The sequence below is a fragment of the Ceratosolen solmsi genome, unplaced genomic scaffold (genome assembly GCF_000503995.2).
Source record: "Ceratosolen solmsi marchali unplaced genomic scaffold, CerSol_1.0 scaffold56, whole genome shotgun sequence".
NCBI classification, from domain to species: domain Eukaryota; kingdom Metazoa; phylum Arthropoda; class Insecta; order Hymenoptera; family Agaonidae; genus Ceratosolen; species Ceratosolen solmsi.
The window spans coordinates 7,099,016-7,164,299 of NW_011948425.1; the positions used below are offsets into that span (position 1 = coordinate 7,099,016).

A 65,284-nucleotide genomic window follows, 5' to 3' on the forward strand; every position below is an offset into this window, starting at 1 on the left:
TTTTGCTGTGAGAATTGGCAGGTGTCGAATGCGAGCTGGCGAACGTAAGAGCGACTGCAAGAGCGAGCGAATGAGAAGGTTACACCCTACGAGCACTGCTTAACGCGGAATTATACTCGTCGCGTCTGTTCGTTTGTCCGATTCATTTCAAGTGGTCCATCTCGAGGGTTCTGCACCTTCGTCTCCTTCACCCTCTTAACCCCATTCGGCATTCGGCAGCTCCGACGAACATCGCGGGACACTTATCCCCTTCTCGCTCTCTCTCTCTCTCTCTGTCTGTTTCAATGCGGTGACCGTTTTTCTTTGGTAGGCCGGGACTATTCATTTGCGGCTTACGGTGCTTGTATTTATTTTTCTATCAGCTGCAATCGTTATTACGGAGGGTGCAATTTCTTTCTTTTTTTTTTCCAACGAAGCACACAGCCAGTGCGGGCGCTAGTGTGGGTATTGCAGCATGATGTATTTATGCACGGTTGGTGTAAATGAATAATATACGGGGGGCCTTTATTATCAGGAGGCACGCGCTTCCAAAAATAATCAAAATTACAATCATTTTCAATGAGCGTGTTCGACGTTTCGATGCTTGTAATATCTTCGATAATTAATTTTGCATACAACCATCCTTTCACGAAAATGTTCATAGCGCTGCAAGATATATTTTAATTTGCCGATGAACAGTACGAAGATCCAATGAAAGCCATGTCATGGCTTTCAAATACAGAAAAGCATATTAAAATTGCTCGTCGCATTAGCCCGGATATTGCGTTGTTATATTAAACAAGGGAACGAGCTGAGCAAAAGAAGCGCGGCAATCCTGGAGTGCAAGTAGCGAAGCTCGATGACGCAAGAAAGGATGAGCGAGAGGCAGTCAATTTTCTTGGTGCGATAATTCAAAAAGTGAACGCTAAAATAGCATAGTTAATACGTGGGATTAAAATTATTTAATAAAACCGTACCGGCCAACATCGGACAAACGCTTCTTGGTAAACAAAAAGTCAGTGACTACTACTAGCTACCGAGCACATGAACTTCCCGTTAGAGAAATATGAATAGTCAGATCAAAGACTCGGCACGATCTTTCAAATTTTTGTTCCTATGGTAATTAAAAACCAATCAAGCCCATTACGTGTCTCGCATGGCCAAGCGTAAAACTACACTGCACATTCGATTTCACAAATATTCCATATAGCAAAAAAAAAAAAAAATATCGAACATTCAATTTCTTTTCTACCTTGCACAAAGCCCAGCCATATGTTTGACCAGGTGTATTGGACTAGTTCCGTGATTGTATTTGCAAAAATATGGAAAAAATATTTTTAAAAATACATCACTCGATTTAAACATAAAAATGTACGTTCGTGCCGCCAAATGTTGTACATATTCTAAAAACTTACAGTCAATAAACCGATATTACTCTGTAACATTTTATATCTGCCTGCCATGATATTTCACGCTAAAGTCACCCCATACCACCCCACCCCCCTTTTTTTCGTAGCAAGCTACAAAAGATTTATTTCCCCCATTTTTTTTAAGGTTCCCGTTATTTTTTTCGATCAGTTTAAAATCGGTTCCAACGACTACTTGGAATAATTGAAAGTAAATAAAAAAGAACTCGATTAGTAATTTAGCAAACCAAAAACAAAAAGGCAAAATACAAAGAAAAATACAAAAAAAAAAAAATGAAAAAAAAATTATTTTAAGCGACGATGGCTCCCAATGAATCGCGGGCCATTAGTGTAATTGCAATTTATTTAGCAATTACTTTAATTAGCGAGTAGACGAGCTTAATGAGGTTGGCCAAGGTATACGCTAGAAAGGGTTGAGAGAATAGTGAAATGCAAGGAGAGAAGAAGGAGAGAATTAACGGAATTAAGTAATGAATTAGCCTCAGGGGATAAGGCGGAAAAACAAGTGGAGTGTAGTAGGGGTAAGGGGATAGCGAGCGACCAGGCCGAGCGATTAAACTAAGTGGAGTAAGAACATAAGTAAGTAAGTAAGTAACAAAGTGAGAACTACAAGTAAAAGAAGGAGAGATTTTTTACCCAACTTTCAAAAAAAAAAAAAAAAAAAAAAAAAAAAAGAGGGGGAGAGAGAGAATAAGAAACCTCCATTCTTTCACTGCAATAACGCGACTCTGTAATAGATAATAAATGCGTAAGAGTAATTCTAAGACTGCATTAGCCTTCTTAATTATTTAATAGCGTACAATACATTGCCGGCACAAAATCAAGCCCCACACACATATAAAAAAGCAAATAAATTGACGGGGACCTAATGTCAGCGATTACTGTTTTGTAATTATTTCGACACAAAATGGTAGAAATGCGGTTAAAAATTTAAAGAAATAGCAACTTCATGTATAACGTAGTCGCTCAATTAAGGATTTTAGAAATCGGAATGGGGAGGGGGGGATAAAAACTTTGTAGAAAACTCTGTTTACTCGTAATGATAACAAAATAATTATTTGTAATTCAATTAGAAATACCATCGGATATTTTGCATTTTTCATACTCATCATTATGTACTTCCTTATTATATTATATAAATAGGATTCATGGTACACTTCAGCATTCGCATAGCTTTATCCTTCCGTAGAATAATTATTTGTTGGAATATTGCCTACAGCATGATGTTGATTTAACGAATGATTTTTATTTGTGTACTTCTTTTACAAACGTTCTTAAACATTCCTTTAATTCAATATAATAATTTTAAATAATAGTAGTATTATCTCATAGGTGACAAGAACAAAAATTCAATCCATCATACAACCATATGTAAACTTTCATTATTATAATGCGAGTAGTTTAGAGATGATTTTTTGTTTATTTGTCTTTATAATTATAAAAGCTTTTAAGTGCTTTTAAAATTTAGCGTAACAATAAATCCTTAAATCGTTTTAACTTACCTAATCACAGCAACGAATGTATTCTTCATTGTCGCATTTATATAATACGGGCTCCCGGTGCCTTTTTAAAAATGATGTGTGACTTTCAAATTTTGAAAATTATAACATCTACGTTTATCTACGTTCAACTACAGAAGCTAAGACAGCTGTGTTTCTTTGAAAATATTGAGATAAATTGAAAAATAAATATTATTACAAAGGAAAAATCATCAAAAATGTTTAGATATTCCAAAAATTGCAATGGCAGTCGCTTACAATTTTTAATGCATTTCCTTTCTTCAAATATTCTCAAGACATACATCTACGAGCGCAAATTTAATCAGCGCCCTATTAAAAACAACTTCAAAACTATCCTCGATCCACCACCAACGAATAACAATAATTATATTAAGAAATATTTTATAAGCACTAACCGAAGGCACTGCGCGAGTTTTCGTGATCACCTATCCCAGAATCCGAATCCCGTAAGCTCGTTTAAGAAGTAATGGGCAACGTTATCCAAGCATACTACGATAAGCAAACGACAAGTTCCCAACGACTAACGTACTTAACTTCGGCGCTGCCACTACAAATTCCATAACCTTACGCGCGCAATATAAAAATCATCACCGTCACTAACGCGTCCGTGGCCGTAGTTAATTTTGCCGAACCGGTTTCCCCGGCGCTCGCTCGCTCCAACGTCATCGTTTTCCACCGCTTTTCACTCATCACCAAGCGTTTAACGGAAATGCTTGTAAATTCGATTTGTTGAACGAGCAACTGGGATTGATTCAATTTGCTTATCGCTTTTTACGACTCGGCCCGTAACTTTCGCGATCGGACGCTCCTTGTCTGAGGCGACGAGCGACAGGGAGAGGGGAGAGGGGCAGGTAGCCGGACAAATCGAACAGCTTGCGTTTACCGAGCGCTCGATCGTCCACTCGATCGTCCACTCGATCGTCCACTCCATCGTCCACTCGATAGTCCAACAGCATTAGTCGAGCCTCACGTGCATTAAAATTCCACGCAAGTCTAATTTATGTAATATCCGCATTTTATTATTTCCATTGCTGTACGCAGTGCGCTTATTGCGCCGTAAGAGAAGAAGGGACGTTGGGAAGGAAAGAGAGGGGGGTCGCAGGAAAAGAGAGCTGTATCCCCAGGCTCGTTCATTTTTCACGAGCCATCAAAAGGAGAGAAGGTGTACGAGTGTCTTTTCCGGAAAAATATCGCGCATCAAATTTACATCTTAAATAAGCTCGTGCTTGTGTGCGCCGTCTATCTCGCGCCACTTTTCCGAGCGCTCGAATTCTTCTTCCGTACCCCGTCGTCCCAGAGGATTCGGGTGCAAATTCGCCCTGCACGACGCGGACTCGTATAACGAAATAACATAATTCGTGCTCCGGCGGACAATTGGCAGTAATTAAAATGGCGTGGGCAGGTCCGTGGGTACCGAAGAAATTAGGTTGGGCGGAAGACGAGCGTTTACACGGGTCCAGCGAGCATCGAGCCAAGAGTCTCCCCGCTCTTTCGCATTTTCCCTTTCTTTCTTATTCGTTGTACGTTGCAGTCCTCGTAGCTAGGACCACGACCACCACCACCTCCCCTCTTTACATCCCAACGTCTTACACACGCACACATCTTCCCCCCCCCCCCGATCTGACATTAAAACAAATTTGCATGCGGAACAACTCGGCGTCGATGGCAGCGCATTCAAGTGTCCCGACGCGTAAATTTCGCACGGATAAATTGTTTCCGACGAAAGCCATCGACGTCTCCTCTCCTCGGCAGGGCGTATGACGTTTGCTGGGCGTTAATTGTTTGCGTCGTTCCTTTTTCACGAGCTCTTCGCACCTTTTTCCTCTTTTAATAAATCCGACTAGTAATCTGCCGTACAATATACTCTGACGCCTGTGGCGCTTTCGATGGGGACGACAAGAAAATCGTTGTCGAGTTTAATTAACTCTAATTGTCTGTTTCGGGTGGGTTTTACCTTCGCCATTAACCAAGTCCGACACTTTTAAAAACAAGGGAGTACGTAACTGGCGAGTTTAAGGCCGTGGTTCATTCCATGCCGATTAAAGAATGGTAGAAATGGAAAATACGGAAAATGAAATGACGACAAGGTCGATTGTTTTCTACGAAGAGGATGATATTGCATGGGACCAACAGCTAATAGATTCACATGCATGTGGGTGATTGTATTTCTTCTCGTTAGGCTAAAAATGCTATTGACGAATTAACTGTGTCCGAGTGTATGAGTATCGAAAAGATAGATTCTCCCCGGGAGAATGAACGAATAAAATACCGGTAAGATAGGGAATCGAAAAGATAAGAGGGGCATGGAATGGGTCAAAGTGTGCGAGTGTGTGAGACGGGGGGCGGAGGGGTTAGATGTAATTAGTGATGAAATTAACTTCATAACGTGTATCTGCATGATGGGAATGGATCGAATGCGCTGTAGAATCAAGCTCGCGATTACAGCTCCCGGGAATGTGTGTTGGTATTTGATTGAGACGTCAGTCAGCCATGTGTGTTGACTGATAGCTCCATTAACACGTTGACGTACTATCAGTGCCTACCAGCATATTTAACCCAGTGTTCGCGAATATATATATATATATATATATATATATATATATATATATATATATATATATATATATATATATATATAGAGAGAGAGGGAGAGCGACAATTGTATGTGTGCTTCTGTCCCGTCGCGCAAGATAGTCGAGAGCTTGCTGAAGCCGTAATAAAACTTATAACATAGTATTAATTTACGTGTAAGAATTTTTGATAGTTTCATCTAAATTTTATATATTAAAGCAGAAATTGAGTTCTCGCTTCATCTCTCGTCATGGTAATAAGCGTTTATCAACACGGGAGGTCGAATATCATTTCGCGTTTGATTTGATGCGCGTTTGAAGGTTAGTGAAAGTATCCTCGGCATACAGAATGGCTTGACAGCAAGACGCTTAAACAAGTTGTATTTTAAGAAACAGAATTACAAAAAATTGGATCAGATATAATTACTTTTGATAGCAGAGACATTTTGCTCGCTAAAGCAAAAAAAGTAAAAAAGAGATATAAATCGATGAAGAAAGTAAAAACCTTAACAATCAACGATGTAACAATTAAGCCAATGCTCAAGCAGTTTTATAACTGGTGTGTCTTACAAAATTGCAATCTGTTTTATAAAGTTTATTTAAGGAAATCTCGAGGATGATGTGCTGCAGTCATCATAGGATTATTGAATCGATTGTAACGGCATTTAATATCACATTTCTAAAAGGTTTCGAATGCAAAATACTTTACCTTCTTTAGCTTTCTCGGCTGCAATTGTAATAAGAAAACCAAGCCATTTAATAGATTACATCCAATTATATGTGAAACAAAGTCAATGAAAAATTAAAAGTAAGATAATGTTTTGAAGGTAATATTTCGTAAAAGAATGTCATTCAAGAATTATGATTCGCGTTATTCGAAGAAGAAGGAGAAGAAAAAGAAGAAGAGAAAGCTGATGGATGTATACCCGTAAGTTTGAGATAATTTTATAAAATGCTGTAACGAGAATATTATTCGAAGAACGTAGAAATGGCACATCTACTTCTCTTTTTAAAAATGGGAGGCATCGAAATAAATATCTACTAACATCATCGCTTATTCTAAATTTGGATCCAGCGGCAAAGAATAAAATAATTCCCTAAATCCGTCGTTATCTTTAGGTACCGTAAATTTACAAGAAAACGTAAATAATTACAATATCGTTGGTCAATATAAATATTTATGTTTAATGAAACAAACGCCAAATAAATAAATAAATAAAATGGCAATTACCAAAAAAATTAAGAAAATAAAATAACAACTAGTAAATAAGAAAATAATGTAGACAAAAAAAATATCAGAAATATAATGCAATTTAAGCTATGTAAAGTTCCAATTACAAGCAGTAAAATATTTACGCAAATTATAATTAACGTGTCGTAAACTAATTTGATTTTTTGTTTTGTTTTTTTTTTTAATTTCCTTTTTACAACTCTAAATAATTGTTTACATTTGTAATGAATGATGACCTTCTACCATCATAGAGGAGAAATAGTAGAGGCAGAAGATAATACTATAAATAGTAATTGCTCCGGACTTTATTTCTTCGGATGAATAAGTCTCGTCAGAGTGAGTTGCGGATCACGTAAACATGTGCGTAATCCTCATTTAGTTATTCATGATTTTTCGTTAAAAAAAAAAAAACAAAAAAAAACACAATGTTTTAAAAATATTGAGAATATATAAGACGTGGAAGATGAAATTTTAAGGAATGGCAGGATAGAGAATTGAAAATAATTCTGCATCAACTACATAATGCATATTCTTAATTTAATGGAGAACTACTTTGCTTTACGAGTTGCATTTGCAAGTGAAATATTATAATCGTAGTACAAAATACGTTGAAGCTGAAAACATTTTTTTATTTGCGAGATCTGCGTGTGTGCGCATGCGTGCGAGTGTGGCTATCCATTATGTAAAAAAAAAAGAAGAAAAAGAAGCGAAAAATCATTTACCACGTCATTAAATTGCTTTTCTCCCTCGGCTTTCTACATTCTCGAAAATCGAATACTATACGAAAGGATTATCAATACTTTACGCGCACGAGAACATTTAACAAAGAACTAACCAACAGGCATTATGCGCACTGCACGCATATTCTATTGTATTTTAAACTATATCATTCAAGAACTCAATCGACAATGCCATTAACTGTTAATGATACTTAGATATTCATTTAAGTAACTAATTCCCCCGGTGGTGCATGACAGCGCGACACGGAAATATCCATAAGGGAATTTATCGATGCGCACGTGATTGCCGCAACAAAATGATGCACGACTACTAATTAGGCAGATTAATATTTAATTGCGACAGAAACGAAAATGATTTGGCGTTTGTAGCCATGATACCCCGCCGTCGCACTCGCTACAGATTATTATTGATGCTATTATTTGTGGATCGAGGCGGGGGCGAAGGGATTGGATGGAGCCAAGGGCGTGTAGAGATGCTATTCGCGTGGCTCCGCGTTAGGAAGAATCGCAATTGCTGCGAGTCGCGCGCGAAACCATCGACAAACCGGCCACATTTTATCGATTGGCCGAACAATATGATTCTCGAGGCTGCTCGTGGTCCTAACTAACAGACCGTAGCAATTAACGGCCAATTAGGCGCGTCTCTCGCGCCATTCAAATAACATCAAACGGCCCAAACATTACATTTGTGTAATTGTCCGTTTATTTTCGCCAGCGACCTTCGCAAATCGACATATTACCAAGATACGCGAGAGGCGGACAAGACAGCGTTTCCTTGTCAATCGCCGTTCCTGGTTATATTAATTAGCGGCCGAGGCGGACCTCCGGGGAATCGTTAACGTTAATTGCGACTGTCTAGCTCATGATCGTCGCTCGCGTCACGTCGATATCTGTCAGATTCTGAAAGGGTTAAACGAGTCGGCGCCACACTCATAATTTTGCGCACGCTAATTGGACACGTCGAGTCGGCTGATAATATCGACGCTGGCGAGCGGCAAAATTAACGCCTATAATAATACTTCCAGCCTACATAATTATTTCTTCAATAATTCCCGAGTTTTTCTTTTCATACTATATATAAGCCCTTTCAGCTTGTTTTATTGTTTTTTCATTGTTTTTTCATTGTTTTTCATTTGTTTTCTCGTGGCCCCCCTCCCTTCTCATAGCCGCCATTGATAACTATTAATATCCTCGTTTTGGGATTATATTTAGCCCTACGTCAAACATCTTGGGCTTCGTAAATAAGCTCGGCTGGAGGATCACCTTTATTGCTCTCTAGGCGATGTGCATCGACTCGACGACGAATGTCTCGATAGCAAAGTGTACTTATGGTAGTTTCGCACCTTGAAATTCGGCTATTCCTCGACCAACGAGACTCGCGCAAATGTTTTACAAAGTATAACTTAACACGAAACTGCCATACCTCATTATAAATTATTAACGCTCGCGTGATTAAACTTATTCGTAATGAAGCGAACGTTGCTAAAATCTTTAAATAATGCTTAAAGTAATGGCGCTAACATTCGTTAGCACAATTGCATCGACAAACAGCGCGTCAATTGAATACGTATAATAATTTTTCGTACCGCACTAATTTAATGCGATTGGCATTTAGATTAATTTTGAGCTTGCGCGCATCCCCATACAATACCCAACCAGAATGTGAATTATTATTTGGTAGTTCGCGCATAATTTATGCTCTTTCGCGAGGAGAATGAGAGAATGGTGGAGGGGATGGAGGATGAGAGGATAAGGTTAATCGCGCTATGCCCAAGTACCGCCATCGACTTCCCTAATAGATCGGACCTGAAACATTGGGCGCGCGTCCGTCAACAAAGTACCGGGGCCCTATCGAGTTTAAGGCCGGCTCGTCGGCCATGGGCGGGAAGGGCGCGAACCGCGTCTGCACAAAATTAGCATAAAGCGCCGAGCCCACCGGAGCAATACGCACTCAAATAATTATCCGCTCTCTGTTTGCATTGTTCTCGTAGGGCCGGCAATTTGCGGGGCATTAGCATAATGAGCGCTGCGCGTCGTAGCGTAGGAAAAATCGACGACGCTCGCCTCGATCGCTATCGGGAGGCGCAACCCCTCGCGCAACATCCGTGACCCGCTTGGGAGCGCGACTCCAGTGGCCCCATCTACCGGCACACTCGTCGCCGCGTGAAATTGCGCGTCCCGAGTACTTTATCGGGGGCCGGACGAGTGCTAATCGGACTGGGTTGTTTACGTGCGTGGCACTGCTACGGCATTAATAGAATTCGCAGGTGCGTCAGGCTATTATTATCCATTACCATTTGGTCGACGATTAAAGCAATTATATTTATAATGATGTAGTTGTTAAGCCTTGCAATAATCGATTATGCACCCAGTCTGGCTGCGATCCGCCAGTGTACATTGAATTATGTTGTATACAGCAAAGCTGTTATTGTTATAATTACATAATGCAGTTGCAATTTCCTATTTTAATAGATTAAATGGAATGATTGTTTGGAAAAATTAGCCCCGATATATCGGTGGCTTAATTCACTTGTACACGGCGCTACACCTGCGCTTGACGTTTTTTCTCGCTCGCTCACTTTTTACATTGACCCCTATGTGTGGCGCGGACCTTGAAAAAAGTAATCCAATGAAAAATGAAAAGGATTTATTGTAGCATCTAATATTATGTTGCCGTTTGGCGCTCGTTCAACATTATCTGAGAATTAATTTAATATAATTTTATATTAAATTGTATTGATAAAATAATTTATAAATAATTTGAAGAAATTTAAAATGATTGCGAATTTATTAGATAATTTGTGAATGTATTACGTGCTGATTTTATGAAACGAATTTTCAATTTAATTACTTGGGACTTTATCTTGTTGTTAATAATAGCAACGACGACGACGACGACGACGACGATGATGACGACAACGAAAACAACTTAGACAGCAACGAGAACAATATCTACAACTACAACTACAAAAATAATAATATTAATAATAATAATAATAATAATAATAATAATAATAATAATAATAATAATAATAATAAAGAACTATGAAGCTGATTATGATGGTGTTTATTTTAGTGAATTTATAAGTTTATTTTAAATCCTGAAAATATATAACTACGCGTTACATTTACTGCAAAAGAAATCAATGAAAATAAAATAATGACGAATAGGAGGAGTGGGCACAAAAAAATGTTTGCGTTATTTTTAATACCCGTATATGAATTATTTTAAATGATGTTCAAGACTAATGAAATGAAACATTTAAAAATCAAATTATAAATCGAAATTATTTTCAATTTTGAAAATCAAAAACGATGAAACGTATAGAATTTTTATGAATCCTTATAGAATTTCCGATGAAAATAATTTAAATATATTAATTTTATTTATTTTTATTATATTATTGTATTATAAATTATTATTTTGGTAAACCGAACATCCCGTAATATTTTAACAAATAAAAATTAAAAATTAGTATATTGATAATTTCTAATGACGTAAAGTCCAAACACTAATGGGCATTAGTAGAAATTTGACGCAATCGTTAGTAATTTTTACGTAAAATTTTCAAATTGAGCTGCCATTGAGAAAAAGTGGAATAAATTAGATAATCTGTATATCAGCATAAATGAGTTTATATACAAATGTAAATAAAAATGAGTGGTATTACAATTGATTTGCTAATATGTTATTTGAATGTATGATTAGTACTCGAAGTAACACGTGTTCTTATCGATTCTTGCACATCAACTATTTCAATAACTATTAAATGTATTACTTACTGGCTGGCTTATGGGACGAAAATCTTGAGAGTTCGTCTTTGTATGCTAATTAGAAAATCCAACACGTACATAAATATTAATATTATTAGAATAATTGTAAAAATCGTAAAAAAATACATCTCACACGAATGAATAATAATAAGACAATAAGGAAAGAAATATTAGAGTAAAAATAAACAGTATAATGTAAATACTAATTTTATTTATTTCACAATTCTTTAAAGATAAACGATGATTTTAATATTTACTCCTTTTTTAATTCATATTTTGTAATTACTCCATTCAACTGTTATCATCGTCACTAATAACGCATCAGTCCGATTTTTCTTTTTCTCATTATCGAAATATTAAATATGATTTTTTAATTTACTTTATTATAAAAATCTAACGAACTGAAAGTACTATATTTTATTATATTTTAATATTGAAAACATGAGCACGCATAATGAAGGCTGTTACACGCCACTTCCAGCCTACTAAATTAAATAAATATCACTTTTTATTATCATTGCTTTAATTTAAATATTGATTTATATCTTTATTCGTTGTCGTTTATCAATGTTCTTATTATATTTTACTGTAAATGAAACAAAAGGTAATTTCGGTATAACTTCTGTTAATAAAATGTGCGGATTAAAAGACGAAATTATTGAAATGCATTACATGTTCATTACGCACAATATAATGTTTGACTAATTATAAATGATGATTTATAATATTATGAATACAACTGAAAAAACATTGTTCTTTTTTTCTTTATTTCTTGTTTATTTTTTCATTCGACCATTCGACCATTCGACCAAAAGGAAATAATACTTGCAAATTATAAGCATATAATTGAGAAATCGCCAATTATCAACGTCATCGGAGCACTTCCTTCGCTGTATCGTTACCATACATGTTAAAACGAGAACATTTTTTTAAATTTCTACTCCAAAACATTACGCAAACGGACGAAGCTAAGCAGATTATTGAGAAATTTAACTTTATACATCGAACGAAAAAGCCACATTTACTACACATGGCTACACTATTTGTATTTATAAGCCAGTTCGTTGTACACTAAACAGTATTGCTTTCGATAATATTATTCAATTAATATTTATAACATTTTTTTTCTGCCCACCTTAAGAATTATTTATTTACTCGAATTAATGGACATTAATTAATTCGAGGAATTTACATATTAATTCAAAGGAACGTATGTTTGAGCGATAGGCTGTTAAATACATATAATGTATTATATATATATAATGTATTATATATATATATATATATATATATATATATATAGCTTAAATAAATATTAAATACCGCTCTCATTTATCTTGAAAGAAATCTTGATTGTTGCTTTTGAATAAAATATATAAATATATATATATATATATATATATATAACTTCGATGTTGAAGGCTTCCTCAAACATTTAACTCGAGCTTTGGATATGCAAATTAGGTCACACAACGGTGTACGTAACTAAGCCGGCCAACAATACCTCTACGACGTATTTATCGCTATTTCCTTCCTCTTAAACTCGTAGTCTGCTCGAATGTTATTCTCCTTCTGAAATTATCAAATTATTTAGAGCCCTTAGAGCTCTAAATAAATAATAAAAGCCGATCTAGCCCGATGTCTCGGAAGCGCTCCTAATAATATTCAAATTATTCAAACGCTATGCAAAAGCGAGCGTGCGTGCGTGCGTGCGTGCGTGCGTGTGTAAAAAAATGTTATTCCAATCGCGCTACAAATGCCTTGCGTTTATGAATAATTGACGAAGATGATCGTTTCGCGAGCAAATTCTTGACTATATGAATCATCGACTAATGGTACCGAGCGCCGTTGCGTAAGCGACCGTTAAGTGTCGTCGGTAAGGTAATAAGTGACGCTTGAAAAATATAGTATAGTGATAGTTCTAAATAAATGTGCCATCCGTAAGAGCAACAGCTCCATCTACGGCGAGATTATCAAAAAAGTGCCCGAGCTTTTAATACCGGGCGCGTGTCGCGTGCGCAGCATCTCGTTTAATTAAATCCGCAGCAGAACCCATTGAAGAATAAAGGAAAGCTTCATCGCCGAAATTCTCCGTGTTATTTACGGTATCATTTGTCCCGGCGCGTCTAGGAGTCTTACTTCCGCCTCGTATATCGCGCTGTCGTCTCGTAGGGAGGTAACAATGGAACAAGAGAGGATTGCCGAGTCCTTAATTCTCGGTCTTTTCGCAAATTCCGCGGGTATGGGTGAGTAGGCGATGGGGAATGAGGAAATAATGGTAGTGGGCATATGGGGAGAGGGTGAGTGGGATGGTGATTGGCGAGGGGGAGGGGGAGGGGGGAGGGGGCGAGATAGGCCTGCGATACGAGTTAATGTAAATTTTGCAGCCACGAAAATTCGACGGGCCGGAGGTGCGCGCGACCGACGCCATCGTGAGTCCTCTTCCTCCTTCCGACGATGTTTGTCTATCGCTTTACACAGAGCCCCACACGCTTCCGAGATTTTGTTTGGCCCATACATATTAATGCACGGGCGTAGCTCACCTTTTGCCTCATACCGCTCTCATTTATCTTGAAAGAAATCTTGATTGTTGCTTTTGAATAAAATATATAAATATATATATATATATATATATATATAACTTCGATGTTGAAGGCTTCCTCAAACATTTAACTCGAGCTTTGGATATGCAAATTAGGTCACACAACGGTGTACGTAACTAAGCCGGCCAACAATACCTCTACGACGTATTTATCGCTATTTCCTTCCTCTTAAACTCGTAGTCTGCTCGAATGTTATTCTCCTTCTGAAATTATCAAATTATTTAGAGCCCTTAGAGCTCTAAATAAATAATAAAAGCCGATCTAGCCCGATGTCTCGGAAGCGCTCCTAATAATATTCAAATTATTCAAACGCTATGCAAAAGCGAGCGTGCGTGCGTGCGTGCGTGCGTGCGTGTGTAAAAAAATGTTATTCCAATCGCGCTACAAATGCCTTGCGTTTATGAATAATTGACGAAGATGATCGTTTCGCGAGCAAATTCTTGACTATATGAATCATCGACTAATGGTACCGAGCGCCGTTGCGTAAGCGACCGTTAAGTGTCGTCGGTAAGGTAATAAGTGACGCTTGAAAAATATAGTATAGTGATAGTTCTAAATAAATGTGCCATCCGTAAGAGCAACAGCTCCATCTACGGCGAGATTATCAAAAAAGTGCCCGAGCTTTTAATACCGGGCGCGTGTCGCGTGCGCAGCATCTCGTTTAATTAAATCCGCAGCAGAACCCATTGAAGAATAAAGGAAAGCTTCATCGCCGAAATTCTCCGTGTTATTTACGGTATCATTTGTCCCGGCGCGTCTAGGAGTCTTACTTCCGCCTCGTATATCGCGCTGTCGTCTCGTAGGGAGGTAACAATGGAACAAGAGAGGATTGCCGAGTCCTTAATTCTCGGTCTTTTCGCAAATTCCGCGGGTATGGGTGAGTAGGCGATGGGGAATGAGGAAATAATGGTAGTGGGCATATGGGGAGAGGGTGAGTGGGATGGTGATTGGCGAGGGGGAGGGGGAGGGGGGAGGGGGCGAGATAGGCCTGCGATACGAGTTAATGTAAATTTTGCAGCCACGAAAATTCGACGGGCCGGAGGTGCGCGCGACCGACGCCATCGTGAGTCCTCTTCCTCCTTCCGACGATGTTTGTCTATCGCTTTACACAGAGCCCCACACGCTTCCGAGATTTTGTTTGGCCCATACATATTAATGCACGGGCGTAGCTCACCTTTTGCCTCGTCATCGCGTCACGCGTGCGCTCGCTTCTTATGGATTATTGGGCCGCCGAGGAGGTGGGCGCTCTCTCTCTCTCTCTCTCTCTCTCTCTCTCTCTCTCTTTCTCTCTCTCAAAGAATATTATTCTTTGCTGGAGTTCGTAATTGTGCCTTCTCCCGAGATGATGCGCCCCCTTTTCTTTCTATTCCAAAGGCTCGCGTTTCTCCTTTTAGTCCCGGCATATGTATTCATGAAGTCCAAGTGTGTAATTTGATGCTATATATTTTCGCATTTTAAACTGCTTTCGACAATTTTATAATTTAAATTCATAAGGTAATTCGAAATACACGTTACGCTTATAGATGTTAGCTACAAGGACAAATGCTTTTTAAAAAATTCAAAACCTTTTCATCGGACCGGCCATTTATCTTTTTATACTACGGCCAGTCAAAGGGAAGATTATTAATCACTTTTTCGTTGAATTATTAATGCTTAGAGCTGCGTGAAATGCTCAATGTACATATACTAAAATTAGACGACATTATTGTTGACTAAATGTGAATTCAGTCACTCCCAACAATTAAATATAAGTATCATTGGTAGTTATTCATCCTATGATGAAAATCAAGATAAAAAATAAAAGAAATTAATTTAAAGACGAAGAAGAAGTAGAAGAAGAAGAAGAAATAAACTAATGTATCTTATTTACAAAAGATATTAAAGTATAAAAATTAAGTGATACCTAAGCACATCTTACCATAAAGAAAAGACAACCTAATGAAAAAAAAAAAAGAAGTAAAACCATCGAGAAAATATCATCGATATAATACGTTTGATATTAATATATTAAAATTTTATTTCAATGCACGATGTCATTAACAGTGATGCACTCGGAAATTCAATTAAGGATGCACGATACAACTATGTACATGTAATTATAAATGCGTAATTAAGGCCAATAATAAAAATAGAACATTAACTGTCTTTAATTAATACTACGTTTGAGAAATATATTTTCAGAATACGCGTGATCATAAATAGTCGTCATTCCATGATAAATACTGTTTATTCAACTATTCAAAAAAAAAACAAAGCAAAACAAAAAAAACACACACACACACACATTCTTAAATACAAATAAACATTCTCCAAAGCAAGACTAAGGAGAAGCTACGTGTCCGCTAATGTCTACGTTGCTATATCTATTGTAGAGCCTTTATCAAAAACATATCCACTACTAAAATAATGAATGTACTTTCAAATTTACCATTTAAAGCACGCAATAAAAGTGTGTTCTCGATCTAAAAGCTGAGCATTAATTGAGAAGTAACTGAAAATTCTTATCTAATTAAAACGTTCATGTGCACTCAAATAATGCTAATAAGGCCAAAAGAATTTCAGCGACAAAATTAAAAATAAAAACAATATGTTGAGAGTATTACAATGCTGTATTACATTACACTTCAATAAATTCAATGGAATAGCAAATACTTCCTATAACGAAGAAATATGATATTGATATCATTAAAATTAACAATTTAATTGTATTTTTATTCGTCGCTGCTTATTATAAATATATAATATCGAATAACACGTAATATGTTGTATTTACTTGCATTATCGTATATATTCGCAAGAATGGCAGATTATTGCATGAGAAAAATCAGGACAATAATTGTATTTAAGAATTCACAATTAATGTTAAGTAAATACAAAAAAAAAAACAGGAACAATTTGCTTATTAATTCAGAATAGTAATATTTATTTTAAAATTCAAAATTGTTAACTTACCAGTATCTCAAAGCCGCATAAGCCGTTTATAATACTCATTCAACATACTTAAGCACACAAAATAAATACGCCTACAAAGTATGATAGTAATTTCTTAAAGAACCATATTAAATTCACGGATAATAATGTCTTAAATTCTTTTTTTAACTTAGCCCAATCGACAAATCAGTATTAACGATATTAACTCTAATAATTAATCATTTTAATCCTTAAACGCGACTGAGAAATCTTTGCCCGTCAAATATAAACAACTCGCGGGTAAAAAAATATCTCGAATTCCTGGTATTTCGTAAGTCTACCACCTCCTTTACCCTGCCATTTTTGTACTGTGACAAGACAATATGGTGGCAGAAAATATTTTTAATACATTATTGTTAAAAATTCCTTTTCCACGTTTTACGATCAAGTAACTTACGATGAAGCGAATTATTTGATTAAAATGTTAATTAAAAATAATCCGCGAATCTTCTTTAACGAACGAGGGGACTGCGATTTAATTAAAAAAAGAAACACAGTCACTTAAAAAATGTGTTTCGACAACGAAAACACGAAATTGTTCTTGATGTCATTATTGGCATAATACGTTTTCCCAATGGTACAATGCAATACAACGTGAACGCAACGGAAACATAATTCTTAAGAAATGTCCTAACGGACACTGATTCGCCCGATCCCACAGACCCTATTATCTTGCCTAATTACTTTCTCATTCGCTAATCGTATAATTACAATGTACTTACTAAACGGTCAATGAGCAGCTCGTCGGACTTTTTCCACGGAACTTTTTTCGTCTCGAGACGACATCTTACGAGGGCCAAATACACAACTGATGTGTTTCACTTCCGTGAAACCTCGTGATATCCATGACCGCGCGCCATCTATCAGCGACATCGCAAAAATCCCGTTTACTTGGTAAATTTCGCTCGGACGCAGAAGCCGAGAAACGGGCTGCTGACGTTTGACTCCTTGGCTTGAATTTTCAAATGTCCTATGGACCTCGTCACGCCGTCGCGCATCTCGCCAATGTTTTATGTTAGTCGTCCGGGGTGGAAGAAAGACGAGAGAACAAAAAAAAAAAGGTGAAAAAATATGACACGGAAGGGCGGGGAACGTTAAGAAAATATAACGGGGCGAAGTTGATTAGGTAAAAGCTCGAGCCGCATCTCAAAATCGTCTCGGCGAGACTCGCTTCCGTAATCCAAGTGATCGAAAAGCCAGCTTTTGACAATCGATATGACGTTGATAATACTCCTCGACATACTAAACTTGAATAATCGTAATAGTAATAGCAATGATGACGCTAATGATAACGATAAGTGCTGGATATACCAAAATGTCTTTAAATCGCTACGTATATCCGATACTTTATCGCGTATGCAAGTAAAGCAGCAGTTTAAGTTGTAATTGTAAGCGACTATCTAAATATTGTATAAAAGCCGGTGTGCGTCGTATTTAATCAAGTAGATTACATCGGAATAAGGGCAAAAAAGGATGAAGGTGGCATCGCAGGGAATAAACGAGCATTCGTACACAGCGGAAGAGCACAGTGTAATCAAAGAGAACGTACAAACGAGCATCCAGGCGGAATAGACGGTCAGGAGTCGCGCCTTCGTCATGGTAAATCTTTCGTTAGAAAGAGATGAACGGAACAGGTGGAAAGCCCTTGCCGAGCTCGTCAATATCTGGAGGGACGCGAAAGCGGATTGTTTGCACGGCGCGAGCGTTGCAAACAGTCGCGGAAATCGAAGTCTATCGATGCGAAGAATTGATAAATTAGTTATTCCGTCAGTTCCTGTTTTCGTACTCCTCGTCTCGGTGCTCACAGTCGTCACATAGCCGTAGCCGTCGTCGTCGTCGTCGTTGTCGTTGTCTTGTCGTCGTCTTCGACATCGTCATCGTCGTCGTTGTCGTTGTCGTTGTCGTTGTTGTAGTCTTGCCGTCGTCGTTGTTGCCGTTGTCGTTGTCTTGTCGTCGTTGTCGTTGTCGTTGTTTTGTCGTCGTTGTTTTGTCGTCGTTGTCGTCGTCGTCGTCGTCGTCGTCGTCGTCGTCGTCGTCGTCGTCGTCGTCGTCGTCATCGTCGTCGTCGTTTTCGTTGTCTTTGTCGTCATAGTTGTCATCGTCGTTGTCGTTATTGTCGTCGTCGTCGTCGTCGTCGTCGTCGTCGTCGTCGTCGTCGTCGTCGTCGTCGTCGTCGTCGTCGTCGTCGTCGTCGTCGTCGTCGTCGTCGTCGTTTTAGTCGTCGTCGTCGTCGGCATCGTCGTCGTTGCCGGCGTGTTTGATTTGCGGGAACGCAAACGCCGCTCTCCAACAGCACTCATTTGTCATCGCCGTCACTATCACCTCTTCCGTAGCCTCCCACCCCGCACCGCACCCGTCGCCGATCGACCTTTGACAAACGCGCACATGCTCGAATATCCACGAATATCCGATGCTCTTTCGGGCACGCGAGAATAGTCCCATCCACCCCCTTGAGCACCGCCAATCTGAAAATACGCTCGGGCGCTCGCTCGACGGCTGTTTCCTCTGCCAAATTTCCCCCAAACTGACGAGCCAACGATTTCACGCTTTTGTCTTATTCCTTAAGAGCACGAGCACATTCTTCGTAGTTGAGGAAATTTATGCTTAAGTATCATCGAATGGCCGTCGATATTCATGACTGAAATCAATTATGATGTCATGAGATAAGGAGGCGATTGACTCGTCCGTCTCATTAAATTGCGAATGACTGCGAAGAAGGCCGAGCGGCTGTTCGAATCCAACTGATGCTTGGTGCTCGTATTAAGGGCAACACTGATTCAAATTAACGACAAAGCGTTAAGCTAAACCGAGCTCCCTTAACCTCCTCAGCGCCGTCCCGTTAATGCACCCAAAGAATCTCTGTAGTAGCGGCATCGAATAAGTAAATGTCGGTAAATCCCAAGAACAACAACCCGAGCTTTTACGATACATTCCCTCGTAAATTAGCAACGGAGCTCTTAGTCGCGCATTTTTCGCGGGCAAGTTAACCGGGTAGCTTGCGCTTATCTCCCCTTCGGCACGATTACAGTCGCGAGTATAATTCTAAGACAGTAGAGGCTTAGCGGTAAACTTGGCGTATTTGTCTATGAAGTTGCAGTGAAGGCACGGCAGCTGCTACTTCTCTGGTTAAAGTCGTGGTGGTCGTGGCGTCAGGAAGAGACGGAGAGGGACGGAGGCATATTTTTCGGGTATAAGATAAGCCGGACCGGTAAAAATGAAGGGTACAATAGGGGCCATTAGTCGGTCGCGGCGATTTTATTTCGCAAGACGCGAGTGCTAATGGACGTATAATACACGTGGCGATTGTAACATTGAAGGCCCTCTAACTATCTCAAACTAACTCCATTCAAAGCGCTAGTTCTCTCTCTCTCTCTCTCTCTCTCTCTCTCTCACTCTCTCTCTCCGATCGTGTTGTCTCTCACACGTACGCACACGTATAGCTGGTGGACGTGGTGGCGGATACGTGAACTTGGACGTGGAGCTGTGGGCCCGGGCTGATGACGTTCGACTCGTTAGCCGCAATTAGCGCGAGGTTTTTCGCGCCAACGAGCCTGGCTATGCGAAATTGCAGAGGCCGACAATTTGATTTTTGATTGATGCCACTGCGCATGGCTCCGTACGGTCAACGTACTTGCGTGGGATTCAGGATTGTACCTCGTGCTGCTCCTGAATTCGAAGAGTGGATTTTATAATCTGTAGGCATTGTGGATTTGTGCTAGCCGGCGTTTCTTCGTTATGTTTGCTGATTACTATTTCAATGCATTGAGCCAGCAAAGGAAATGGACGATCAATCATTCGCTTCATTCACATGTTCCACTAGATTTTACCTTCTTGATCGTCGCTATTAAATTTCATAGAAATTATCGAGACATTAGTTTCAATTGGAAAGGAATTTATGGAGCTGTGGGATAATTTAATCTATACAGTTATGCTACACACCTTCAGAGTTTTAATTAGGCATAGGGAATGAATAAAAACGTTCTTTAACCGTTGAAAATCAGGATCTCTTAGCCGCTGATTTAATTTCTAAACGATTAAATTTTAAAATGAATTTCAAAAAAATTTTAATTTACGCAAGCCCGAATAGCAGATAAACAAGTATAAATTATTTCGCTCATTCGCTCATAAAATTACGTTTATTAAATAGACGGGTAATACGATCGAGCATTTAAGAATGTTGTATTATTCGATAAATAGCAAATTGATGGATTGATAAATCGTGAACGATCTTGGGGGAAGAACCGTTTGTTTAAATAATTTATGAAATTTGCTCATTTACTGGAATTTCATAACATAACGATAAATCGATTAAATAACTTTAATGCGTGTCCGTATAAAAGGACCCAAATATTCCAATAAGGAATGAAATGTCCCAAATGTCCCAATAAGGAATCTTTTATCATTGTGCGTGAGGTTCCTTAATAAAATATAGAACATCAGCGCCCATGAAGATCAATTAATAAAATGTTTTATTTCTTAAAATAAAGCCAAGAATAGAAAAAATAAAAATACATTGCATTCAAAATATTGTATAACATTTTCCTCGGAAAATTTTCCTTTCACATATCGAGACAGCCGACAAACATTTATACAAAGTAGCCAATCGAGCATCTTAATGAATTAACAAAAGTGCCTTGTTTATACGACAATTGCAAACTTCGAAGCAACTGTCGTTGGCTACGACCGTAATTTTCGTAATCTTTGCTGCAAAATCCAGTAGCGCCACCGTCTTAATAAGGACGAGCGTTTGGCTATGGGCAGTTCGCTAACAAACCCGTTAATATCCTGAAACCCGGTGTCCGCATGTGCGGTCATTTCGTCCTTGGCGCTTCCGCTGTAATACACACAAGACAGGAGAGCCCGACTCCACGCTGAGAATCATCAAAGCTTGAAAACCGAACAAACTCAGTTACAGAACTGTTCTCTCTCGCTCTCCTCCTCCCTCCCTCTCTTACACAGAGACGCACAAACGCCGCTCATCCAATATACACTTTTCGCGGAGAATGTCTATTTGACTCGGTGCGTTGCGGATCCACCGTCGATCCTGTGCTTCCGACTATATGATACATTAGGTCGATCCACATTTTGACTCTGCTTTGATCAATGGATGGGGAAAGAAATTCAGTTATCGTCAACTTTGTTAATATTCAAGATTTGTGATTTATTTTACATGGTCCGTGCAAATACTTGCATAATATTACGTGAAAATCGCTACTAGTTTCGCAGCTAAAATGCATGCGAGTGAAATGAAATGAAACCTTTAAGTGCTTTCGCCGCTATAAGCGCGATCAATTGTCGCTCAACTATACTAATTACCGTACAATTAAAACAATCGATCGACGCGTGCTCATAAAACGATAATTCTAACAAATTCAACGTTAATTATGCATCGAATGTAAATTCCCTCAAATGTCATTGTTAGAGAAAGGAAAAAATATGTATATATATATATATATATATATATATATATATTCTTTAAAAAAAAAAAGATATTAATGACACAATGTACGTAAATGCAGATTTGAGGACTTAGCAAAGGATTGAAAGATATAGTTGGAATTTAACATAAAATTATAAAGTTATAAATTTGAATTTTCAAATGAATTAAAGCCAGAGGTTAATTTGTTCGAAAATTAACGGAAGTACAAATAATAAAAGAAAAAAGCTCCAAATTGCGCGAATGAGTAAATGTTACTTCAGCAATCTTTTCCTTCGCAATTTTTTATTTCGCATAACTTTTAACTAATGAAATTTTAGACTTGAAAGTTTTTCGCTTGAAAAAGTACGTATGGTCGTCACTTTTATTCTGAAATTTACTCTCTTGGCTCTTTTTAACGAGAAAATTCTTAACGTTCTTAAATAAATTCTTCTTAATATTATTTAATTACAGACAATTAATATGCTTAAATATAATACTACAAATTTTTCTTCGTTATTAATTTTATGCCGAATGTAATGTGCAGGATACTGCTTTAGTCATGATAATCAATGATAATGTTGAAGATTTTTAATAATTTTAATTCCATCCCATTTTCACATTCCAAGTACCTCAATTGCTCGTGTAATAGAATATTATTCTAATTTTATAACATTTCACAAAAGTGTTTGAATAATTATTTTATTCAGCCGCATGAAGAATTTAACGCTTTTTTGCTAATCGATTTCGCTGTGCAATTATATTATAAGGACAATACGAGGAGAGAAGTGCATAGACATTAATTGGACCGATTGAGAGGAGAAGGTTTGTTTCATTGATTTATTGTTTGGTAAAGCAATGCAATTTTTTCGACTATTTTCCTTTTTTTTTCATTTTTTTGTTTTTTCTTTTTACCATTGCAAACAGTCGAGCAGTAGTTAAAAAATTGAAATTCCAATCTCTAAGAGATGTCAATAAAAGACAAATTAAAACCAAGTATTACCTGACCCTTGGCATAGAAAACGTTAAGCACCTCCTATATAATAATATATATATATATATATATATATATATATATTTTTTTTTGTTCTCTCTCTCTCTCTCTCTGTTGACAAAGATAGAAATAGACGTACAATTAAATCGAAAGCTAAAAAATACTTTAACGCTCGTTATTGTTCGTAAAAATACAACAGCAACTAGTAATTGGCCCGATATATCAAAGAATTATTATAAAATAACATAATTGAAATGTACTTCAGCATATGCTCTGCACCCCTAATGGTTGTTTATTATTCAAAACTATCGGTCACCGGCTAAAAGCATCCTGGAATATCGTTGCTCTGGAAAAGCCCATCTAAGCATGAAAATGAAAAGGTACTTTAATTTTCGCAATAAAAATAATTCACGTTATAAATAAATAATCCTAATTCAAATCCCGCGTATGCTTTCGTTATTATTTATATTACTAATATACTTATTATACTTACAATAAATCAATTGCATATACTTTGAGTGCATTTAAAATTTCTGTAATGAAAAATTTCACTATAAAGTTAAGATGGTTGGAATCGCAGAAATGAACAAAGAATAAATACGCGTTAATAGATAATGTGGAAGCAGGATCGACTGGTAGTAGCAACCAAGGAGTCAGTCGACAGAGCGAAAAGACGTCATCCTTACCGTCTGCACCTCTCTTTATCTACAATGCCAGTATTTAATGCAATCATTATTCAATTAATATTATACCGAGAGATTTACTAGGAATGTGTAAAATCTTTAAAAATAAAAAAAAGGTCTTGAAAATATTGTCGGGCCAATGATCAATCGGCAGGAGAAGTAAGTTTCTTAGAAGCGAAGTGGCCGGAACCAATGACTATATGCGCCTGGGGACTGGCCCAACAACCAGCAATCATGCAGCCAGTAACAGCACCTGCACATGCACCCTATCCGGTAACGGCATTTGCATACATTTAATTTCAGTGTCTGTCGAAACGTCAATAAATGATGTAGATGATGTAATATAATCTCAAGGCAATTAAATGACAATTTTATATTCCCAATGAAATATTATATCTTAGTAACTCATAATCTCTCTCTCTCTCTCTCTCTCTCTCTCTATGTATACCTCTTTTTCTTTGAAATTCATATTGTAGAAATAACGATCGCACGAAGGAAATATCCTGCCATTTAGCTTTACAATTATTTCTTTATGTAGTGCAATTGTTCGAAGGATACAAATACTTATTCAATGTTTTAAGAAATGTTGTGAATCAACATTTGCCAATATTGCATTTGTATTGAGAGTCCGTATCCTTTGTGCTTTACTTTATTAACAATTTATAGAATACTTTAGTGCTAATTAGTATTGGCACAAGATTTATGGGAGTTGTTTGTAAAGGATAATTATTATTTAATGCTTTTAATAGCAATTAGAAAGCTGATAATTTTATTGAGAAAGTATGTTAATTTGCCCGAAAATGTACAACACGATGCAAAAAAATATTATTTTTTGAACTTTTTACCCCGCATAGAGGGAAAAAAAAATATATATATATATATACTCTACTATACATTGTAAAGGCGTTATTGAAATAAAATATATAATTAAAAAGTTTTTATTTTTATGGCTTGTAAATCAAATCAATCATATCAAGTTATAATGCAATCTGTCTGAAGCAACATATAACACGAAAATTATAACCTCGTGAAATTAATAAAATTGCTATATAAAACGATCCGGGTTTTATATTTTCATTTTTCTTTTTTTCAAATTTCTCTTTAATTCAATCCCCAATCCGGGTATTCATACAGTATTCTTTGCACTTCTTAATTAATGTGCTACTTTAGATAATTTAACTGCTTTCTAATCATTTTAACTTCATGTACTTAAATGAATGATTTGTATCTTAATCTGTGATTTTATCAAGCTTAAATAGGCAATTAATTATAAGATTATTATAATATCTCAGAGATTATTCAAGCAGCAGTCAGACCGCATATCGAGATTAAAAACGCCGAATATTCGCCAGCCACGATGGTATTCAACTATTTGTCCTCTAAATCGATTCTGACTCAACTCACCATCTCTTATATTTTCGTAAGGATAAAGAAAGAAAAAAATTTGATAATTTTAGTCGCAATCAAAGCAAAATTAACTATTGTCAATCGTTTCAATGGAAAATATTGCCCCGCACATCGCTACACCACAATTCCAAGGACACTTAAAAAACCAATTAAAAACGTAGAAGATAACTCATACGTCCATCGTTACGTTTTTAATAACTAAATTCCGAAAATTTTGGTAATTAAAAAAATAAACAAAAAAAAAATGGGAATGCCGTGTAGGTGGCCCGCGATAATCATAATGAAGGCTCAATCGTAACGATGACTTCCAGCGACCTCGGATCGAATTTCCGAGGCAAGCATTAGGCCACGAAAATTAGTCCATTGGAATAGAAGAACAAGATGAATGAAGCTAAGCCAACGGTAATTAAGCTATCGACCCTGAAATTAAAACAATGTAAAATCACCGATAAAAATAAAGTCGCGTGTAATGGCCGACACGTAATCGAATGAGCTTACAGCTTGTAGGCTTTAATACCCGACAATGACCGATAGTGCTGTGCCAATATGTGATTGATAGCTACGCTGGATGTGACACAGAGACAGGATGTGATTAAAGCTGACTAGCTGCCTATACAGTGTGCTTCGTGTACAGGCAGCTGTCAAAATTAAATTGAGACGAAAAATCGTGACGCTTGGAGGGAGTAACTCTGCGTGTCTAGAAATTTAGAAAGTGCCAGAACTTAAATTATGACTGACTCGAGAAACTCGATACATTTCGGCCTGCAAAACGTTTTGCCAGATTTTCGATGGATTTCGTATAATCATTTTGTAGATCCTCTAGCCGTGATAATAATCTTCAATATCAAATAAGTACATTATAATTTCGGTTACATAGACAAACAATAACTAAATAAACAAATAAATAAACAAATAAATAAACAAATAAATTTCCATGCGAATAATAATAATAATAATAACAATAATGATAATGACAATGATAATGATAATAATGATAATAATGAGGAAAAGCAAAAAAAGATGAAGAAAAAAGAATCAACAAAGGGAATAAAATTTATCGACTATATTTAAATATATTTTCAAATAAAGATTTGTCGACAATCAAATGCAAATTATGAATAGTAAAAACTACAAGTCTTACATTTTATTTATTAAATAAACAAATTTACCTTAAATTAAATAAAAAATTTATGCACTCCAGTGCATTCGAAATATGACTATTCATTAAATAAAGTCCATCTGTACCCTCATAATTGTTAGATAAAAAATCTCGTTTCAATTTTTCTAAAAAGATGATAATTTTACAACTCCTTTTACGAAATATATATTTCTTGATAAATTATTACTAATTGTCAATTTGTAATATACCAACAGTGTAAAATAACGCACGTGGAATGTACAAAATATCCATTCACCTCTAGTAAATTCTATTTTAAAAATAATATAATTAAGTAGCTCACAATTATTAAATAAATTATTTATTTCGACACATTATCAAAGTAGTAATTTATAAAAAATATTTTTTTTATTTTCTTCTATAAAATGAGCTTAGTTAATTGAACAATTAAATTTCAATTATTAAATTATATATATAAATTATATATATAGATGACGTCAAACCTAAATCTTATTTAATGATTTGACAACTTTATAAAAAGAAAAATCTTCTTTTTTAGCATTTTTTTATATGTATATATGTATATACATCGGATATATATATATATATATATATATATATATATACATCGGATACGAAACTGAAGTATAAACAACAATATTTAATATCCTCTGGTTTCCGAATACTTCAAACTATATTTTCTCTTTAAGGAAAGAATCAATTATTATAATCTGCCCAGCGAGTAAAAATTCTTGTATTGGGAATTTTTTGTACAGACATGAATCAGTTTCAAATTAAAGAGCATACAGTGACGCAATGACTGCCCCATCGATTAAAAAAAAAACCGTCATTCTCCTTCCACATTCATTGTAAAATTTTCGATGTTCTATCGAAAAGGGAATCATCAATTATACAATGTAATTATTGTGTAAATTAATCAATACCAAAACGACGTTTTATTTAATCGTTTATATTTTATTGTGGCCGCTATTCAATATTCCGTCGATTATGATAAATCACACATTCATTATGCCGCTTGACTTAAAATCCATAAATTGTACATTTTCGTTATAGCAAAGCTGAAAACAAAAAAAAAACAAAAATTATATGCCTATTATAATATAATTTTCCAAGCAAATTGTCGAATTTACACTATTAACTGCGCCGAATGAAATATTACCTAAGACAGGAAATGCTGGAAATTAGATACAATCTAATTATACAAATGAATACTTCCAGGTAAAAGTAATATATTTAATTAAGTAAAATAATCATCTATATAAGGTGTATTTACTATAAAGAAATTCAATGCCACGATCATTATTTATGGGTATTATTAATGGATCGATAAAAGCAACTAAAATATATTTCTTCATATGAAATTGAATAGAGTACATAAATACTGGCATAATAAGTATTACCGATGTTCGATAGACCCCTCTATTGCATAGAATAAATATAAAATACATCATTTGTAGACATCTGTCCAGCTTTCCAGCGAACCATGCACCAACAAACGAATCTAATGAATAATTCATAAATTTTCAACGAGAGATAGGTGTGTGTGTGTGTGTGTGTGTGTGTGTGTGTGTGTGTGTGTGTGATTGTAAGATTAACCGAGGTTAAAATCGACTACACACACAACGTTTGCTTGAAAATCACTCCTCTCACAAGCGAGATATCGATCCGTTATTATTTTGAAAGAAATGACTGGAGCATCACCGAGGACGGCACAGCTGCTAACCGTGCACGCATTTCCGCGAAACTTAACATTAGCTGTTTGGAAAGCGTGAGCACGCGGTGGTGCGGAAGATTTTTTTAGAAGTGTCAGCGCAGCTCGTTAATCAAATTGCGTGGAGTAGCGCGTTTACTCTGCTTGTAGAGGGAGATTAGAAACGGCCTTGATCGGATCCGTTTCGATAATTCAACAAACTCTAATTAATCTGGTGCTTACTTACACAAGTGGAAATTTCAAATTTCAATTTAATTTTAATTTTAAATGATAATTAGAGCATTTGTGAGAATGCAGAGTTTTACGTAATCGTTGAGGCGTCGGACGAATGACTTCGTACGCTGTGACTTCGATTTTTTTTTTTTTTTTTTTTAATCTCAACACAGATAAATCTTTATGTATGTGTACATTTATGATCGCAGTATATTGTATTTAAGCGATTTTTTATTCTCCCTCTATCATACCATTCTTCGCTATATGTTTTCTATTTTTATCCAACGACACACGAAAAACAAGCGTGGAGCTAATATTCACATAATTCTAAATAATTACGTGCGTGTTAATTATTTATACGCAATTGGGGGTGAAGCGATCGATAGATAATCTACAATATATGTCTATACTTTTTAATCCACTGGGCTTACTCACTAAATTTCAATCTATATTTAGACATTAGTAACGGCAAGTTTTGTGCACCAAAACTATAATAAGTTTTATGCCTTTATATTTTCGGTGTTTTTACAAGACTCGTTTATCCAAGTACAAACGATGATTAATAATGACGACATGAGCGAAAAAAAAATTTTAAATAAATTTTTAATACAAATAAGGTTCAAAAGGATGTGTTGTTGCGCCTGTGTGCAATACAATAAAGAATCAATGAACATCATAAAATTAGCAAAAGAAAGAATATTCCAAATTTTTTGTCTATTATCTTTTGTTGGTTCGAGCACATTCGCGCAAAGTGAGTAACCTGTAATTCGCATATCCAACAGCTGGAATATTAGTCGTCTAACTTTATTATCAACAATATATTTTACAGCTTTACAGTAGCTGTTGAAAGACAATTAAATATAATGGAATCAATGTTAGCTTTAAATTGTCGTAGTAAGAATTAAAAAAATTTCGAATTTTTTGTGTTTTGTTCATATTCATGTTTTCTTATGCATTCAAAGCTCATTCTCGCAAAAAATTATCCATTTAATACTAATAATATATTATTGTACTCGTGCGTAATACACAATTCTTACTTTCTTTCCTCTCCGCTCCTCTTTAGTTTAAAATGATGTAATTTACATCTACTTTATGAAAATTCTTTATTTACGATATTTATTAAATATATAATGACTATTTTTCTTTACACCATCTTCCAAGATCGTACAAATATTAAAATATATTCTCACTTAATCATGGAACAAAGAACAATTTGTTAATTAACTACTCGATTAACAAAATATTTGATCAATTGCTGTAATTTTTATTCATTTTTCTTGTCGGCAAGTTTTAATTTATACGTAATTTCGTCTTTCCTAAATGCTATTATAGAAAAAGCGTCAAACTCGATAACGATATAAAATACCATCCGTTTGATTAAATTTTCACACGTGAATGTACACGTAAATATACAGCACATGCGTACGAAAAAAAAATTCATAAAAATGTAATGCTGTCAAACGCTTTTCAATTAATCTCACCGTACGAGTCTTTTATCGAGTTCCACAATGTTTTTATATATTAAATACAAAATTTTACGGTAGATAAGAAAACCGATTTTTATTTTGTCGCGGGTATACATGTTATTGAAAATTAATATTGCGCTTAATGATATTATAGGAAAGGATGAAGATTAGGGAAAATAATTTTGACGCTCTGTGAATTATAAACCGTGTTTGTATTTCTCAATTGTGTAGACCATAAGCATCACAGCTCGAATTCATTTATCTATGTGTGGTGGGCGCCACTCGACGACACACACGCGGTGGATTTAGAAGACAGCTCAAGAAAAAAATATTTATTCGCCCCTCGAATTGACGATCGATTGTTTCAACTTTTTTACGAACTATTACTTTATATAAATCTGTTTGATACAATGAAATTTACGAAACATATAAGTCGACGCGCACATAAAAGCACTTTAAATTTCAGAAATTTTAGGCGAATTTTGGAAATTTTTCTATAATATCTGCATAATCGTCTATTATAATACTATATTATAGATTTTCTGAGAAATTGATTTGATGATTTCGATTGTAGTGTATTCGGGTAAAAATCTTGGCATTTCCATTACAGAAAATGACGAATTCTTATCGCTGGCCCTATTTTCAACAATATTTTAGATTAATTAATAACACCTGTCTTCGTATATATATATATATATATATGTATGTATATTCAATACTAGATAATAATCATGGTACAACTCAATGATGAGAGCTTCATTTTTCAGTGACTCACCGATTGACAATTGCCTATGAGTCAGATATATTCGAGTCAACGAACAATGACATACCACATTAATGCACCTTACTTGATTAGATGTAAGTGCACAGATTATGTATAACAATTACATTATAGCCGATCTCTCATCGGCTTCAAAGTTATGACTTCCCACAGTGGCGCAGCGATTATAATATGAGTTTTAATTCTTTTAGTGTAGCTTTTCGTAAAAGGTAATTTTTAGCAAAAGAAGAAGAATTTTATGTTTTATTTCTTTATTTTTATCATTTATAAGTGACAGTGACTCGAATAATGGTTAATAAAGGAAAATATTTAAACAAAGATTTCTTGGATGAAATCGAAAATTACTGTGTAAGCATTGGAGGGATGGTTATGATCGTGAAAATAAAGGATTTTCAACTTAGATATTCTTACTCTTGAGCGCAAATAATTCTTTAATTTTTATTTTAATTAATCTTTGATAGTCATCTGCGTTCGGTCGGATCTTATTTATTAATTCACATAAATTTGATGAATTTCATCTCAAGCAATGCCTAACATTCATTTCTTAGTATTTCTAAAGTGAAGTAAGCCAAATTTGGTGATTTTTTAAAGGATGCTCCAAAAAAGCTTTTGATCTTAAATTCGCACTGAAGAACTATCCTCAATATAATAACCAAAAACTCTGCGCATAAGTTGATTTCAGCATAATTGACGAGATTGCAATAGTGAAAAAAAATTATTCCGGGGGTAGATTAGACTGTGTGTATTGTGGAGAAAGTATGACTAAGTACATAAGGCATTAAGATCCAGGTCAAACACGATAAGAGACGATGTGAATTATGTCTTTAAAGCTGCTTAAGCAATTGCTTAACTGTACGTATATATGTATATATAATGTTGGGATACAGAAAATTGAACTTATTATCAGTATTATCATACATGGTAAAAATACGAATGTTATAGAATATTGCATATTTCGGTTACTCAGTCGACTATTTTGTAATTATACCAATTAGAATTCACATAATATGACAAATATTATCTATAAATGTAAATTAACGTTACTCTTTCACATCTATCTTTTAGCACTTTCTCAATTATTCCATTTTAACATTAAAAGACATTTACTTCAGTGTTATTTTATGTTTATGACATATTAAGGATGATGTAATATGAAAATATCTTAGTCTTGAATTCTTGCAATCTATTGAATTATATGCTCTGTGACTGGTTGAATTTTAGCATTGTCAATAAGGTTGTTGAAAAAAAAGAAAAAAAATATATATATATGTACGTTCAATATTTTTTTAACAGACAAGGCAATTACAACTAAAAATTTGGTCAAGGCTGTTGTAGCTCGGTTAACACATTCTCGATTACTAAACTAACTATGATTTATTGTTGAATATTAATTATGGACGCTAAAATTTCATCGCTTAATATTGTAAAATCCACGACATCATACATTTATGTTCAAAAACTATTTCAAAATTCGAAAGTGCTTATATTATATTGCAATGATATACGAGAATAGTACACTGATGTACATGCAACTTTATATAATCCATTACGCGCAGTGAATCATTTCCTTTATGTATATATATATAATTATATAATTTATTTTACTATACAACTTATATTGTTAATGTTATCGATATTTTCAGATGAACTGTGATATCAATATTACAAACTTCTTGTTTAAATCTTTACATTCCAACTGATTAAAACAAATTATTTTTTTGGTGTTTTCGATTCGGTATAAATATAAAAAGAAATTTGATTTAATTGTTGTGATTATATAATTATAATTAACATTATTAAAAACATAATTCTAATAAACAAGTCGCAGTATTAAAAAACAAAATACAAAAAAAACAGTACAGTATAAAAAAAAAAATATATATATATATATAATTCGATTTTTAAAAAACTAACATGATTTGAATAGAAAATTGTGACTACGATTCAACAAAGGAAAAAAAAACATCGTTGTCCTAAATTCAATAAACGACAATCTTCACATCTCGGCATTGTGATAGGTCATATTATTAACGTGACTTTTCTACGACTTTTAGGTATAATAGGCTTGATCAAACAAGTACATACAGATGTGAAAAAATCAACAAGATTTACATGCAAACGATATTAAGGGAAAAAGATAGACGGAAAAGTGAAAAGTGAGGAGGGATATCAAGGAGCGAGATAAGTGGGAAATGAAAGCGATTCTTATACAAATCACACGAAAGCCAAAAAAGCGTATATATATATAAAAAGTAACTAATATGCTACATTGATATAAAAATATATAGATAATAAAATTTTCATAATTTCAATAGTTAAAACGTGAACTAGAACGCAATGAAATTACTATTGGATGTAATGTTATGATCTATTTATTGTGATTTTAATCTTCTCATCCCAATTACTAAAATGAAAAAGAAAAAGAAAAAGAAAAAAAAAGATATATAATATAAAAAACTCAGATTAAAGAATAGAAAGAAATGCAGTGCCAAATATACAAAGTTAACTATCGACATGGTGACTATGTTTGCCAAGAGAGATCTTCCTCCGTTTATTACGACAAGTAAGAAAAATCATTATAAAGATGGCTAAAGGGATAGGTAAAGCTAAAGATGGACACGCAATGTTAAAGAATGAGCTTGTACAAGCGCGCGCGCGAGAGAGAGAGACAGAGAGAGAGAGAGAGAGAGAGATGGGATGTGTAGTTAGTTAGTCACGGAAACTTAAAAAATAATCTAAACTTTATCTAAGTCAGAAGATATAGAAAACTTTTAATTATATATTCATAATTTTATGCTGTTTATATGGCTGTCTGCTGCTAAATGTAACTACCACATTTTTACGTAAATGATCAATTTATGAAAAATAAGTTATCATTGTTAATTGGAATTTTAAAATTTTAAACTAGGATTCGCGCACATTTTATATAAATAAATCAGACAACATTTTATCACTATTATTTTAACTTTCGAGACTTCCTTTTTCAACAATATATCGGTACATTTCAGTACTTTATTAGACCGGTGTTACGACACCATTTGGTAACTACCTATTCAAAAAAACAGTCAATAAACATATTTGCACTTATGTAGCATTATAAAACACTGTTTTGTCATTAAACACATTAATGATAGATCAATCACAGTTTCCGAAATTTCCCTTCGCCAAATAACCATCGGCAAGTTCTATCGACGAAAAAGGCCAGAACAAAGTTGGCAATGAGTACTTGGACTAGGATCCTTCGAAACTGCAATCAGATATTAATAGGCGTGAGTATTTTTACATGCACAATACATTCCGATATTATTAATAACTTGGTAAATTAACTTACATCGACTGGAAAATCCACAATTTCAAACTGCAAGGCAATATCTGGTATTACTCCAAGAGCAAGTGCAAAAATAGCTGCCGTACTGCTCAGAAGACTATATAAAAGTAACTTATTCTCTAATAAGCCTTCCATAAATGGTTGACCCTACAAAACAGAATAATTATACGCCTCTCGAATCATTTACTTCAATTAAGTTTGAAAGGAGCTTTAAGCGTAAGTAAAATTATTAACATACCCTATAGTTAACTACAAATGTCGATACCTGGAGAGTCATAGATACTATATAAACGGTACTGTTGATTAAATTCATTTCAAAGTGCTCCTCGTCGCTATCTTCCGAATTAGAAATTTCGGTAGCATTTGACTTTACGGATAAAATTGCAGATAATTTCTCATCTCTAAATCGAATTGAAACGACAAATTAAAATTCTTATGAAAAAAAAATTTTCTTTTTTTCAAATATATTTACAGTATAAGATTATAATTGCAAAATAGTTACTTTGGTGATCGTATAACCGCTTCTCGGACAAGATAGATTAAACAGCAAAAGTGAACCAGAAATTGAAGTAAGACCGTTAGTATTGTATACACATTGAAAATATTTGGTAATGGTCGCTGTTTGGATAAAGTCTTTAAAGGTTTGGAACGCGAGATGAATAAAAAACATGTTGCGAGTAAAATGCCTTGTAATGTCGCTTGCGCGTCACTTAATCTTATTCCATCTAAATAAAGTACTGACTGACTGTACGCCAATATTAAAGCATTCAAAGCTAATATTTTAAACATTTGTAAAGTTGTTACTAGCGTGCATCGGCCTTGCTTAATAACATGACAAACTGAAACATTATTTTTTTGACATTAATTAATCGTAAGCATTAATAATAATTCGCCAAACGTTGCGTTACATTAGAATAATAATTACTGCATTGTATTGATGAATATTTGCTGGTAAAAGGCGCAGCGATCGATGCATCTCCAAGCTTTACGATAACTGACTGCTGTTGCTTTTCCATGTCCTTCATTAATTTATCTAATTTGCTCTTGGCATTACTTACTTGTTGCTGTCGTGGATGCATTCTCTGACCATTAGCGGCTGATGAAGGCATATTATCATTAGAGGTCGACACGGATTTTGGAATGTTTTCGCGCTTCGGGGGGCTTGACAAAATCGCCACGCCTAAATTTACATTAGAAACAATCACAATATCGATCATACCACAAATTGTATATTTAATTAATTATGCGCTTGTAACCTACCAACTTGTGCGTGCTTAAGTGCACCAACGTCATTTGTCCCATCGCCGCACATAAGAGTCGAATATCCCAATTCTTGCAAACCAGTAATAATATATTCCTTTTGTTTTGGAGCACAACGTGCAAAAACAACAACGTGTGGTAATATATTGTATAAATAATCTTTTTTATGATCTCTCAGATAATTTAAGCCCTATTGTAAAAATTTTAATACACTGTTGATTACGATTAATGACATATGCAAAATCATTCACAGAATGAATAAATAATTTAAAAAAAAAACTCAGTATTACTAATAAAAAACTTCTGTACCTCTCCAGTAATGCACAGGGCGTATTGTTCCCAAATCTTGTCTTGTTTTCCATTATCCTGTAACGAAAGTTTTATTTGCCCGTCGATATTTTGCCAATTCCAAGTATCTTTTTCATTTGTTAATATTAGAGTAATGGATTTTTCCGTAAAATGCAATTCACGCGCAACGTGACAGGCCGTAAGCGGATTATCCCCGGTAATCATTACCACCTAAATACAACATAATATAATGATTATATATATATATATATATATATTATTATATCGGCTGGCTATTTATTGCCGATTCAATAATTGAACGGAATAATATTATTACGGTGTGCGACGCATTCAAAATTTCTTTAATCACGCTTTTTGAGTCCGATTTCAATGGGCAGCTTATAATGACAAAACCAACAAACGACAGATTAGTTTCCAAATCATGCCGAGAGTAATTCCTCAAGTCATTCAGTGTTGTCGAGTTCGGCAGCTTACGATATCCCAATGCAAGAACTCTTGCACCACGTCGGGACAAGGTTAAATAGGTCGAGTCATAGTTAGGCGGCACCGACGAAAACTATAAAACAATTGGGTTATTAAGTATGAGTTATACAAAATTATTTTCCACCTTATTTATTTTAATGTAATGTAGCGAATGAATATGAATCTGTTACGCAAAGGTAAATAACACTTTTGGCCAATCTTTAGATATGGAAATACTTTTCAATGTACTCTAGTACTTTCGAATAAGCAAATCGTTGTTTGATTTCAAATTCGATTAGCCTCCCACGTGTACGTTATATTCACTTTATTATTACCATGCTTTTTAGTGTTTCTGGAGCACCTTTGGCGGTGATGATAAATTTAGATTCCAATGATCCACCAGATGTATACCCTGCAACAACGCTCATTCTTTTCAGTGATGATGAGAAATGATGTCTTTGAAAAATTTTAAGTCCAGGTGATTTGCCTTTTATCGGAATAACTGCTTCACCTAATTTATTAACAAAAACATTGTATTTCCATTATATTTCCTTTACATTAAATTATTGTCTTTTGATTTTTTGCCTATATATATATATATATAACGCACAAACACACACCTTTGGTGAGATTCCAATTAATTGCTTTTAACGTAGCTTTTTCTAATGGATCCCCTACAATACTGTTATCTAATTGAACCAATGAGTGGCAAGTCGCTAATACTTGAACACTTTCTATGGGCGCATTTGACAATTGAACTATTTCTGTTTTACCACTAAAATTGATTTTTTAATGTAACACATTTTCATAATTGTACAGAGTGTATTGACGAATGTACTTACTTAACGCCCGCTATTCCCTCCACAATTAAATTATCGCTAGTTAAAGTGCCCGTCTTATCGAAACAGCAAATCTCAACTTTTCCTGCAAAGGGAATGCGAAATGGTTCTGTGCAATAAACACCTAAAAGCAATGGAAGGTAATTGTTTTTGTCAGTCGTTAGTAGAATTATATTAGATAAGATTAATTAAGCGCGTGAAGTACAATGTTCACCGATTACCCAATTTATATAATGCTAAAAATGAAGTATTCACTGCTAGGGATAATTCTATAGGCAGCTCCGGTGGTACTACGGATGTTAAAATTAATGTACACTCCAGGAATAATTTGTATTTATTTCTCTCTGGATCCTCGCTTCCTAAATAACATGTTTGGTAATATAGTGTTTAGGTTATAAGTTCATTGTATTTCCTTGTATGCTAACCTTTGATCCAGACGTATGCTGATGCAGCGATCGCAAATATCAGAAGGAATAAAATGAATCCAAAGGTTTCCAAATTATTTGCTGTAACTCGCTTTACACCAAACAATATAGTTCTTAAAAGTTTCCCCTGAAAAGTTGAGAAGCCCGTTCTCAATACGTATGCTACGCAACCATTGTCTGTGGCTGAAAATAAATAATAATATTCATAAATCATATATTACTATGGTGGGAGGGGGAGAGAGTGGCGTCGAACGCGAGCTCTCAATTATCCCTCATACCTCGTAGGTCTGTAGAATTTTTAGTCGGAGACGTGTGTTGAACAACTTTTGTGCCACCATACAGTACGTGCAGCTTATCGTCTCCCTCGATATTTATTATTCTATTTTCATCGATATCTTCGATCGGCTCTTTCATCTGCGGCACAGATTCACCTGCGATAAAAGCATACGTGAAATAAAAATCTAAAGAAGATTAGTCGACGGTAAATGGGCTCTTAGTTAATCAAGAGTAAGTAACCTGTTAACATGCTCTCGTCAACGATGCACGGTCCTCGCAGAAGGAGCATATCGCAAGGTACAAGATTATCATTTTGAGATCTCGTTATTGAAACAATATCACCGGGTACAAGTTGGTCCGTAAAAATTAATCTCCATCGTCTATTTCTATAAACCTTCAAGACAGAAAATTAATAACATAAATGGTACAATGTAAATGCAGACTGTGCAATGCCAATAACCGCAGCTCACCATTATCATGTAAGATCTGTTACCCATCTGTCTTATTTCTGCCATATTTCTCAATTGCTGTTGAACCAATGTACATTCAAACATGACAAGCATAAAAAGTGTAAAAAAACTATAATACCAGTACTTATCTAAGCACCACAGAGCCATACAAAAGACTTGGAATACAAAGAAAGGCGCGATAGCTCGTTCTTTAAAAAGCTCCCAGAATTCCGGCACCACCATTTCAAGACTGCAACATAAATCGACACGACCATCAGACGCTCCGCTCGCAATTGGCAAAGAGCACTTACTACCACTACAACTTACTTGTTCTGACCATATTTCTGCTCGGCTTGTTTCACTTCCTTCTCATCCACGTAACCTTTCCACTGACTGTAATGCTTAACGGAATGGCTAATCGGAAACTGAAGTCCTCGAAACTCTTTCTTCGAAACGTCCCAAACGTACTTTGTTTTTTGAAAGATAAACCAAGGCTCTGTATCATTTGACGCGTGCAATTTAACCAGCTCGGTGCTACCATTATTCGGCATTGGGACTACCTTAGCTATCGATGCCCTGTATGGATCACTGGTCTGCGATAAGCAAAACAAAAACAATAATTAACAAGGTCATTTTGGCATTAAAAGAAACGAAAACATCGTGCAAAGGGGTGCAATCGTGCGAAACGTGAGAATGTCACATCATCAATCACTCAGCACGCGTCAAACATTTAACCAAAGCGACAATCCTCCGGACACCGGGTATTTTCTTCCAATGGTGCCACGCCGCAAACGTGTGTACGTGGGTACACAGCACCGTAACACCGTAAGACCCACGTCGCCGCCTTTTTCCCACGACACGTCGAGACAATCGCTAACATATTGAGGCCTCGCAACGCTTACCACCCGACACCAAGTCACAAGAAAAAACAATCTTAGCCTCACCCAGCTGCAGTTGAGGAAGGCGTGCACGTGCACGGACCACTGGCAGCACAAGCAGACAAATATCTGGAGAACGCCGATGATGGCGATGCCCACGAGCCCTGGCTCGTAATAATCGTCAAGCCCGTAGATAAATATCCAGCCGTAGATCCAGACGAGCTCCGTAAAGACGAACGGCAGGACATAACCATTGAAGAGCAGCTTGCGTGGATTATGCAAGCTGACGCTCTGGACGAGCTCGTCGATGCAGGTCGACGTAGACGTTGTGCTCACCATTATCGCGGCTCAACGGCGAAGATAGCTAGGTACTTGCGAACCCCGCCCGATTTGCCAAACGCCGGAGTCACACTTAACCTCCTCGCGATCTCGCAACTAGCCAGACCCGGACGTAAACCAGCCGCAACCAGTCGTTCTGCCTTGACTCCTCTCCCTTCCACCTATGCTCTTCGCGGCATTACTATACTACGACTTTTTCCTCTCGCGAGCGAGCGAGCGAGCCAGCCAACCTTTGGGCGGGTGGTCGAGAGCCTGGGGTTATCGCGCGAGCCAAGCTCTCCGGGCAGGACGTCGTCTTGCGATTTTCGAGGAGTGAGTCCTCGTCGATCGGCCGGCTGCTCACAACGGGTACCATCGATGGCGTTCCGTCACCAGTCCCAGGAATTCCTAGCGACGAGCGAAACAGCGAGAGTGCGATACCGTCGGACGGCCCGACCGTCACGACACCGTCATCGTTCGGTCGCTACCCAGTCACTTTACAGTCCCGTCACGTCATCGTTACGCCAACGAGGTCTTCTTCTTGGCCGCCAGCTTCCCCGCCATCTGGACATTAACAGTGCCAACAGTATCAACAGTCGTTAATCGACGCTTATCGTCACTTTAATGTCGATCGGTCGCGTTGTGCAGGCAGACAGCGGATTTGCCTCTTTCAACGATCAACTGGCTCCTCGTGTCGAGTTCGTGACCCTTTGATCATTGCAATAACGATAATGTCGCCGGTTTCGTGGAACTAGGGGCACAGGGCTGGGGACGAGACTTTTTTCATTGGTCGGAGAGGGTGTGAAGCGTTCTTCTTCGTGGCCGGTAATGATTGATCGGCCGATGAGGATGAGACGAACGTTACCCGCCACCTTTTTTCACCGTCCCGAGAGGTGAAAGGTTCGCGCTGTTCGGGGTGGCGTTTGAGAAGAATTAATTAAGCATTGGTCATCGGTTGCAACTTAGTGTTTTGTTTTACGGGATCCAAGACATTGGACATTGTACAGTGGTGGCTTGGCTGATTGTGGAAAAACGAGGAGAAGAAGAACGAATGTTCGACAGATTTTCGCACATTATCGTTGCTTTTCATCATCTTTATCCTATCTCTCCCATTCTTAACAAACTTTTCATGGCTGATGCCTCGCTCGCTCATAAATTCCTCCTCGTACGCGTCTTTCGACACCAGCCATTCAGCATGAAAGATTAGAAATCAACTGTAGAGACGTAATCTGCGATCTAATGTTAAACTCGAATGTTAAAGATCGTGAAAATGATGTATCGCTCGCCTCGTTTCTTGGGCATCGTTGATAATGTTGACAAAGCCTCTCGAGCTACTTGACGACTAGGTGATTCGGCCAGATAGTCTTTTACCAAATTCCATCCACAATGTAAAAAGACCTGACATTTGCCTCGAAAACGACGATATTCTTTCGGCTGTAAATTCAGGAAGATTAAGAAAAAGTGATGTACTCGGCTCATTTCGCTCGTTCGACTTATTCCGACATTTCTTCATCACAGCGTTCGAACCGTAATATAAAAAATGAAGAATTACTTTATTAACGAGTAATGCTATACAACTTTACGTTTCAATAAATTTTTTCATAAGATTTTCTCATAAGAACGATGTGAAGGATCGTTAGAAAAAGTAAATTTTAGAAAAAATTCAACTCTTGGAGAGTGAATTTAATATGCATTGAGTAATTGGAGATACGAACTTGTGCCATTTTGCATTGTAATCGACAGACGAGAGCATCACAATACTTCTACAATTGTCTGTCGGTTTTGTAGTTTATGTTTTTGTTTTTGGTTTTTCTTGTTTTTTGATTTTACATGAGATCTCAGCGTTAGAAGTCTGACATATGTAGAATTAAACATCTGTCGATCATTAATTTTGGATATTTCACGCATTGCAATAGAATAACATCGTTCAATTTTCATCCAAAATTTTTCATGTTCCTTGAGTATGCATTTGTAGTTATTTGAAGATTATTGAAGAATGTTGATGTATTTCGCGGAGACAAATGTAAAAAGTACTCGAGTCTTTTAGAGACTAATAAAACATTGTTACTGTAGTTGTGCGGGTACCACTAACATGGATTATTATCGCCTAATAAAATATTATCACCTAAAAAACTATGGCATCCTGGCATACTCTTACACTAAGGCTTACATTCGCTTATACAGTCGTAATACTCGTAAGATGGAGAAAAATTTAATAGAATAAAAAATATGTACTTATTAGGCAGTATGTAACTACAATAATTATGAAACAGTTGTTGTGAATTAGACAATCGCTCACCAACCTATAAAGTAATGTTGCTTGGTGTACTTGTACGCATAAATGATAAGATGAAGAAACACGAAAAGAAAAGATATATATATATATATATATATATAGAGAGAGAGAGAGAGAGAGAGAGAGAGCTTATAATAGAGAGAAAGCTTACACCTCGTAAAAATGAAGCAATCAGGCAGGTTGTTCCAGCATTATCTTTACGAGTGATTTTATTTCAATTTCACCTATTCCTAAATACATCGAAGCACAATAACTTTTTTCTTAAATATCTAATTGCAAATGTCGGTAATAACATTAAACAACAACAAATATGAACAAGCATTACTTTGCCAAATTTGAAATTTGCACATTAGTACTCACATTATGCATAAAACCACCACCTATTATATTGTTTATTATATTTATTTGTGAAATAATTTGATTGTGCGTATATATATATATATATATATATATATATATTAATATATATACACATATAATAGAGTGTCGTAAAACACGAAAATCCAGTAGCATATAGCAATTGTTAAAGTTTCATAGATATTTGTCGATAATCTAATTACAGACAAATACAATCGATAGCTCAACTTATGTTCGTATATGTTTAAAATATTTGAATTATGTCTTCTTCTTCTTTCCTATAATTTTTGTATAATACTAAAGACCATCTGTCAAAATAAAAAATTCTAGTCTAAAACCTTCGTGAAAGTATTTTAATATATTCATATTATTCCTTATAGTCCTATTGACAGTTATAAATATTACGATCACAATCTAAGTTATTTTACATTAAGATTAGGCATCCTTTCCGTTTTACGTAATTTATGTAACAATGTAAACGTAAGAGAATTCAATTTTAATATTCATTTTCACTCATCCGATTCCTACTTATAATGCAATTTGTACTTATTAAAGCTATTCCTATTCATAACAATGGAACATTGGTATTAGATTTATAAATATATTTAATTATAAGCTTAAATACACAAGCCCACAGATCCTAATACAATTCCTATCTTAACAGCTGTAAGATAGGGGCATACACGAAGCGAAAAAGAAAGTTCAAGTATCTCTAACATCTTTGTCGTCGTCATAGTATCATAATATAATTTTAAAGGAATGACATTCATTAAATTCAGATCAAATATTCACTTTCATTTTACGTAATACGTACATTAGTACACACTCACCGCCTACCATACAATATGCCCTCGAGCGAGATATTTATTCAATTAACTCGACATTTATATATATATATATATATATATATATATACATATCTGTAAGAGCGAAGGGCCGGTCGATTGAGGAATCTGTGTTACAATAATGAGATTATATTCATTGTCACGCTCATAAACTAATCGCCTACGTGTACAGAGAACCAATAATCATTAACTATTGTTGTAATAACATAACGTTGCAAATTTAACTTAAATTTACAATCTCCGTGTATTATTTTAACGGTCGGATAATTTACAAATACGACGATACGGCTATTCCACTAAAATTGCTGTTAAATTTTATTCAAATACTTATCCACGGAGCAAGAGTTTGAAGAGGAAAGACAACATTAACTCGCATCATTTAATCCAATTACACCCTACCTTAGTAACATTGCAATGCCACCGGTTATAATAAACGATCATTGCGAAATGAAAATCAGCAATGCTCGCAATGTTACATATGTTGAATGGCAATTGTACCGAGAAAACATTTGTAGAACGTTACGTCCATTATATGCCTACGATTGTCGGTATATAATGATAGCTTGGACAGGTACAATTGTTACTTACTTTTTACTTTAGCAGCATATTGATATACAATAGTAACGTGCGGTTTAGTTAAATAATTGAAAGCGTAAAGAAGAAGGAAAAGAAAAAAAAGAAACGAAAAAAAGGGGGAAAAAACGGATGAAAAAAAAAAGAACAAAAAGAAGAAGAAGAAGAAGAAAAAAGCAGCGGCCATTGAGACCGCAATTGTAATTCACGAAGTGTGCTAGTGAGGCGTGCGCTCGAGCGAGATTAAAGTAAGACTTTCACAGAAGCGTCTAAGTAAAACAAATCGATCTTTATTTTCCGTACGAATTCCTCCAATCGAGCAATTCAATTCCAAATCAATCGCGAAAGCGCGATCCTTTGTCACGTTTGGGCTAGCGGCGAATGCCAGCTCAAGCCATTATCTTCGCCGAGAAAGAGATGCTAATCGATTACTTCCACGAAACAGCATACTGACAGCGGCTGTCTCATCGCACGTAAGAAAGCCAACAATTTCGGCGTCACGTACGGCTCTTCTACTTTTCAACTTTCATCCGGCATCGACTCTCGATCTCAATGCGCATACAAAAAAAAAAAAAAAAGAAAAAGAAAAAGATATAAGCATATAAACCATATAAATATATAAGGACATTAAAATGCGCATAGTGAGAGGAGGTCGCGCGGCCCAAAAAGGGTGTACTTGGTTACTGAACGACAGGGTTATAACGAGGGAGAGGCATCGTCTCCTTGGCTAACGAGACTTTGGCGCGTCAATAGGTTGGCGGCGAGCGTAGATTACGCGTTCGTTGGCGGAAACCGCGGAATGCCAATCACTGATGAAAAAAAAGTGTGAGTAGTCAAACGAGGAGGGGATGGATAGCAACTGGTATGACGACAACGACGAAGATGCCCGGCTACGACGAGGAGAACGACGAAGACTATAACGACGACGACGACGACGACGACGACGACGATGACGACAGGGAGGACGGGAGGAGGTCAAGAAGGAGCGCGCGCGTCTTCGTTAGCTGCCGACCTCCCTCTCCAGGTGGTCTCTCCATATCCCCCCGACGTACAATGTGCGCGCGTGTGCGCGGCGCCAGTGAAAGTGTATAGCCCCACCCTGACGCAGCCGCGTACCGGGGGCCCAGCAGCTCGCGCGCTCCTCCACAGGATCAACGGACAGTTTGCGAGCAGCGGGCCCCCGTCTGGAATTGGAGAGGACCGGAGGAGGACCGGCGCGAGACTCGCACGCACGTGCTCGCCTACGCGATCGAGCCGCTTGACCTCTGGCGTGGCGCGATGCCGAGTCGCCGGGAGCAGTCCCGGTCGACCGCGAGCCAAAGCCTGAGCCAGAGCTAGAGCCTCTGCGGGACTCGTTCCTCGACGACACTGCGACTTACACCTCTGGCCCCTCTCGGCTCGTCGGGGTCATGAAACTGTCGGCTGTTCGCCCGACTCTGTGCTGAAACTCGCCGCTCGATGCGATCTCGCGAGCTTCGAGAATCCGAATTATTGATGCCGCGTGGAAAGTTCCGAAGTGATATTTAGCGCACCAGGCGCACCGGGAACAAAAGAGCTTCATCCTCCTCTCGACCATACGACTTGTGTTCGCGTGCGCCCCCGCGCGTCATCGACATCGCCATGTGGACACACCAGTGGCTGCTGCTGCTGCTGCTGCTGCTGCTGCTTTCCACTCTGACGGTGAGTAATACGTCCTAGGAGGCAACCTAGCGGGCATCGTTATCCAGGTCGGGTTCGCCCGCTAAAAACGCGCCCTGTCGCTGGTATTTCATCTCCACCCCGTCTCTTCCCCCATCTCATCATCCGCATCGTTTATCTCTAATTTTTCATCGTATCCCCCCTTCCCCTTTAACGACTCATTTTCGTCTCCGTCCAACTCCTTGGTTTTCGGTTTTCCGTTAAGTTGCGGATGACGAACGATCGCATGCCAAATTTCAAATCGCCGCACGCGCGTGAAAGTCGGCGTGCCGGAACGAGCGATTTGACGTCGCGCTCGCTTGAATTATTGAACGAGAAAAAAAAATAAAAAAATAAAAATAATGAAGAAGAAGGTAAAAAAGAAAGAGAGAAAAAAAGAGAATACAAGTGAAGACGATGGTTGGAGGGGGAGGGGCGAGACACGTTGGCGAGCTAGGCCCGTCGTTTTCGACTAAAGGAACCACGCGGCCTTTTACGTGTGCGAGACGTGAAAGAAAGAGACAGAGTGCTAGCCATAAATTACGTTTTTGTCACCCGAGGAACTCGTTCTCGCTCCTCTCCGGCTGTCATTAAAGCACATCGCGAAAGAGCACGGGCCCCGAAGCTTAACGAGCTCGATGCGATGGGTCCCTGCGCGACCCACACTTTCTAGCTGTCTCTCTCGAGGTCCGATTAACGAGCGAACGATGAGAGAGAGAGAGAGAGAGAGAGAGAGAGAGAGAGACGACGACGACGACGACGACGACGACGACAACGACGCAACGCGTACCCGCGATTCGGCAAATGCCAGCTCGCACGGTCGAGCTGATACACTTTTTCTTCCTTTATTACCTCAACGACTCCGTGAGGCTCTACGCGAATTGACCGTCCGTTGCTCAATCGCGCGAAAGCGCGCGCCACATGAATAATAGGTGTCGCGTAATAGAAAGGCCTAGTTTCGGTAGCCCGAAAATATTGAAAACGGCTGCTCGGCTGCTTATTATGGGCGATACGAATTGTTTAATGGGCTCCGTAATAAGTCGAGTGCGCGGAACAAAATGAGCACAAAAATCCGGCCCCTCCGTTATGGAAGAAACGCACAGGCAAAGCCGATTGCATTTTGTCGGGCAGGTTCACACGTCGACGCGAGCCGTTTAAATGCCGAGGCGGCATTTTGAGATATCAATACGACAAATGAGTTTTCATAGACGTCATTTAAAATGCCGATGAACGTTGACAGTTGCGCGCAACGCTCTAGTCATTAGCTATTATGCGGCTTTAAATATTTGGAGGCTCAATTTTTTAATGGACATTGTTTGCGAGCAGTTTTGATTTTTAGCGAAAAATTTACTACGAGCGTCGCAATGGCTGTGAAATGATCGTGGGACAGGAATGGGGCGGTTGGAGGGGGGTGGAGAAGACAAGTCTCCTGGCGCAAACCGAAAGAGCGAAACGAACCGCGAACAGTGCGCTCGGCTTTTAAATTGTTGTATCAACTGCATGAGGACGCGAGCTAATAAAAAAAGCATTTAATTGTATATTATAGGATCCAAAGTGCGTCGTCATGCACTTCCGGCGCCCGAGATAAAGTCTTCTTCCTACGAAACGGCGAATATCTCGTACGAAAGCTCGAAAAGACAGATTAATAATAATAAGACGAAGAATATTAAAGCAACGAGTAGCGTAATATAATAAATGCTCGGTCGAGGCGTGTATGGATAGAGTCACCCCCCCCTCCGTCGCTCCCTCCATGCCCCTGGCCCAGCAGGCGCTTGTCGCTCTCCTAACCTCTCTCTCTCTCTCTCTCTCTCGCGCCCACCTTCCCCACCCCATCACACGTCGTTGCCCCGCCGTTTCCCCGCTTTGCCCCACCCCTGCAAAAAAAGAAAGCACCTAAAAATAGAGTTATGCGTCAGCCGGCATTGTTTTCTCGAGCGAGCAATTTTTTCAAGGATTTCGCTTATTGCCATTTCTAATAAAGCCGGGGCTCACCCGAAAACCGTCCGCAAAATCGAAAGTCCCGTCCTAATAATTCGCGTTGCTCGAGCGCCCATTAAATTTAAAAACATTATCTTTACGCGCGCTCGATTGCCGAGGGCTGTATCGACCTCGCCCCCCCCCGCCCTCGACCATGTCCGCCTTCGACGCATTATCAGGCCCATATTGAAAAAAAAAAACATTTACATGTTCCAGCTCCTGGCCAATGGGTATCATAATGAGCCGTGCTCCAAGTACGGATGCCCGCTTGCGCCGCCGATCCAGGTTTCGTTCGTCCCTGCACCACCTGGCCACACGCCAAGATGCGCCAAGCCAGGACTAACCTTTTGCGAGTCCTTAGATATATATCCGCAGTAAGGACTATTTGCTATATTGCTAAAAATGGATGGTAAGGTAAGGGAACGAGTGATGCTTTATACGCTTAATATTCTGGAAGCGTTTGGTGGTTAACAGGCATAAGATTCTATTTCTTTCTCCTTTGAAGGGCGATTACATGCTGTATGATAAAAAGGAATGTCCACATTTGAATTAATTGTAAATAAAAAGCAGCGTTAAGGCTATTTTGCTATAGTTAATTCAAAATTATTTGGCAGGATATTGGTTTATTTGACCTTAAAAACTTGTAGATTTAAGCGTAAGATTTTGCTTCACGTGCTAGCTAATAGAACGACTCGGAACCGAAAACATTTTATCAATAACTTTACTAACTTCTTGCTTCCTATCTCTCGCTCTCCCTCATACACACACACACACACACACACACACACACTCACGCGCGCGCTCTTTCCTTCTCCCATGCACGCACGCACGCACACAACGTGTGTTTATATATCCACGCCTATGTACATTGAGCTATAGGATTTATAAAAATCTTATTAAAATCAATCATAAAAGCATCTTTATTACAACTGTTTTTTTTTTAAATTAGAAAGCTTTAAGCATTGAAAGTAATCTGGTACGAGCTAATTTTAATTCAACGATTTTTTATATCTATAGTTCGCCAATTTTCTTAATTATGTTATAATTGTAATTCGTCATTTTTAATCGTAACATGTCCTTCAAATTATTACTTAAAATTATAAAATGATATTCAACAGGTAGATTGATAGTCATTCTGCAGTGTTGTTTTGTAATTATGAAATACTCATTTCATAAAGTTTTTATAATTTATCGCGTTGTTGAATTAATATTATTAATTAAAGCCCCGGAATATTCTGTTCGAAACTATCTACTCTTGTAACAATACTTTCTTCTTCACATAAAAAGTTTCTTTTTCACATAAAAATATCAAGATAGATAACAACAGTACTGAACCATAAAAACATTAATCTAAATGAGCTTCTATAAAAGAGAAAAGGATGACATATTCATGTGTTTTTGTAATAAAGAAATAAGAATAAATTTTAGGAAGAAAAATTAATTTAAAACTTTATTATTTATTTTATGTATTTATAGGCACTCTATAATGAAATGCCGTAACGAGCAATAAAGATAGATATAATTTTCATAAAATCGTAAATATACCTGTTTTTCTTAAAAACGTGATCATTAATTTTGCCTTATAAATAATCTCACTTGTCTAGAACAGCGAATAAAGCATATAAACGAGAATAATTGGGATTCTTATTCTCAATGTTTCATATACAATTCCTTTCTCATAATAGCTTTATTAATATTATTAACATTATCATTAAATAATTGAATAAATTGAAATCAATTCTTTTTGTTTTCTCACATAAAGTAAAGAAAGTTCCTTATTGTAGTAAATTATAATCTAATTTATTTATCTTGAAATTGTATTTTACGCCTAAGAAAAAATGCCTTTTCTCATGCACGTATTAGATGATTCGTTAACAATATTTTATGTACGTTTTATTGCATATTTATGCACGATTACACAATACAAATTACATCGTAAAGTAATTGTTAAATCGTTTGAAAAATAAAAGCAACAAGTCATATAGCATTAATTTTTTTAATTTACTAAAAATTAATATTCAATTACTCTCTAATTCATTACTGAAAGCGATATATAAGGAAATGTAACATCGTATTCTGGCCTAATCTTAAATATTGATAAAACGAAATAAGTTATAAGAAAAATCTCTGAAAGCGTAGTGTATACATAAATATCGCGCATACCAACATACTTTTGCTATAAATGCTAGAAAACTTATAGAAATCCACGAATATACGAATAAGTATTTTTGAAGAAATTAATTTTGTTGAACGCATATGAATATATCAAATAATTATCTATAACATTATAATTATTTGTAAATGTAATTTATTCTTGTGTTTTAAGTGCGTAATGAAACTGTATTTTCGATATAACTATTTTTTAAAGTAAATTTTATGATGATGATAGATAATAACATCATAGAAACCTGTATGCCGATGTTGAAAATATTTGTACATATTTGCACGTACACATGCCCCGTACATAATAGCAGAACTAATTTTGAAATATATCTTTAATTTATTATTATTATTTATTTCAAAAGAGTATGAAGAGTAAGAGAGTATGAAATACAATTTATATTTCATAGATGAGATTAATGGATTGTTTCTATCTATACTTCAGTACATCTGCTATTAATTATTCTAAAATATTTTCTATTTCAAAATTACTAATATATGCGAGACATAAGAAAAAATAATTATTTAAATTAATGAAACTTGTCATCGTTATAAGGAAAAAAAAAATTTTTAATTTCATAGAATAGAATAGAATATTTTAATTTTATTTATTAAAAAGATTTTAAAATGTTATCACTTCAATATACTTTAAAAGATACATTAATATAAACTTTTTAATATCTTCTAATATATTAAACTTATAATTTTCATTTTGTTAATTAAATAATTTCGATTCAATTTAAGCTGACAAGTTTTTAATTCCAATTAATCGCTCGTAACGTATAAGTGTTAAAATGGAGATAAAATGTTTGAAATTATCTTTGATATAGTAGTAAAATATTTTAATTGGCTAATTCTTGTATTATACATGGAGATACTACTTTTCTAAAATTAGATATCATTTTTTTAATATAAAAAATATAAAGGCTCAATGGATTATTATTATTATTATTATTATTATTATATATATATATATATATAGTAAGATGCCGATTGTTTTGCTTACAACACAAAAGTATTATGTTTAAGAGAACTACTTGACGCTATATTTTTATCATGAGCTCTGTGAGTCGAAAGGCATTGGAAGAATATAATATACTATATATATATATATATATATATATATATATATATAATGCACAAATACTTCTGAAATAAGTAGTATTGAGCAATTGAATGGGGTAAAAAAATTCGTCAAGAGATATTATTTTTATAAAAAGTTGACTTAGCACAAATTTGCATAAGACAGGTCTCAACTAGATTGATTCACAGAATGAAACAGCCGCGTAATACATATTTTAACCTAGGGTTATTACGACAAGTTGTATATATATATATATATATATATATATATATATATATCTGTGTGTGTGTGTGTGTGTGTGTGTGTATGCATGTAGTGTGAGTATTTGGTGAATGATGTCGAATATCTCTTCAATCATAAGCCGATTCTATCGACAATAAACCTGTCTAATCAACAATAAAATATTAATCGATTACATAACCATATTTCATTATCGGGCCCAAGTCACGAGTACCGAACAACCAATTCCATGGAAAAGGCACAATACATAAAGGATTTTATGTATTGAGAATGATGCATAATTTCAACTAGACAAATGAATAACTTCGTGATATATTACGGCATCGAATATTACGGAGTAAAGGGACATTGGATTTGATGAAAAACAGGTTAAAAACGATTGCGTAAAGCAAAGTGAACAAAAAAACTTGATGGCCAGTGCGCTGTGACCTTGGTCTTGCTATGATCATACGCAGCTTCTAAGTTATTGATCACACTTATTATTGTTCGATATTTACAATGTTTGCACGCGTGAATAGTCGCTTCTTCAATGTGGTCGACTTTCCAAGACTTCAATAATCTTGGGCCTGCGTATTCAAAATTTTCGTTCATTTCGATAACGCTGTTCGGCAATAATAATAATAATAGAGCTCTTTAGAGGTCCTTGTTTAACGCAGAAAGCAATGAAGATATGTTCTATCGTTTTAGACTTATACAACGTAAATTCGTCTTTTCTTTATCTACTTTTCCCCCCTCATTTATTTATATATATTTTCATTTTCTTTAAAAACGATTGGACTTTCGTTAGTAGCGTACAAAGACATTCAACGTTCATAGAGTTTAACGAGCTTAATTTTTTTTTAAAAAGTTTAACGACTGGAACAATATTTGGCTTTAATCACAATGTACTTGGAAAGTAAAAATAAAAGTGCGATATCGATCTTAAGTATTGGTCGTCAGTCAAGTATTGTCCGGGCGACGAAGCATAAGAAAATGATGCTTTATACGATGTGACTATTGAATTAAACATCGAGTAGCTTCGATCATCATGATCGTTTCGTGGTACGGGTACGGTGAAAGTTTAGGCATCGTTTCGAGACTTGCGGAAATGCTTGTATACCTCTTAATTTTATGGTACCACATTTTTATACATCCAGTAATGATCCTCTTAGCAGACCTTCCATAATGCTCAACTCGTCTATAGATATTGTATAACTTATTCCCTAATTCCAGTTTCATCGATAATTTACATTTATCTCCGAATCCCGCTTTTACGCCTACATTATTTTTTTGTTTCTTTTAATTTTTTTCTTCTTATTTTCTCCTTCCCAAACGTTTTCAGAAGAATAATAAAACGCTCTCGAAGCTCGGTGGAAATGCCTTCTTTTTCTAAAGAAGTTTTTGCGTCTCCTTTGAATCATAAATTTTTTCACATCTTCAATTATGCGTGGCCAGCTTATCGAAACGCTCTGTATATGATAAACGACTGGCCACGAGGCCAATGACTCCCGGCCCTCACAAATTAACATATTTAATTAACATCGCGATAGAGACATTCATCTACCAGTATTACAAGAGCATTTGAATTACTTATGAATACACCTAACCCCCTACCACTCCCACTCCCACTACCACTCCAACTCCCCGTCCCAATCCTCATCCTCATCTACAACCCAATCTAATAAACGCTTTTCGCTTCTTAAGCATAACAATAATGCAAATTAAATCGTTATTGAACATATTTTACAATCTTTGCAGGCAACTTATCAAGTTCCTCATCGACAAGGGCACAGTCGATTACGAAAAGTTTCTCAGAGACGAATCCCTCGACAACTTCGATGCAAACAGGTAAGGGCTTTTCCCACACGCGTACCCAGCCATCGACTAGCATCGATTGCCAATAGTCGATTCGCCAATTAATTACCCGTAATTGTCGCCTTAGGAAGGAGCCGGAGGACGATTATGGATATGACTATCCAAAACCCAAGCTTCCCTCGGAGCTCTACCCGCCGACAACGTCGCCCCTATCCTACACACAAAATCCAACGCGACTTTATAATCTGCCGCCGTTCAATGCCACACACAACAGGTAATGTGATAATTATGCGAAACACGGGACTCGTGAGTCTCGCCTATCGCCCAACGACCAAATACTAAGCAATACTTTCAGATATCTACCCCCGCCAAATACCAATCCGTACAGCACGCAGAGCGCAACGCTCAACGTTCGTCAAAGTTTCGGCTATCATCGCTCGACGAGCGGTCAGCTTCAGCATCCACGGTATCAAAATCCCGAACCCTTAATCCCGGAACTCGGCTCGTGGAACCACAGGTAATAATAGCGCAGTCGTTCGATGATCGGTTAACCGCCCAGTCAGCGCCACTGACTGGGACGATGCTTTCCCCCCTCCATCGGTTCGTCGATTCTCCCTTCGATTTGTCCCTCCCCGGCTCATTGCCTTCCTTTTTGACACTTGGAACTCCGCCACAGGAGCTCCAGAGCGGGACAACATCGTCTGGGCCAGACCAGCTACCGGAATCCGCTACTCGAGTTCGTGGCGGCGGGCAATCGGGCCAAGAGACAGTCGGACCCCGACACCGTCTCAATATGCTCGTCGCGGCCGCAGTTCATCACACCCAAGGCCGCCCTCAACAATCAGGGGAACTGGATGTTCGTGGTGAACCTCGAGGAGCAGACGAAATACTCGCAGCTCGTCCGAAGTGAAATCTGCACGTGAGACACAGCTTCCTTACTTAATAAACCCCTTTAGTAATCGATCGATAAGTTAGAAAGCCCGCCGGTGGGATTAAGAAGGGCTTTGATTCTTTAATTGCCCCGTCGTTTGATTTAACGTTAAAATGTCCCGTTGCGTTAAGGGATAAGCGTGCGCGGTGCGTGGATGGAGGTGGAGGTAGAGGAGCGCTTAAAAGGAGCGCCGGTTGTTAAAAGCATTCGAGACAAAGGCAACCGATCGATAAAATCGCGCGGACATTACCAGGACGTAAGCGGTGGCTCGAGCAGAGAGAGAGAGAGAGAGAGAGAGAGAGAGAGAGAGAGAGCGACATTGGCGTAGAATCGACCGGATTGCCCGCCCAATCGTCCGATCGATGGCGGCCAAGGGCTCTTTTATCTTCGTTTGAGCGTGCGATTGTCAGGGAGTGATTAGGACCAACTAATTTTTGGCGTATCTTCCGTAGGAGTGACACGTGCGATGGCCTCTGCTCTCTGCCTCTCGGCTACACGAGCAAATGCCAGCAGCAGTATGTACAGAAGCGACTGGTGGCCCTGGAGGGGAGCGGCAATCGACTCTACACCGACGTCTTCTGGTTTCCACACGGCTGCATGTGTCAGGTGACGCTGGATTATTAAAACATTGGCCGAGCTGCCCTGAGCGACGTGGTCAACCTTTTCCATCGGCCGAGATCGGCCGTACTTATTCTATATCGTTATTACGCGTTTGTGCGGCCGCTTGCGCACTTAGCCATGACATTGTCGCTAATGACGTAATTTGAAAGCTCGTCGCATCGGAAAAAGGGGCTGATTACGGGGCTACTCGTGGATAAGGATCGGTCGTTGATTTCGAGGTGGTACGGCATATCGGGACCGGGGCTGACTGAAGTTCGGAGGATAATATTGGTCATGGATCATAGTAGGTAACCAAGTGTCGGGACGGTTAAAAAATGGACAGGGCAACAAGGCTAAGTGGGTTTGGCTCCTTGGCTTTCGAGGACTGCGTGTTTCGCGTGCTCCGCGAAACTTTGTAAAATTTATAAGGAGAAAGTGGATTAATACGTTGAGCATCGTCCGAGGACTACGATGATTCGACGACGGGCTTCTTCGAATCGATCATCCGATCGGCTTGCATGTGATTTTTAATAACGAGCCAAATTATTTACATTAGCAAATAGCATAATAAAGGTGATTGTGTGTACGGTACAATGTATTTATTTAATTTTTTTCTTTTTATAAACCCCCCCCCCCCCGGCTCCATTAACATAATGGGCGAAGAAATCAATGCGACGACATCAAAGATAAGTTATCGAATACCTGTCGGTCGGGTAGAATTCTCTATGGCCGACCTATGAAGTATCGATTAATTTGGTTGCTTGCAATTGCGATGCCAATGATATTAAAAGGAATGTTAAATTAAAAATACAAAAACTTTGCTGGCGTTCCGATTTAAACTCTATAACATTTTTAAATCCGTGTAATAGAGAATTACGGGCTTATGATTTTTTGTTTGTTTGTTTGCCCTTTTTTTTTTGTTTTTTTGATTTTTCTGGTTTCAATATCAATATCAACCGCACCAAGGATAACTGTAACAATCCAATACAGATGGCGCTAGTTTAATGTTACAGTTTGACATTTCTCGAACACATGACATCGGATCTGCCTATAGTGAAATCTATATTATAATGTACATTAGCAAGAAGCGCTTAAGTGAGTAATTAACTTGTTATAAAATATGTATTATTATTATTAATGTATATGCGTGCGTATATATACGTGCGCTGGCCCATACATTATGATAAAGTATTGGGATAAGATATTGGCTATGTAATGGGAGCGTTGAGGCAAATTTAATAGTTTGCAACAGAATGTGCTAGAGAAAAGTGGGAAAATTCATTGAAACGAGCATTTGTATCTTATTCTTAGATTAAAAGAATAATGCTTCAAACATCCTCGGCTTCCACGACAGAGTAGTTCAAACTTTATTGACATACACGAGCAAACGTATCCATTATTGCGCATTAATTTAGTTTATTTCATCATCAAGCGAGCACGAAGACGAATAATGGGCTGACATTAACTTGGAAAACCTTGATTTTCCACTTCCGCATGTAATTCTCATATTTACATCCAGTGAGACTTGCCCTATTGGCCGATTTCACTCACTTTTCCGTGCTCTGTCCCCACACAAATTATATTTAAATATCTACGGCATTCACGATGTCATTATGGTAGTTGGACAGAAATTTTAATATCTTCACAATGTAATATCAATAAACCACCAACGACTTTTTATAACACAATCAACTCTCGATTGAGCATCATCCACAAACTAATATAGACATTACAAATAAAGTAAACTTAACATGTTCGTTCGTTTATTTATTTAAATGACCATCTGGAAGCTATAATCGGCGTATCGTCTAACAAAAATCGTTAGAGTATGACAAGGATTAAAGTGGGATAAAAGCGTTTCTAAAGCAATTTCAGGCCGACACGCTTAAATGTACCCTCGATTTTCACGCTTCCGGAACGTTAAATATTGCAGCCGCAAAATCTTCGCGGAGGATGTAAAATCCTTAATTATGCGATTCGCTTATACGGCGAGTCCGATCGCGTACCACGTAAAATGAGCCGAGGACATTAGTGCCGAGTTTCGCGAAAGTTTCACGGGGTTGCGCGGAAGTGGTGCTCGAGCAGGGGCCGTACAAAGTCCTCCTCCGCAAGAATTTTTCCGTCAAATGGAAAATGGGATAGGGGCTCTTCATTGGCTTGAAGGAGTAGCGAGCAGAAGGCAGAAGGAAGGAATAAAAGAAAAGCAAGAGCCCCTGGCGCCTCGTTAAGGACGTCGTAGTTTCTCGCGTTCCAGAGTCACGCTCCCAATGACGACGGATCGCGAATAGGATCGTGAAAAAGTACGTCCGGGCACAGGGTCCTTCGTGCCTGCATCCGTATACGCCTTTAAGTACAGCACTAGGGCTTTCACTTGGTTTGCGCCCTCCCCCCTCTGCCGCCACGGCCGTCAACCCACTCTTCCGTCAACCCCGCAAAACGTGCACTTGTACGAACGTGTCGCATTCGCTCGAGAATCCCACCCCCACCTGCCCCGGGAGGCTCGAGCGAATGAACCGTCGTAGGGCGGGAGGGGCTATAGAGGGGCTGGGGGGGGGGGGAGATGGGCTGGGCTGGCAGGCACGTACGCGGTTTCAGCGTGCATCAGCTATGCAAAGAGGAGTCGGGGAGTGGTGAGGTGAGGCGGGAGTGGGAGGGTTGAGAGGGTGCACAAAGCTGCTGCTGGCCCTTCATCAAAGCCAGAACGAGATGGCGCGCGGGGGTGGGTGGGAGATGCACGAGCAAAGCTTGGAAATTGAAAAACGGAGGACGAGGGGCGAAGGGGAAGCGCGTGCGAGCAAACGAGATAGAGAGAGCGGGTGAAAAGGCGCGGGGAAGGGGGTGGGACTGGGATTGTGGGACGGGAGGGAGTAAGGTAGCACACAGGCAAGTACGAGCGAGCGAGCGCGCACACGCGTATAAACTTAGGCTCTACCTCGTACGTAACCCAAGAGCGGAGCACACGGACTTGGCGGAGGTGTACATGGAGCTCGCGGGGGCTATTTGAAGGGCTTCCATTATATGCGTGCGTGCACCCATCAACGAGCGAGACGGAGCAAGGAGGAAAAAAGGCAGACTCGAGGAAGGCGAGTAGGCTCGAATCCTGGAATACGTAGCCCCGCTAATAGGCCTGCACCAGCAATTATTCGCCGCGTCTCTTGAATCTCGAGCACCCAACTCGGTGCCCATTTTGTTTTCTTATTTTACATCCACGATTTCGGGTGAAATAAGAATATTCACGGCAAATGTGTTCGGCTGTATTTTTTTTTCTCCGTCCGTCGCGCCTGTCTCTGCGCGCCATACCTACAAAGTCATGAGCAGTAATTATGAGCTGTTGTAGGGGAGGGCGTGAGAGAGAGAGAGAGAGAGAGAGAGAAAGAAATAGAGACAGAGGGAGAGATAGATAGAGAGAGCGAGAGAGAGAGAGAGAGAGTTAGTGGGACATAGTGAAGGAGGGTGGGAGGGAGAGGATATAATTATGATTGATGGGGACGACGAGCGGAGCAGGGAGATGACTTCCTTTTAATCTCTCTGCTAACCCTATCGTGCGACGTCCGTTGCCGATGCGTCGGTGGCTGTGAGTCCCATCGATCGTCACTCTTGCCAGATCGCGACTCCTCATTTCCCGAACTTTTCTGGAGCCGAGGGACAAAACGGACCGACGATCGCACAGCGAAGATCAAGCGAATCCACTTGCCGAGTGTCCCCGTGATTTTAGCTGCGCGTCGGCGAATAACGGAAGTCCGCACGAAGATCGAAAGTTTCCTGCGCGTTACATAATTCTGTGTTTTACGAAGTTGTCGACTGCTAAAGTTTTCTGCGCTCCTAACGCGTTCATGGTGGAGCTGCGTAGTTAATATTAATAAGATAAGTAGGAGCTCGCGGTTATTGGTCTTTTTTCAAATTTAAAATATTAAAAGGAAAGAAGGAGGAGGCGGCGAAGTAGGAGTAGGCGAGTAAGGAGAAGGCGGAGGAGAAGGCGCAAAAGTTTCGAAGAAAGGTATAACCTGCTTACAGAGAACACTCGCTATCTTCGTACGTAAAACTTTTTTATCTAACTTTCCCAATGGAATAATCAAATTTGAATATTACTAAAATCTTGCCTGTTAGATCTATATGGAGAGCGGCTATGGGGAACGAGATCATTCCTTGGCAAAATTCTATTTTGTTTTGTTTTGTTTTTATTTCTATTATTCTCTACGTTAGGTTTACGTAGAATATGGACAAAATTTCGGCTGAAATATAAGATAGAAAACTGTATTATTTTTCAAATTATATCCTTATCTTTAAATTAAAAGGAAAAAAATTCAATTCCCTATATATAGTGCATCATATTACAAGAATATGTCAGCAAAGAGAAAAGATACTTAAAATATGCATACATGTAATAATGTTAATCCGTTCGGATATCATTATTTGTATTTTATGTTTTATAATTTTATTTTTTATAATAAAAAAAATTTATAATTATAATTTGAAAAATCTCTATAATGTAAAAGAATGATAAAGTTTTAAGAATTTTAATATTACATGATAAAATAAGCCTTAATAAGCCAACCAGACAATTGTATTGACTATGCATAATCAAAAGATTGGCGCTGCATTGATAAAATAATTAACTTTTATAATGAATTATTCACATATACAGGCATTTATATATGCACACTCTTCACACACACACACACACACACACACACACATTTATATTAATAAATATTTTAACAACAAATAAAATAATAATGCATGCACACGTATATGCATAGAGATATTCATGCTTTTGCATATAAATATTCATGTAAATGTTGGTTTGTTGTTGGTCCAATCGAGTAAGAAATTTCACAAATTAGGCGAAATAACTTTGCAATTAAAACTTGTCCTTCGCAAGTCTGGAGCTCATATTTTCATATTTTTATAATGCAATTTGATTATGACATAACGGTTGTTTAAAATAAAGTGCCCTCATTACTCGTAAAAACATTGCAGCTAACTTTTACGATACTGGCAGTATGTCTGATTTGGGGCTGTGTGGCGAAAGTGCGAGGGCAAAGTTGCGGAGGGAAAACCTACAATTAGTCCGGATCTCATCTAAGAGGGCAATTATATAATATAAGTATATAAGAAATATGCGTGAGAGGAATAGAGTATCTAAAATATATCTACCAACGGTATGTTATAAGCTTTCATTTTAGTATTGACATCGGATGCGAAGGGTAAACGTAAGAGAATAAATGATATTTGTTTGGCCCAAACTAATTGAATTCGTTCTACCTTAATCCTGACAAACTATCGCTATTATTACGTTACTATAATATTCTGGATTTTCGCAAGAGCATGAAATGAAATTAAGACTGGCTGAGTGAAAATGAAACTTGTTGAGCGAGCGAGACAGAGTGTCGATAATTTTTCTGCGGAAAAATCATAAATTATCATGAAATAATATTTTCTTTGCGCGAGAATTTTTCGCACATGTCGAAAACGATAAATTAATATTTCAAATTAACTAACGGAAAACGACCATACATTCTCCATCCACACTTAAAAATATTTCTTATGTCACTTTAAACTTGTGATTCTTCGAGTGGTCGGAGGTGCGCCTATAACGAATAAATGCGAAAGCTCTAGTTACGCATTATAAATAAATAAATAAAAAATCTCCACTCGATATAACATTTAAAATTATTACGGCAAATTTCACTCGGCCATTGAACATGTATGCCCACTTAAGAACTAACCTTCTTACTAACTAGTCATGATATTAATAATTAATTGCTAAACGTTGCGCGAATCGCACAATGCCCGAGAAAACGAAGCCTTTAAGATGCGCATTTAAATACATAGGACGTGGCAGTTGAGAAAAAGGCTAAAACTTGAGCTCGAAGCGCTTTAAAAAAAGATCTTTTTCAACTACATCCCATTGAATTAATAAAACGGTCATTATAAATACTGTGATTGTTGCGCGTTGCGTAGCATGTGGCTTAACAAGAAAATTAAGCCCAGTAAAGCAACAATTGGCGGCTACGATCGGAATAAAAATCGCCACTGAGAGCGCCGTAGTCTCGACGACGAAGTCGTGAAGGCATCGATCGATTGTCTCTCCCATCCAAATTTCCGACTCGTAAAAGAAAAAGCGGCCGCACGGTGATGGATTGGCTAAGTGGTGACGGGGAGGCCTTGGGCATCCTTTCCATCCATGCGAGAGAGTTTCTGGTACGGACGCGCGATGCACCTGTGAGCCCTGGCGCATTGTATTGCGGGCAAACGACCAGCTGCCTTGCGCTCATTATTGAGAACGAAGAGAGCGAATCCGAAGAATTCCAGCTAGTAAACACTACACTGGGCCCAGGTATAAGATCCTCCCCCCTCCCGCCCCTGCCCCTCATCCCTCGCCAATCACCGAATCTCCCCACCACCCCACCTCCCCGCCCACGGTACTCAAACGTTCCATCACGGGCGCGCGCGCGAGCATTCTTCGATCTGGGAAGGGAGGAAACCGAATGTCGTATGATGATTTTTTTTTTCCTCGATGCTCGCAATCTCGACACCTCGACGAAATTCATGCGAATTGTCGCGTTGTCCTCTAAAGCGGGGATTATTAAAGCGAGCGCCCCGGGGTTTTTGGGATCGCCATTATTTTTCCTTCTCGATGCTCATTAGCCGAGTTTCCGCATTTGTCGCGCAGCTTTCAGGACTTGGAGCCTCCCCGACGATTAATCGCCTGTCCGTTTGTACTTGTCGACTTCGAGTGCCTGGCGATTAAGTTGCGACTTTGGAGTTAAGACGAGTCGGTGATGGTTGCATCGTAATAATAGCCCAGACCTCGCAGCCGAATTTTGCTCTCCGCCCGCATTCGTACCGATCTTTTCTCAATTTCCGTTGGAAAATATGGACTCCGTCGTCCTCCCACCTACCTCCCTCTGTCTCCCGAAAGTCCATTCTAATTTATAAAGCTGCCGTAAAGCAAGCTTTTACCGCCACCACTTCCCTCTCCCCACTAACATTGCGTAACGGCCCCTCGTTAATGCGAGTATTGCCGTTGGTAAAAAATCCGTACATTCGTACGGTAGTCTGTGGAGAAGAATACGAGATGTGTCTCGAGGATGTAAGTAAAGGAAAACAAATGTGCGAAATTAATTGGAAAAGACTGTTGTGTCGAATGAATGTGCTAATGCGTTGTAGCAACGTTAATTCTTTTAGTTACCAGTTGAATTTAATGCGCAAGACATAATTGTTTGCCTGGTTTGTGTATTTATTTATATTATGTTGAATACGTCGAAGAAATTGCATCGAGAGGCGGAGAGAGAGAGAGAGAGAGAGAGAGAGAGAGAGAGAGAGAAAATGATTTTTTTAACAGATTATCTTTAGCAATACAAATTCACTACACTTTCATAATATGTAATTAAAAAACACGTAAAAATTAAAAAAAAAAACAAACAAACGAAAAAATATAAATAAATAAATATAAAAGAAAAGCAAAAGAGTACAAAAGTATAAATAAAAATATAAAGAATATAAAAGATAAGTTTGTTAAGAAAGTTATCTATGCTTGTTACACTTGGAACTTTCGCTATATATCTCGACAACTTAATGATTTTATCATAGTTACCAAAGTTTTTTCTGTTGTTGTAAATCCTCGTCGCTTAATGCCGTGATACACGAGGTAAAATTATGCCTGTAATTTATCAAAAAATTAGAAGGAGATGTGAATAGTATAGGCCAGAGTTCGTAGTGATGTATTTTGTTTATTAGTATTGCGCTCGCAAGAGTTACCAATACTTTCGAAAGATTAAATCGATTGATTTATATGCAATATCCGTATATAAAAGTTATTCGGTAGAATTAGAGAAAGAAACGAAAGCGATGATATTACGTGGAGTATTGGAAAACTTGGAGTACGACATTGTCCCTCGTTTATCGTTATTTGCTTATTTAATTATTAGCTTATTAACAAAGATTCTAGTATATTTCTCGGCTTCTTCTTCAATTCCCCCCTCGTCAGCTTATGGCTAAATAATAATAAACATATTATTCGCTGCAAGCGAGAGAGCTTCTACTTTATTAATACTGAGTTTTCTCTACCATTAACGGTTTAATACTTATGCGGCACGGTATCCTTGCACGAGCATTTATGGCTTAATAGAACTAATGTTTAACGTAACTAATGGCTCGTTGAGATTCAAATTATTTCTCGTTGTCCCATATTAATATGCTTTGCGGCGCGTATTATCATTTACCATTAAAAAGCCGTAAAGGACATTATCGGAGACATGGTCTCGACTAATTTGTTGATTAAGCGAAGGAAGGAAGGACGGCGAGTGACGGATCCGAGGCAGTTGAATGAAGGAAGAGGCTGACTTGGCTGGCGGACGCTGTAGAAATAATCTCCTCATGAATCACCGAAGGCCATTCAAGCTCACCGCTAATCACGCCAAACTTTCGCAAGTTTACAGCCGAACCTCGGTGCTCGGATCTCTGTTGTCGAAGTATACGTAGGTAGGCGTCGTTCACGGCGACAGGACGCGACTCATCGACCCGCAATTTACACACGTTAATAAGTCCGTCGAGAGGCAGAATGAGGAGAGAGAGAGAGAGAGAGAGAGAGAGAGAGAGAGAGAGAGAGTGAGTGAGAGTTTGAGAGAGAGAGAGAGTGAGTGAGAGTTTGAGAGAGGGGGGGGGGTATAGCGAGAGGGGATAGGGTAAGGTGGGAAGATAGCCAAAAGCGGAAGCTGCGGGGGTGGAAGCGATGGGCGTCGGAATGACGGCTTCGTGGGTAAGCGTGAAAAGCCGATAAAGAGGCTAGTCGGTTAAGGAAGTGAAGCAAAGAACGGACACGGGGATTGACCCATTTTCGGAGCTTCCGCTTTAGTGAGCACGGAGGCGATGACGCCGGTGTGTCGGTGGTGTGTCCCGAGTGGCCGCTGGCATCGCGGGGTCAAGTTTACGCCATTTCCGGGGTTAAACCCTTTCGGCTTAGCGAGGATTTTCGGGCTCTCGCTTTTCGCGACCCTCCCGCTGGGTGCTATTAGCGCATTGCCCCTCGGCTACTGACCTCTCGTACCGTCGGCCCTTTCCTCCGAGGAGTTACACGAGGGTGGCTAATAAGTCGTCTTGTCCATGAGTTCCGTGAGAAAACAAGGCCGAAAATGAAATTGTCCGAGTGCACTGGGCAAAAGTTTCCGCGGGGGGTAGGGGGGTGGGGGTGGCGATGTATTACGCTTCGGGTGTATATTGACAATTGATACTGGTGGGTGGGGGTGGGAATGGGGTAGGGATGGGAGTCGGGGGGTAGAGGTATGCGTGAGCGAGCGGAAAAGTCTGTCGTTTGTGAAAATGATCGCTGGGAGGGCGAGGTGCTTCAACCTGTTGACCCGGCGTGAGGAAGCTACTGCGATATTCTTGTCCCTCCCTGGCTTTTCACCACTCAGAGGGTTTACACGTGCGACCACTCCCTCTCTCGCTAGCTATCTCCCTCTTCGCACCCTCATCCCTTGCCGGTTGTCGGTCTTTTCCCATCCTCTTTACCTCTCTTTCTACGCACCCCAGCGAGGGCGAGACGCCGCGACCTTCCGAACAAATTGTAAACAAGCTCACCGCGATAGCGCCTGAGCGGTTTGTTCATTATTATTGCGTCTCAAAGGATGCGATCCGACGAAATAAATGCCTCCTTTCTTTCCTTTACCCCATCACCGCTTATCCACCTCTTAACCCAAATATCTCAACTGTCCCTCTTGTATCCTCGCTACCTCGACCTTTTTCCACCAAAACCACCTGTGCGCGGACTGATCGTCAGATTGCCATTGAGGTATCGAGATTTTGCTCGCTCTTTTACATTTAACTGCCCCCCCCTCCCCCTCCTACTCTTCCCATCAACCCCACCCCTCACTATCTACGTCCCTAACCTACCTCTCACGAGTTCCTTTTTTCTTCTTCAATTTTTTTCTTTAAATTGCTCGGGTGTTTGGAAATAGTGTAAAAGTCGAGGTCGCCCTGCCAAATGCATTCGACGATTATTTCTTATTTGTTCGTCACAATGTATTATAAAGAGGCCCCGAGAACGCTCTATTGATTCCGTCAATTCGAAAAATGGGATTTTCCGGTGGCTGTACATTTTTACGCAGCCACAAGGCTACGTATTGCCCCGATGAAAAACTTTAACCTTTCTGTTCCGTTAGCGAACGACGACATTTACAATTACGTGCAAACTGTCAGTAAGGGCATTGTTAATACTTTTCCGAGCTCTAATGTTTTAAACGAGCGCTCTTCCTACCCCCACGTAAATGCTTAATTAACGTAAGATTTATCTAGATACACACAAACGACGTAAAATATAAACTTCAGGTTAAGCGTAATGAATTCTTAGCATTGGCTGAGCCTGGGCGCAATTTAATCGCAGCCGAGTTTAGATGTAATACAATATTAGCATGTACCAGCTAAATGAAGTTTGGTAAATTTAATTTCGAGTTCGTGCAACATGTAATATCTTCTTCGAGTGATAAATCGTAGATGTATGAAAATATAAAAATATACTCCCATTGCATTAACAATTTGAGTAAATAAAGTTCGTAGGGGCGAGGAATTTGTAGCGAAAAAAAGAAAAAAGTAAAAAAGGCTGGGAATAATTTCGTCCCGGAAAATTTTCAAAGTCAGAGCGTGCGTAGCGGAAGAAAAAAAATATATATAGTCGCGCTGGCAGAGCGCTACATTCGGGTGGTGCGTGTGCAACTTTACGGGACATCGATCGATGTCGTGCTCTCCTTCCCTCTCCCTTTCTCCAGCGAGCGCTCATTTTCCTTGGGCTCCTCATCAAGATACAGGCCGATGCTCCGCTGCTTCGCTCGGCATCGTAGGACGTCGTTAGCGCGGAGAAAAAATTGAAAATTGCGCACGGGAAAGCGGCGTAAAATTGCTTGCTCACGTGTGCCTTTTGGGGAAAGAAAGCGAAAATTTTCCATTAAACAAGGGAAGAATATTAATACAAAAAAAAAAACAAAAACAAAAAATAAATAAAAATGAAAGAAAGAAAGAAAAAAAAAGAATAAAGAGAACAGGAGTATAATGGTGGTGTGTGTGAGGGGGGTGGGGGGGGGCATGAGCGTGAGAGTGTATGAGAGTGAGAGGAACTGTAGGGTCCAGGTGGTGAGCGATTAAAAGGAGAAGGCGAAGAAAAAAAGTGAGCGACGCGACGAAAGTGCAAGGTAATAGAACGAAATTAAGAAGGCGGTATGCGCGCGCGCTCCGAGAGAGTAAAAATAAAATTATGCGTGCTACGCCGGTAAAGGGAGAAAAAAATACGCGTATGATGAGGCAGCGACAGCGGTAGCAGTAATAGCAGCAACAGCAGTAGCAACAGCAACAGCAACAGCGGCAGCAGCAGCAGCAGCAGCAACAGCGTGAGCGAGAGCGACAGCAGCGTCGAAAAATAGAGATAGATTTAGGGGCAGGAAGGAAGTCGAAGCGAGACGACGGCATGTAAGGCTTAGTTTTGGGGTCGGGGAGATGGGCGTCGAGGGGTGGCGGCGAAGGGGGTGGGCATGGATGTGGCGGCTGGAGCGGGGAGGGGGGGCTTAGGGGGGGGGGGTTATGGGGGGG

General features: G+C 38.0%; 2 protein-coding genes across 2 annotated transcripts; one reads left to right on the top strand and one right to left on the bottom strand.

Moving 5' to 3' along the window:
- Window positions 1-33,568: 33,568 nt before the first annotated feature.
- On the bottom strand, window positions 33,569-39,404 carry LOC105362987 (manganese-transporting ATPase 13A1). Its single transcript, XM_011500554.1, has 18 exons — window positions 38,916-39,404; window positions 38,299-38,564; window positions 37,993-38,221; window positions 37,763-37,916; window positions 37,525-37,677; window positions 37,247-37,429; window positions 37,043-37,180; window positions 36,825-36,945; window positions 36,603-36,757; window positions 36,318-36,493; window positions 35,837-36,076; window positions 35,521-35,730; window positions 35,212-35,401; window positions 34,877-35,131; window positions 34,454-34,790; window positions 34,190-34,352; window positions 33,955-34,098; window positions 33,569-33,870 (listed from the first exon to the last, which is right to left on the bottom strand). Exons 1-18 carry the CDS (start codon window positions 39,186-39,188, stop codon window positions 33,763-33,765), a joined length of 3,495 nt encoding a protein of 1,164 aa, XP_011498856.1. The 5' UTR covers window positions 39,189-39,404; the 3' UTR covers window positions 33,569-33,762.
- Window positions 39,405-44,858: 5,454 nt separating this feature from the next.
- spz5 (spatzle 5 Toll-1 receptor) lies at window positions 44,859-53,750 on the top strand. Its single transcript, XM_011500628.1, has 7 exons — window positions 44,859-44,918; window positions 47,109-47,266; window positions 52,114-52,203; window positions 52,298-52,444; window positions 52,526-52,687; window positions 52,847-53,089; window positions 53,554-53,750. Exons 1-7 carry the CDS (start codon window positions 44,859-44,861, stop codon window positions 53,723-53,725), a joined length of 1,032 nt encoding a protein of 343 aa, XP_011498930.1. The 3' UTR covers window positions 53,726-53,750.
- Window positions 53,751-65,284: the final 11,534 nt, after the last annotated feature.

Coding starts and splice junctions, on each gene's coding strand:
- LOC105362987 (XM_011500554.1), bottom strand. CDS start 39,188: ATGGTGAGCACAACGTCTACGTCGACCTGCATCGACGAGCTCGTCCAG. Junction 38,565..38,915: donor CCTTCCTCAACTGCAGCTGG/GTGAGGCTAAGA, acceptor TGCTTATCGCAG/ACCAGTGATCCATACAGGGC. Junction 33,871..33,954: donor TTGTGGATTTTCCAGTCGAT/GTAAGTTAATTT, acceptor ATCTGATTGCAG/TTTCGAAGGATCCTAGTCCA.
- spz5 (XM_011500628.1), top strand. CDS start 44,859: ATGTGGACACACCAGTGGCTGCTGCTGCTGCTGCTGCTGCTGCTGCTT. Junction 52,445..52,525: donor TTCAATGCCACACACAACAG/GTAATGTGATAA, acceptor CAATACTTTCAG/ATATCTACCCCCGCCAAATA. Junction 53,090..53,553: donor GTCCGAAGTGAAATCTGCAC/GTGAGACACAGC, acceptor TATCTTCCGTAG/GAGTGACACGTGCGATGGCC.